We start from the raw sequence: 72,089 nt of genomic DNA, 5'->3' as shown, positions 1-72,089 counted from the left end.
GCCACTGCTAGCTGTCATCAGCTAACCTTTAGCCCGGACAACTCTTGCCAGTCTGCACAGCGCGACTCAAACCAGAGCAAATCGGACGTATTTTTCTCCATATCTCCGGATTCCTACTGCAAGCTCTGAACCTTTTCACCTGGATCATCTCAGCTAGCTAGCTGCTATTCCGAGTGGCCACTCCTGGCTAACGTCTCTGTCCAGATGCAAGAACCAATTAGCCTAGAGCTAGCCTTTGCTAGGCTCATCTCCCGGCTAGCTGAAGAGGTCCATAAGCCACTCCTTGGGCTACAATACCTATTTTGCCAATTGGCCTGGACCCCTTCTACTGCCGAAACGGAGCCCCGCCGATTCTATTACGACTGGACTACCGACGTAATCTGCTGAGGGGGTTTTTCAACTGGCTTCTCTGTCGTGACGTCCCCTGAATGCCCATCTGCTAGACAGCTAGCCGCGCGCCCGCTAGCTATCTAGAGCAGGGGTGTCAAAGTCAAATGGACGGAGGGCCAAATAAAAAAATCAGCTACAAGACGAGGGCCGGACTGTTCGAATGTTCATTGAAAATTTTTTAAATGACGCATATAGTCTAGTGAACCTAATTGAACCTACTGAAAACCTAACAAATATATTACAATATGATCAGATAAATAAAGCAATATTTTCTTATGGCTCTGTCAGTAATCTTTAATTTTCAACAGACACAAAAGACAAATTTCCTTTATATAAATATCCCCATAACATGAACATTAAATGAAAGAAACCGGTATTCAAGGCACCATCAGTAGACTATATTTTCTATTTTAGCAAAAGTGGGCTAAATTTACTTCAAAGAAAAAACAATAATAGCAATTTTCTATCATCCACTCAACTGAAATATTTTTAAAATATAATTGGATTGAAATACAAAAAAATAAAGTGCAAAAATCTATTAATCAAAAACAACACTTTGTTTAAGGAGAAGTAACATGCAGTGAAAACAAATATTAAATTTTAACTTTTAAACTTGAACTGAGTAAAAACTCTAAATATGTGATTGCACAGTAATGTTCACTTGTTTGAGGTTGAGGGTGATACTTGGTGGTGTCCCATCTTTTCCACAAGTTCATCAATGTTCGGGTAAGGCTCTGAGCTGAAGAAATCCTCAGAATTGAGTGGAGGTGTTCAGCAGTAAGTCGACTTCTGTGTGATGTTTTGTTCAGGTTCATCAAAGAAAACAGTTGTTCACACAGGTATGTGCTGCCAAACATAGACAACGTTTGAGCAGCCTGGATGCGCAGCTGGGGCATTGTGCCGGGAGGAAACGGGCGAACTCCGCAGCACCCACTGCCGCATATTTTGCCCTCAGTGCATCATTGCATTGGAGGTCAATCAACTCCATTTGGAGGTTTGGTGGTGAGCTTTCCACGTCAACAGCAAATGGGTTACCGAGCAGTTCCAACCTGCTTTTTTGTGCTTCAAAGTCAGCAAATCGGCGTCGAAAGTCAGCGGCAAGCATACCTATTTTATCAGCCAACTGTGTGCTCGGGAACGCACTGGTAGAGAGCTTCTCTTTCATGGTCTGGCAGCTGGGAAAGTGGCTCAAATTTTCTTTCCGCATCTCGTCTCCCACAGAGTCAGTTTGGTTTTAAATGCCTTCACTGTACTGTACATATCAGAGATGACACGATCCCGACCCTGCAGCTGCAAGTTTATTGCATTCAGATGACTCGTAATGTCACACAGAAAAGCCATTTCACACAGAAACATTTCGTCTCGGAGTTGTGTTGTGTCTTTCCCTTTGCTGTCCAAGAACAGACAAATCTCCTCACGAAGCTCGAAACATCTTTGAAGCACCTTTCCCTGGCTTAGCCATCGCACCTCTGTGTGATAAGGCAAATCACCATGCTCCGTTTCTAACTCCGTCAGAAATGCCTTGAACTGGCGGTGATTCAAACCTTTGGCTCTGATAAAGTTAACTGTGCGTGATGATGCTCATTACATGCTCCATTTTCAAGGCTTTACCGCACAACGCTTCCTGGTGTATGATACAATGATAAGCTGTCAGCTCACCTGTCGCGTTTTCCTCTTGCATCTTTTCCCGTATCTTCGCCACCAGTCCGCTCCTGTGTCCACACATCGCAGGTGCTCCGTCGGTTGTCAAACCCACGAGTTTTTCCCAAGGCAGCTCCATCTCATTTACACATCTTGACACCTCTTCATACAAATCATGCCCCGTAGTTGTGCCATGCATAGGACGTAAAGCCAAAAACTCCTCTGTCACGCTTAGGTTGGAGTCCACTCCGCGGATGAAAATTGACAACTGGGCAATGTCAGAAATGTCGGTGCTCTCATCCACAGCCAAGGAATATGCAATAAAATCTTTTCCCTTTTTCACAAGCTGCTCTTTTAGATTGATGGACAACTGGTCTACTCTCTCGGCAATGGTGTTTCTGCTCAGACTCACATTTAAAAAGAGTTGCCTTTTTCTGGGCAAACTTCGTCACAAACTTTAATCATGCAGTTTTTGATGAAATCCCCCTCCGTAAATGGCCGGGCTGATTTAGCGATCTCTTCTGCCAAAATAAAACTGGCCTTGACAGCAGCCTGGCCTTGTGATTTGGCTTTTGAACAGAGCCTGTCGAGATTTGAGGCCTCGTTTTAATTCCTCTGCCTTTTGTAGCCTTTGTTCCATGTCCATATTCTTGTTTTTGTCCGCGTGTTTCGTTTCATAATGTCGTCTCAGATTATACTCTTTCAGTACCGCCACACTTTCTCCACACAGAAGACACACAGGTTTTCCAGCTACCTTCGTGAACATATACTCCGACTCCCACCTTGTTTGAAACCCCCGGTTCTCAGTATCCACCTTCCATTTTGCCATTTTTGATGGGTATCTGAAAGTTAATTTTACTGTGATGCTGACGACTGCTGTGCCAATAAATATTGAAATGAAGCAGCCTACTGCTCGGTGCGTCACCTTTGCATTGTGGGAAATGTAGTATTGGTGCGTGTAAAAGATCTGCGGGCTGCCGGCTTGCTGCGGGCCGGTTCTAATAATAAATCAAGATCATCCCAGGGGCCGTAAAAACCTTCTTGCGGGCCGGATGTGGCCCGCGGGCCTTGACTCTGACATATGTGATCTAGAGCATATCAGACTGTTAGCTGAAGAGGCCCATCGGACAAATTCTTTGGACACTATACCTATCTTGCCAATTGGCCTGGAATGTTTCACCACACGGAGCCCTGCTGATCCATCAAGACTAGTCTGCCGACGTAACAGCACGAGGGGGCTACAACAGACTTCTTCCGTCGCGACGTCTCTCTAAGGCCCTTCTGCTAGCTTGCTAGCCCCGGGCCGCTAGCTGTCAATCGCCGTGTCTCCAACCCGCCGAGCTACTCACTGGACCCCTATGATCACTCGGCTACGCATGCCTCTCCCTAATGACAATATGCCTTCTCCATTGATGTTTTGGTTAGTGATAATTGCCTTATTTCACTGTAGAGTCTCTATCCCTGCTCAATACACCTTAGCTAACCCATTAGTTCCACCTCCCACACATGCAGTGATCTCACCTGGTTTAAATTATGTTTCTAGGGACAATATCTCTCTCAACGTCACTCAATGCATAGGTTTACGTCCACTGTATTCACATCCTACCATACCTTTGTCTGTACATAATGCCTTGAATCTATTCTACCGTGCCCAGAAACCTACTCCTTTGACACTCTGTTCCGAACGTACTAGACGACCAGTTCTTATAGCCTTTAGCCGTACCCTTATCCTATTCCTCCTCTGTTCCTCTGGTGATGTAGAGGTTAATCCAGGCCCTGCAGTGCCTAGCTCCACTCCCATTCCCCAGGCGCTCTCATTTGTTGACTTCTGTAACCGTAAAAACCTTGGTTTCATGCATGTTAACATTAGAAGCCTCCTTCCTAAGTTTGTTTTATTCACTGCTTTATCACACTCTGCCAACTCGGATGTTGGCAGAGTGAATCCTGGTTTAGGAAGACCACCAAAAACCCCGAGAGACCACCAAAAACCCGGAGTTGCAATACTGCAGAGATAGCCTGCAGAGTTCTGTCTTACTATCCAGGTCTGTGCCCAAACAATTTGAGCTTTTTTTTACTTTTAAAAATCCACCTTTCCAGAAACAAGTCTCTCACTGTTGCCGCTTGCTATAGATCACCTTCTGCCCCTAGCTGTGTCCTGGACACCATATATGAATTGATTGCCCCCATCTATCTTCAGAGCTTGTGCTGTTAGGTGACCTAAACTGGGACATGCTTAACACCCCGGCCATCCTACAATCTAAGCTTGATGCCCTCAATCTTACACAAATGATCAATGAACCTTCCAGGTACCCCAAATCCGTAAACATGGGCACCCTCATAGATATCATCCTAACCAACCTGCCCTCCAAATACACCTTTGCTGTCTTCAAGTAGAATCTCAGCGATCACTGCCTCATTGCCTGCGTCCGTAATGGGTCTGCGGTCAAACGACCACCCCTCATCACTGTCAAACGCTCCCTAAAACACTTCAGCGAGCAGGCCTTTCTAATCGTCCTGGCCTGGGTATCCTGGAAGGATATTGACCTCATTCCATCAGTAGAGGATGCCTGGTTATTCTTTAAAAGTGCTTTCCTCACCATTCAGAAAATGTAGAACCAGGAACAGATAGACAGAACAGACAGCCCTTGCTTCACTCCAGACCTGACTGCCCTTGACCAGCACAAAAACAACCTGTGGCATAACTGCATGAGCATCGAATAGCCCCCACGATATGCAACTTTTCAGGGAAGTTAGGAACCAATATACACAGGCAGCTGGGAAAGCAAAGACTAGCTTTTTCAAACAGATATTTGTATTCTGTAGCACAAACTCCAAAAAGGTCTGGGACACTGTAAAGTCCATGGAGAATAAGAGCACCTCGTCCCAGCTGCCCACTACACTGTCACCACCGATAATAGAGAATTTGAATAAGCATTTTTCTACAGCTGGCCATGCTTTCCACCTGGCTACCCCTACCCCGGTCAACAGTCCTTCACCCCCCACAGCAACTTGCCCTAGCCTCCCCCATTTCTCCTTCACCAAAATCCAGATAGCTGATGTTCTGAAAGAGGACCCCTACAAATCAGTCGAGCCAGACAATCGGGACCCTCTCTTTCTAAAATGATCAGCAGAAATTGTTGCAATCCCTATTACTAGCCTGTTCAAACTCTCTTTCATATCGTCTGAGATCCCCAAAAATTGGAAAGCTGCTGCCGTCATCCCCCTCTTCAAAGGGGGAGACACTCCAGACCCAAACTGTTACAGACCTATATCTATCCTACCCTGCCTTTCTAAGGTCTTCGAAAGCCAAGTTAACAAACAGATCACCAAACTTTTCGAATCCCAATTCTCCGCTATGCAATCTGATTTCCGAGCTGTTCATGGGTGCACCTCAGCCATGCTCAAGGTCCTAAAAGATATCATAACCGCCATCGAAAAGAGACAATACTGTGCAGTTGTATTCATCAACCTGGCCAAAGCTTTCGGCTCTGTCAATCACCACATTCTTATCGGCAGACCCAACAGCCTTTGTTTCTCAAATGACTGCCTCGCCTGGTTCACCAACTACTTCTCAGACAGAGTTCAGTGTGTCAAATCGGAGGGCCTGTTGTCCGGACCTCTGGTAGTCTCCATGGGGGTGCCTCAGGGTTCAATCCTCGGGTCGACTTTTCTCTGTATAGATCAATGATGTCGCTTTTGCTGCTGCTGATTCTCTGATCCACCTCTACGCAGACAACACCATTCTGTATAATTCTGGCCCTTCTTTGGACACTGCGTTAACCTCTTAAAGCTAGGGGGCAGAATTTTCACTTTTGGATAAATAGCGTTCCCAATTTCAACTTCCTGCTACTCATGCCAAGAATATAAGATATGCATATTATTCATAGATTTTGATAGAAAACACCCTGAAGTTTCTAAAACTGTTTGAATCATGTCTGTGAGTATAACAGAACTTATGTAGCAGGCAAAACTAACTATTCAGATTCCCCCCCCGCCCCACTGTTCACTAACTTGTCTTTTCCATTGGATATTTAATAGGAACCCATTTTCAGTTCCTACCGCTTCCACACGATGTCACCAGTCTTTGGAATATGGTTGAGGTTATTCCTTTGTTCTATGAAGAAGCAGGCCAACTCGGAACTGGGGACACTTTTGTGAGTTGCGCAAGACGTGAACAGCAGTGCTGGTTTGTTTTCGTTCCTGTATTGAATACAGATTGCCCCGTCTACAATTGGATCGATTATTAACATTTAAAAATACCTAACGTTGTATTACAAAAGTAGTTTGAAATATTTTGGCAAAGTTTATCGGCCACTTTTGAAATATTTTGTAGTGACGTTGCGTTTTTGTAAGCTGTCTTTTTCTGGATCAAACGCGCTTTATAAATGGACATTTTCGATATATATGGACGGAATTAATCGAACAAAAGGACCAATTGTGATGTTTATGGGACATATTGGAGTGCCAACAAAATTTAGCTCGTCAAAGGTAATGCATATTTTATATTTTATTTCAGCGTTTTGTGTAGCGCCTGCTATGCTAGCTCCTTTGTTAACTGCTGGTGCAAATGGGTGCAGGCTATCAGATAATAGCTTCTTATGCTTTCGCCGAAAAGCATTTTTTAAATCTGACATGTTGGCTGGATTCACAACGATGGTAGCTTTAATTGAGTATCTTACATGTGTGATTTAATTAAATTTCATAGCATTTTATTTGAATCTCGCGCATTGCATTTCCCCTGGCAATTGGCCAGTTGAGACGCTAGCGTCTCCCCTATCCATGCCATTTAACTCTCCTTCCGTGGCCTCCAACTGCTCTTAAATGCAAGTAAAACTAAATGCATGCTCTTCAACCAATCACTTCCCACACCTGCCCGCCTGTCCAGCATCACTACTCTGGACTGTTCTGACTTAGAATATGTGGACAACTACAAATACCTAGGTGTCTGGTTAGACTGTAAACTCTCCTTCCAGACTTACATTAAGCATCTCCAATCTAAAATTAAATCTAGAATCGGCTTCCTATTTCGTAACAAAGCATCCTTCACTCATGTTGCCAAACATACCCTCGTAAAACTGACTATCCTACCGATCCTTTACTTCAGTGATGTCATTTACAAAATAGCCTCCAACACTACTCAGCAAATTAGATGCAGTCTATTACAGTGCCATCCATTTTGTCACCAAAGCCCCATATACTACCCACCACTGTGACCTGTGTGCTCTCGTTGGCTGGCCCTCGCTTCATATTCATCGCCAAACCCACTGGCTCCAGGTCATCTTTCCTAGGTAAAGCCCCGCCTTATCTCAGCTCACTGGTCACCATAGCAGCACCCACCCATAGCACACGCTCCAGCAGGTATATGTCACTGGTCACCCCCAAAGCCAATTCTTCATTTGGCTGCCTTTCCTTCCAGTTCTCTGCTGCCAATGACTGGAACGAACTGCAAAAATCACTGAAGCTGGAGACTCACATCTCCCTCACTAGCTTTAAACACCAGCTGTCAGAGCAGATCACAGATCACTGCACCTGTACATAGCCCATCTGTAAATAGCCCATCCAACTACCTCATCCCCATACTGTAATTTATTTGATTTATGTTGCTCCTTTGCACCCCAGTATCTCTACTTGCACACTCATCTTCTGCACATCGATCACTCCAGTGTTTAATTGCTATTGTAATCATTTCACCACTATGGCCTATTTATTGCTTTACATCCCTAATATTCCTACTTTATTTGCACACACTGTATATAGACTTTTCTATTTTATTATAGACTGTATGTTTGTTTATTCCACATGTAACTCTGTGTTGTTGTTTTTGTTGCACTGCTTTGCTTTATCTTGGCCAGGTCGCAGTTGTAAATGAGAATTTGTTCTCAACTAGCCTACCTGGTTAAATAAAGGTGAAATAAAAAATAAAAATTCATGTCTTCGTTCAGCCACGATTTGGTGAAACATAAGATATTACCGTTTTTAATGTTCCCTTGGTAGGATATATATGATCGTAATTTGTCTATTTTATTATCCATTGATTTTACGTTGGCTAATAGGATCAATGGTAAAGGGAGATTACCCACTCGCCGTCAGATCCTTACAAGGCACCCAAACCTTCGTTCCCGATATCTCCTTCTCTTTCTCCTGCGAATGACAGGGTTGAGGGCCTTGTTGGGATCTTAAAACGGCAGCCATCTCCTCCGGCACCATTAAGGCATATGGACTAACAGGTTATCGCGCGAACAACTCAATTATCACAAAACATAGGTTGTAATATGGTGTTTTTTCCCTGGCTTGGCTTCCCCAGTGATTTTACTATCGCACCACTATTGTGTATGCCTGTGTGCGAGAGATTGTGATTTTTTTTTTTTTAAATACAACCTTAATTTTGCTACAGAAACGTGTATTTTTGACAATTCTTTATTTTTTAAATTCCCAGAGACCATACCTACAGAAACCAGCAAAAAGCATTAGCCTGGTGGAAATAAAAGCAACTGAATTATGATTTATGTAAGCAGATTGAGTTGGATGAACATAAGTCAAATAGCTAGAACTGACAGAATTTATTCACCTTGAAAGGTTTTTGATTCAGTTGTGTTTGATAAACATGAATACATTTAGTTAATCTAACACAATCATTTGAATTATTATTTCTGAATTCAATACTGTTTCAATAACCTGTTTCCATTAGGTGTAACTACCATCCAAAATTGAATTAAGTTGATCCAAATACTTTGTGTGTGTGTGGGGGTATTGTATGTGTGTGTATATGTGTGCCGGTGTACGTGCACACTGGTGTGAGTGCGTAAATCACAAGTTAAAGAATCTGGACACAACCTCCAACCGCCAACATATCTGGGTCCTTCCTGCTCCAAATGTTTCATCATGGATTCCAACTAAACTATTCATGTGTTTATTTGGGTTCGGGTTTGAGTTTGTGTTTGACTCAGGTTTCCTCTCTTCTCCTTTCTCCTGCAAGAACAAGAGAAACCTTGATCAAATATCTGTTGTATAATTCACTGGGTACAAACATCCTAGCTAGCTTGGTACTAACACTGTATGTTTGTGTGTGCGTATGATGCGTGTCGGTATCAGTGTGTGTGTATGAAATATGATGTGTGTCTGTATGTGTGATTTTATATTAGTGTCCATAGCACTGTTCCATTGGTGTGCATAGTACCGTGAGCACTCTCAGGTCATCGTGCTGTGGCTCGCACAGTGCTACACTGCTGATGAGAATCCTAATGAATCCCCAAGCTGAGTTCGGATTACGAGAGCATGAGACCAGGGTCCCTTCTTAGCTTGATAGCTAGCATCCATCCACGGCACTCAGTTGAGCATGAAATCTCATATTACACGGCCTAAACATATTCATGACTTCAGGCAATACTTGGAGCCAGGTTTCAGTGAGGCTGGTCAGGTTTTTGTTGTACTCTCAAGCTGATCCCAGACCAGCGTTGGGCTATGGTCCCAAGGGTACTTGAGTGTGAGTTGAACTGATTCAGGACTTGCTGTTAATAATGTTTGCTTATTTAAGCCGACATTATGGAAGCTATACACTCTTTCAAAACATTTTTACATCTACCTAAAAGGTTTCTTTGGCTGTCCCCATAGGACAACCCTTTTGGTTCCAGGTAGAACCCTTTTGGGTTCCATGTAGAACCCTTTCCGCAGCCGAAGAACCCTTTTGAACGCCTTTTTTTAAGAGTGTAGGGAGGACTATATCACATTTATTGAAAACAATTTTAGCCTGTCTTCAGTGCCAACATTGTGATGTCATTATCATGATTTGGTGTCTCTACTGTATTTCAGACTGCAAATCCCACAATCCCCAGTGGACCCAAGCTGGTGATGACATCATACACAACTCAGGAATGTGCCAGACTAACTCCCCAACTTCTCCATGACAACACGGCAGCTAACATATTACACTGATGGATAACAGTGTGTGTGTGTCAGGGTTGTGCTCAATTCAGAATTTTAGAATTGACTCCCATTCAATTCATGAGTTGAAATTTGAATTAAATTGGCCACACCCCACAGGATTTAGAGTTTGAATTGTAGTTTGAGTGATAGGAAGTAGAATTGAATTCAGTGTAATTCAAAGAAATTCCACTCAGTTGAGGACAATTTAAGTTTAATTTAATCTGATAGGTCACACTTCCAGTTACAAAGAATATATATATTTAATCTGGAAACAAGTATTTTGGGTCAACTTGAGGGTTAAACCAATGCATTCAGGGAAATTTAGTATTTTCCCCATATTTGCATACAGGTTTTATTTTCCTTGATCATTCATTTTATGTTTGCCCTGAAAATTTGCCCTGTTTGCCCTCATAAATATTTTATATATATAATGACATATTTAATGTTTTATGTACAAGATGCATAATTGTATAGACTACACTGAATTCAATTATATTTCCTTTCATTCAAATTTTAATTGCAATTCTGTATCCTGTTTACTACTCAAACTCAAATTCAATTCAAATTCAAGAATTTCTTTGGAATTTGAGGCATTCTCAATTCAATTCTGAATTGAGCACAACCCTGGTGTGTGTGTGTGTGTGTGTGTGTGTGTGTGTGTGTGTGTGTGTGTGTGTGTGTCTGTGTGTGTGTGTGTGTGTGTGTGTGTGTGTGTGTGTGTGTGTGTGTGTGTGTGTGTGTGTGTGTGTGTGTGTGTGTGTGTGTGCATGCATATGCCTGTCCGTCCGTCAGGCGGTCAGTCAGCCGATTCGTCTGTCAATCCCTTCTTCTGTCCATCTGTCCATCCATCTGTCTGTCCTTTTCTTGGCTAGTCTGCAACAGAGTGCAGCTCAGCTTTCAGGTGCTTCTGAGCTGAAGGACCTCTGTGCTCCGTCTCCATCTCAGTTCATATAACAGCTGAACCCAGGCCAGACAGCCAATCTTTCTCACAGGTCATACATGCAGCGCATTCGGAAAGTATTCACACCCCTTGACTTTTTACACATTTTGTTGTGTTAAAGCCTGCAGTTAAAATGGGTTCAATTAAGATTTTGTTGTCACTGGCCAACACACAATACCCCATAATGTCAAAGTGTAATTATGTTTTTCGAAATATTTACAAATTAATTTAAAATTGAAAAGCTGAAATGTCTTGAGTCAATAAGTATTCAACCCTTTTCTTATGGCCTAAATAAGTTCAGGATTAAACATTTGCTGAACAAGTCATATAATTATTTGCATGGACTCATTCTGTGTACAATAATAGTGTTTAACATGATTTTTGAATGACGACCTCATCTCTGTGCCCCACACATACAATTATCTGTAAGCTCCCTCAATCGAGCAGTGAATATCAAACACAGAGTCAACCACAAAGACCATGGAGGTTTTCCAATGCCTTGCAAAGAAGGGTATCTTTTGGTGGATAAAAAAATAAAATAAAAATGCAGACATTGAATATCCCTTTGAGCATGGTGAAGTTATTCATTACACTTTGGATGGTGTATCAATACACCCAGGCACTACAAAGATACAGGTGTCCTTCCTAACTCAGTTGACTGCCACGTCCTGACCTTAGTTCCTTTTTTTATGTCTCTATTTTAGTTTGGTCAGGGCATGAGTTGGGGTGGGCATTCTATGTGTTCTATGTTTTTGTATTTCTGTGTTTGGCCTGGTATGGTTCCCAATCAGAGGCAGCTGTTTATCGTTGTCTCTGATTGAGAACCATACTTAGGCAGGCTGTTTTCCCACTATGGGTTGTGGGTAGTTGTTTCCTGTTTTTTTTTACCTAATATGACTGTTTCGTTTTTGTTGTGTTTTTTCCTTTGTTATTTTTGTGTTCAGTTTAATAAATATAACATGAACACTTACCACGCTGCGCATTGGTCCGATCCTTCATACTCATCATCAGGAGAGGAGGAAAACCGTTACATTGACGGAGAGAAGGGAAACCGCTCAGGGATTTACCCATGAGGTCAATGGTGACTTTAAAACAGTCAGTTTAATGGCTGTGATAGCAGAAACTGAGGATGGATCAACAACATTGTAGTTGGCCAACAATACTAACCTAATTGGCAGAGGGAAAAGAAGGAAGCTTGTACAGAATACAAATATTCCAAAACATGTTGTTTGCAACAAGGCACTAAAGCAACACTGCAAAACATGTGGCAAAGCAATTCACTTTTCATGTTTGGGGCAAATCCAAATCAACAAATTAATGAGTAGTATTCTCCATATGTTCAAGAATAGTGGTGGCTGCATCAGGTTATGGGTATGCTTGTATTCGTTAAGAACTGGGGAGTTTTTCTGGATAAAAAAGAAATGGAATGGAGCTAAGCACAGGCAAAATCTGGTTCAGTCTCCTTTCCACCAGACAATGGGAGATTAATTCACCTTTCAGCAGGACAATAGCCTAAAACACAAGGCCAAATCTACACCGGAGTTGCTTACCAAGAAGATAGTGAATGTTACTGAGTTACAGTTTTGACTTAAATCTACTTGAAAATCTATGATCAACCCAAATTTGACAGAGCTTGAAAAACTTTGAAAAGAAAAATCGGCAAACGTTGCAAAATCCAAGTGCAGTATCCGGGTACGAATAGATTCACAGCTGTATTCACTGCCAAAGGTGCTTCTACAAAGTATTGACTCAGAAGTGCGAATACGTATTTCTATACTTAATTTTCAATAAATTAGCAAACATTTCTGAAAACGTTTTCACTTTGTCATTACGGTGTATGTGTGTAAATGAATACAAAAAATCTATTTTGAATTCAGTCTGTAACACAACATGTGGAATAAGTCAAGGGATATGAATTATTTCTGAAGGCACTGAAACAAAGAAAACTGAAACAGGGCCAGCCAACAAGTAATAGGAAGTTAAAAAAACAAAAAAAAAACAGTGAGACAATCAAGAGTTTCTCTAGTCTCCTCTCTACACAGCTCAATTCAGGAGAGGAATGAGGCTAGATGTTGTCATGGTGTGTTGTTGTGTTGGGTAAATGATGTTAGTGAAGTTGTCGGAAGGCTGAATAAGGCTTGCTAGGTATTAAAGTTTCATAGAGAATGGAGAGTGGGTTGAGACTAGAGGAAGGCTTTTTTTGCCCTGGTTTTGAAATGCATTCCAGCGCCAGCAAAGAAGACTGAATTATGAAGAGAGGGAGAGTATTTTTCACTGCTTTTTCTATGTCAGGAGGAGGGATTTGTGTAAGACGGAGAGAGAGCAAACAACTAGAGAAGGGAGTAAAAGAGAAAAAGATACAATAAAATCAGTAAGAGCCATACTATGTCTACTTCATATACAGGCAAGTCTGCTACATACAGTTTAAGTCGGAAGTTTACATACACCTTAGCCAAATACATTTAAACTCAGTAAAAATGTCCTGCCTTAGGTCAGTTAGGATCACCACTTTATTTTAAGAATGTGAAATGTCAGTATAATAGTATAAAGAATGATTTATTTCAGCTTTTATTTATTTTATCACATTCCCAATGGGTCAGCAGTTTACAAACAATCAAGTAGCACTTGGTAGCATTTCCTTTAAATTGTTTAACTTTGGTCAAACATTTTGGGTAGCCTTCCACAAGCTTCCCACAATAAGTTGGGTGAATTTTGGCCCATTGACAGAGCTGGTGTAACTGTAGGCAACCTTGCACGCACACACTTTTTCAGTTCTGCCCACAAATTTTCTATATGTTTGAGGTCAGGGCTTTGTCATTGCCACTCCAATACCTTGACTTTGTTGTCGTTAAGCCATTTTGCTAAAACTTTGGAAGTCTGCTTGGGGTTATTGTCCATTTGGAAGACCCATTTGCGACCAAGCTTTAACTTCCTGACTGATGTCTTGAGACGTTGCGTCAATATATCCATATAATTTTCCTCCTCATGATGCCATCCATTTTGTGAAGTGCACCACTCAGTCCTGCAGCAAAGCACCCTCATAACATGATGCTGCCACCCATGTGCTTCATGGTTGGGATGGTGTTCTTCAGCTTGCAAGCCTCCCCCTTTTTCCTCCAAACATAACAATGGTCATTATGGCCAAACAGTTATATTTTTATTTCATCAGAACAGAGAACATTTCTCCAAAAAGTACGATCTTTGTCCCCATGTGCAGTTGCAAACCGTAGTCTGGCTTTTTTATGGCTGTTTTGGAGCAGTGGCTTCTTCCTTGCTCAGTACCCTCTTAGCAAAGAAGCAGAAAAGGGCATAATTCCCATCCATCGGGCCCTGGTTGAAAATTGGGCTTTGAACCCATGCCCAAATTCCCCCTGTAACACCACTATTTTACCTGTCAGGAAGCCATCTGGTGAATATTGTTTGTGCAAGATCTTAGAAAAGGTCATTCGCAGGTGTTTTGCTGCCTCAATATGGAGTTGCATGTGCATGAAATCAAATTTGAGATTTGGCTACTAAAGATGAGAAATGGGAAATGCTACTAGAGACACATTGGTTGCTCTGAATGAGGGAGTGAAATCACTCCGCAAGGTGGCCCTGCAAAACATGGAGGCACTTGACTACTTATTGGCTGGTCAAGGGGGTACTTGTGCTCTCATTGGCGATGAATGCTGCAATTTTGTCCCAGATGTGTCATCAAATGTGACTGATCTTGCTAACTACATTGCCACTGCTGCAAAGTCTCATTCCAGAGAATCAGAGTGGGTGTTTACAGGTTGGCTGAAAGGCCTCTTTGGAGCTTGGGGCTCCCAGATAGCTCAGTGGGTAATAGCTGGAATCTTTTGTTAAATGTGTTTGATCATTTTGCTTTCTTGTTGTAAGGCCATTTGTACTTCCCTGGCAACTCGAGGTTCAGAAACTATCATGTTCAATGCTACTAAAGAAGATGATACTGATAACTTGCTGTCTCTCCAGGAACTCCCCTTTCCACCTATAATGGATGATAATATGCAAGAATGAGTTAGTATCCATGTTAGATTAAGTACCTGAAGGTTTTAAGTTAGGTTGTTAAAGGACAGCAACCTTATAATGTCAAGGGTAATGGAAAAAGGATCAAATATGAAGATGGATTTTTGTCTATTGTTATGCCTATTGCATGCAAGAATCAGTATTTACTAAATGTACTCCTGATGATAGACTGAATGTATGCTAAATAGTGCAATTCATTTTGTTATGGAATATGTTGATAAAAGGAGGGCACTACATGTAGCACATTATTTATGGTGGATCTGTGACGTTGCTCTCAGGAACGGACTGATAGAAGAACAGAAAGAAGGGAACACATTGTTACTTTGGCCCAATGCCTACTAACTATGTGGGCAAGGTCATGATCAGCCTATTGCAACCTGAGATTAGAGATGCCCTAACAGACTCTGAGTATTACGTTTGTTGTAACCTCTCTGGCCATGATAATAAAGATATGTTCATTTAACTTTGACTTGGAGTTCATTAAACATCCTGTTTTGTGTGCTTGTTCTATTACCAGGTACTGCAGGAATGTCTACTAACGGCATGCCCATCTTTTTGTGAGAAATCACACTGGTCACTCAGAACATTTGTAAAGTATAAATAGCATTCACTTAAGATTAGGGACTGCAAAAATACTTTAACGATCAGTTAATTGTTTATTAATGTGGAAGAAATGATTAATTTATAAACACAATTTATAAATGCCTTAATGGTTTGTTGGGGACCCTTCAAATAAATTGTTACCCATCCTAGTTGTGAATGAATAAATACATATATTAGACAAAGTAGAGTCAGTGAATAAATGCCTTGAAGATGACCATTGACTTATATAATACTTACGTATAACAGCCTACCTCCATATTTCAAATGAGTGCATTTCAAGTGTTCTTCCCTGCCCACTTAGCCAAGTGTTTAAATATTAAGCAACATATAATTAAAGGGAAACTGCCTCCTAGAAGCAACATCTCTGATTATAAACGGCCTATGTGGCATCGATATGTACTTGCTCTCGATAACTCAGATAACTCAGGCCCTGGCGGCATTCTGCCTTTACTGTAATGGAACTGGGAGTCAAGATCAAGGATAAGGTTAGAACTAGCTAGCTAGCATTCGGGGTCTTTGTCTGCTACTAGTGCTAAAGCAACATGCCTGTTTTCATAAAAGTCTATTGTGTATTTTCTAGGGAAAAAATAAATGAAGGATAGTACTTGTCTGGCCTGAGTACCAGTCTTTTAGCTAACATGCTACAAATACATGTCAACAAGCATTCAGCAATGGAAAATTACACAGCAGGTTTCATAGTAACAGCGACAGCGTCACTAAACTGAATCTATTCTGTACTTACAGTCACTCTATTAGTACAATTACTTGCAGATTATAGAAGTTATTTTTCACGCGATATGTTTACTGACTGATAATATTTTATTTCATTCACAGGCTACTTTGAAAACTAGGTAGATTTGTTGTTCACCAGTGTTGTGTCAGCAAGACAAAGGAGCTGATCGTGGTCTACAGGAAACGGAGGGCCGAGCACAACCCCATCCACATCGACAGGGCTGTAGTGGAGCGGGTCGAGAGCTACATGTTCCTCTGTGTCCACATCACTAAGGAATTAACATGGTCTACACACACCAACACAGTTGTGAAGAAGGCACAACGCCTCTTCCCTCTCAGGAGGCTGAAAAGATTTGGCATAGGCCCTCAGATCCTCAAAAAGTTATATGCTGCACCATTGAGAGCATGTTGACTGGCTGCATCCCCGCTTTGTATGGCAACTGATTGGCATCCAACCACAAGGCACTACAGAGGGTACCTTACCTCGTACCACCGCACATTGACTCGGCACTAGTACTATGTGCGTATAGCCAAGTTAAAGTTCCTTATTATGTATTTATTCCATAAGTAAGCGTTTCACTGTTAGTCTACACATGTTGTTTACAAAGCATGTGAGAAATAAGAATATATTCGATTTGGATTTGACCTCTCAAGCAGTATGTTGACTGTACAGTATATGATCTGTGATTATACTTCGGCACAACTTTTACCAGGGTGGCACCTCTCATTTTTAAAATGTAACCTTTATTTAACCAGGCAATCAGATTCATCTTGCACATCAGATCTCTTCCCAGGATGTCTACAGGGCAGGTGGAGTACAGAAATGAATGTTTCCAACTTCGATCTTCCCATTTAACATTTTGGGGATAAGTGAGGCATTCTTCAGAGGTTAATTCCTGATGCTCCAACAGCGTGGAGGGTTTTTCTAGAGGGAGTGACCTTCAAGGCAGATTGTTTCAACACTGAGATAGCAGCCCCAGTTTCTACTAGGAATGGAATCTTCTGGCCAAGTATTTCAATTTCTACCAGGGGATTTTCAGTCGAAAATGTGGAAAGTTTCAACATCATGCTTCTTGTGGTTCTTCAACATCGGAGTCTTCTTCTGTTTCCACCTCTTCCTATGTTCTTTGCCCACCAAATGGATTTCCAACCCTTACATGTTGGAAGAATACACCCCACCACCATTCAATTCAATAATAACAAAAGACAATAAAATGTAATAGGAGTACGGAGTCTTTAGCAGTTCAGACATCTGTATCAAACTGTCTTTAATTCAGGGGACTCCATGGCAAACAGTCCCTCCTGTCCTATATCTGTAGAAAAGCAAGATAAAATTGATACACTCAGCACTGATTACATTATCAATGGATTTCAGGACAAACAGGTGATATTATTTTGACCTATGACCAGTACAAATGTGACCAACCTGAAGTGGGACTGGTGTCTGGCCACATTTTTTTAAACTAGTCAAGTCAGTTAAGAACAAATTCTTATCTTCAATGTGGGTTAGCTGCCTGTTCAGGGGCAGAACAACCTTGTCAGCTTGGGGATTTGAACTTGCAACCTTTCAGTCAGTAGTCCAAAATGCTAACCGCTAGGCTACCCTGCCACCTGTGGTGGATACACATACTGTCTCAATGTTCTTGGGGGTGGGGTGGGGGTTCCATGACACTGCTGAATAACAAATCCATCAGGTTTTCTAAGAAGCAAGAAAAATAACTGTTCTGTAGTTTGGAGCGCATGCAGGAATGTGGGCTGGTGTGGCTAAAATTCCAGGGCTGAATTTTATTTTGTCTCAGCACATCCCTGCCTGTCACTTCTGCAAAATTCTCACCCTTATATTTGTCACAACCTGTGATAATGGCTATTTTTGAAGATATTCCTTGCAGTTGAAGATAGCCTTTTAGAACATTGGAGTACCTTCCTGGAACTTTTGTTTTCTTTCACTTTGACATTACTAAGTATGTTGTGTAGATCGTTGACAAAAAAATGACAATTAAACCCATTTTAATCCCACACAATGAAATGTGGAGAAAGTCAAGGGGTGTGTATACTTTCTGAAAGCACTGTAGTAGCAGATATGACTCGGTCACGAGTCATGAAAGCAGTCAAATTCCACGTGACCATTTAGTCATGGTAATAAGGCTCTGATGCTGCTGCTGGTCATTAGTAACCTAGCAAACGTGCTAACTGCCTGGTACTCAGCACCCTGTTGTCCCTCTAATCACTCTGACATCAATGCAAACACAATCAAAAATCTAATCAAACACTTCATGAGAGCCCATGAGCTCATGTTGCGCAACAGTTCTATAGGCAAAAAAACAAATCAGAGCTCATACCTTTCAAGCAACTTTTTTCGAATCATCATTAGTCTCATCATGCAGCCTTACACTGTATTGACAATCAAAACATATAGAACAACTAAAGTTACATTAATAACTCTAAATTAAGCATATAGGAATACCTATTTATTAGTTAAAGCTCAACACAGAATAGCCGCATGTGGAATAATGTGGAATAAAGGCGCCGAAGGAGATGACTGCCGTTTTATGATCCCCTAACCAATTGTGCTATTGTGTATGTTTTTTCACATTATTTGTAACTTATTTTCTACATTATGTTTCTGCCACCGTGTCTTATGACCAAAAAGAGCTTTGTGATATCAGGACAGCGATTACTCACCCCGTACTGGAGGAATTCTTCATCTTCATTTGCAGGAGGAAAAGGCGGAGATATCGTGGACGACGGTCCGGGTGCCTTGTAAGGATCCGTCGTTGAGATGGTAATCTACCTTTACCATCAGTCCTATTAGCCAACGTACAATAAATCGATAATAAAATAGACAAACTATGAGCATGTATATCCTACCAACGGGACATTAAAAACTGTAATATCTTATGTTTCACCAAGTCGTGGCTTGAAAGACAACATGATTAACATTCAGTGGGCGGGTTTTAAGCTTTTTCGGGCAGGATAGAACATCATCCTCTGGTAAGACAAGGGGTGGCAGCATATGTATATTTGTAAACAACAGCTGGTGCACGAAATCTAAGGAAGTCTTGAGGTTTTGCTCACCTGAGGTAGAGTATCTCATGATAAGCTGTAGACAACACTATTTACCAACAGAGTTTACATCTATATTTTCTCAGCTGTCCAAATATCACTGCAGATTGATGCTGGCACTAAGACAGCACTCAATGAGCTGTATACGGCCATTAGCAAACAGGAAAATGTTCATCAAGAGGTAGCGCTCCTACTGGCCGGGGACTTTAATGAAGGGAAACTCAAATCCGTTTTTAACTAATCTCTACCAGCATGTTAAATGTGCAACCAGAGGGAAGGAAAAAAACTCTAGACCACTTTTACTCCACACACAGAGACGCGCGTACAAAGCTCTCCCTGGCCCTCCATTTGTTCAAATCTGATCATAATTCTACCCACCTGATTCCTGCTTACATGCAAAAACTAAAGCAGGAAGCACCAGTGACTCGGTCAATAAGAAAGTGGTCAGATGAAGCAGATGCAAAGCTACAGGACGGTTTTGCTATCACAGACTGAAATATGTTCCCGGATTCTTCCGATGGCAATGAGGAGTACACCACATCAGTCACTGGCTTCATCAATAAGGGCATCGATGACGTCATCCCCACAGTAACCGTATGTAAATACCCCAACGAGAAGCCATGGATTACAGCTAACATCCGCACTGAGCTAAAGGGTAGAGCTGCCGCTTTCAAGGAGTGGGACTTTAACCTGGAAGCATCTAAGAAATCCCGCTATACCCTCCGGCGAACAATCAACCAGGCAAAGCGTCATTACAGGACTGCTCCGACGCTTGTCGGATGTGGCAGGGCTTGCAAACTATTACAGACTACAAAGGGAAGCACAGCCGCGAGCTGACCAGTGACACGAGCCTACCGACGAGCTACATTTTTTGAAAAGCTGGTCATGGCTCACATCAACACCATTATCCCATTATTCCAGGAACACTAGACCCACTCCAATTTCCATATAGCCCCAACAGATGCACAGAGGATGCAATATCTATTGAACTCAACACTGCCCTTTCCCACCTGGACAAAAGGCACATTCTCACAAACCCAGACAGGAAGATCACATCAGTGACTCAACCCACTCAAGTGACGCACCCCTCCTAGGGATGGTATGAAAGAGCACCAGTAAGCCAGTGAATCAGCCCCTGTAATAGGGTTAGAGGCAGAGAATCCCAGTGGAAAGAGGGGAACCGGCCAGGCAAAGACAGCAAGGGCGGTTCGTTGCTCCAGAGCCTTTCCGTTCACCTTCACACTCCTGGGCCAGACTACACTCAATCATATGACCCACTGAAGAGATGAGTCTTCAGTAATGACTTAAAGTCTGAGACCGAGTTTGCGTCTTTCACATGGGTAGGCTGACCATTCCATAAAAATGGAGCTCTATAGGAGCAAGCCCTGCCTCCAGCTGTTTTCTTAGAAATTCTAGGGACAATTAGGAGGCCTGCGTCTTGTGACCGTAGCGTACGTGTAGGTATGTACGGCAGGACCAAATCAGAGAGATAGGTAGGAGCAAGCCCATGTAATGCTTTGTAGGTTAGCAGTAAAACCTTGAAATCAGCCCTTGCCTTGACAGGAAGCCAGTGTAGGGAGGCTAGCACTGGAGTAATATGATCACATTTTTTGGTTCTAGTCAGGAATCTAGCAGCCGTATTTAGCACTAACAGAAGTTTATTTAGTGCTTTATCCGGGCAGCCGGAAAGTAGAGCATTGCAGTAGTCTAACCTAGAAGTAACAAAAGCATGGATTAATTTTTATGCATCATTTTTGGACAGAAGGTTTCTGATTTTTGCAACGTTACGTAGATGGAAAAAAGCTCTCCTTGAAACAGTCTTGATATGTTCGTCAAAAGAGAGATCAGGGTCCAGAGTAACGCCGAGGTCCTTCACAGTTTTATTTGAGACGACTGTACAACCATTAAGATTAATTGTCAGATTCAACAGAATATCTCTTTGTTTCTTGGGACCTAGAACAAGCATCTCTGTTTTGTCTGAGTTTAAAAGTAGAAAGTTTGCAGCCATCCACTTCCTTATGTCTGAAACACAGGCTTCTAGCGAGGGCAATTTTGGGGCTTTGCCATGTTTCATTGAAATGTACAGCTGTGTGTCATCCACATTGCAGTGAAAGTTAACATTATGTCTTCGAATGACATCCCCAAGAGGTAATATATATAGTGAAAACAATAGTGGTCCTAAAACGGAACCTTGAGGAACACCAACATTTATAGTTGATTTGTCAGAGGACAAACCATTTACAGAGACAAACTGATATCTTTCCGACAGATAAGATCTAAACCCGGCCAGAACTTGTCCGTGTAGACCAATTTAGGTTTCCAATCTCTCCAAAAGAATGTGGTGATCGATGGTATCAAAAGCAGCACTAAGGTCTAGGAGCACGAGGACAGATGCAGAGCCTCGGTCTGATTCCATTAAAAGGTCCTTTACCACCTTCATAAGTGCAGTCTCAGTGCTACGATGGGGTCTAAAACCAGACTGAAGCATTTCATATACATTGTTTGTCTTCAGGAAGGCAGTGAGTTGCTGCGCAACAGCCTTTTCTAAAACTTTTGAGAGGAATGGGAGATACGATATAGGCCGATAGTTTTTTATATTTTCTGGGTCAAGGTTTGGCTTTTTCAAGAGAGGCTTTATTACTGCCACTTTTAGTGAGTTTGGTACACATCCGGTAGATAGAGAGCCGTTTATTATGTTCAACATAGGAGAGCCAAGCACAAGAAGCAGCTCTTTCAGTAGTTTAGTTGGAACAGGGTCCAGAATGCAGCTTGAAGGTTTAGAGGCCATGATTATTTTCATCATTGTGTCAAGAGATATAGTACTAAAACACTTGACTGTCTCTCTTGATCCTAGGTCCTGGCAGAGTTGTGCAGACTCAGGATAACTGAGCTTTGAAGGAATACGCAGATTTAAAGAGGAGTCCGTAATTTGCTTTCTAATAATCATGATATTTTCCTCAAAGAAGTTCATGAATTTATTACTGCTGAAGTGAAAGCCATCCTCACTTGGGGAATGCTGCTTTTTAGTTAGCTTCACATCAAATCAAATCAAATTGTATTTGTCACATACACATGGTTAGCAGATGTTAATGCGAGTGTAGCGAAATGCTTGTGCTTCTAGTTCCGACAATGCAGTAATAACCAACAAGTAATCTAACTAACAGTTCCAAAACTACTGTCTTATACACAGTGTAAGGGGATAAAGAATATGTACATAAAGATATATGAATGAGTGATGGTACAGTATCAAAAATACATTTTGGATTGTTCTTATTTTCCTCAATTAAGTTGGAAAAATAGGATGATCGAGCAGCAGTAAGGGTTCTTCGATACTGCACGGTACTGTCTTCCCAAGACTTCCAGTTTGGTGGGGCGCCATTTCCATTCCAATTTTCTGGAAGCCTGCTTCAGAGCTCGGGTATGTTCTGTATACCAGGGAGCTAGTTTCTTATGAGAAATGTTTTTCGTTTTTAGGGGTGCAACTGCATCTAGGGCAGGGGTGTCAAAGTCAAATGGACGGAGGGCCAAATAAAAAAATCAGCTACAAGACGAGGGCCGGACTGTTCGAATGTTCATTGAAAAATTTTTAAATGACGCATATAGTCTAGTGAACCTAATTGAACCTACTGAAAACCTAACAAATATATTACAATATGATCAGATAAATAAAGCAATATTTTCTTATGGCTCTGTCAGTAATCTTTAATTTTCAACAGACACAAAAGACAAATTTCCTTTATATAAATATCCCCATAACATGAACATTAAATGAAAGAAACCGGTATTCAAGGCACCATCAGTAGACTATATTTTCTATTTTAGCAAAAGTGGGCTAAATTTACTTCAAAGAAAAAACAATAATAGCAATTTTCTATCATCCACTCAACTGAAATATTTTTAAAATATAATTGGATTGAAATACAAAAAAATAAAGTGCAAAAATCTATTAATCAAAAACAACACTTTGTTTAAGGAGAAGTAACATGCAGTGAAAACAAATATTAAATTTTAACTTTTAAACTTGAACTGAGTAAAAACTCTAAATATGTGATTGCACAGTAATGTTCACTTGTTTGAGGTTGAGGGTGATACTTGGTGGTGTCCCATCTTTTCCACAAGTTCATCAATGTTCGGGGTAAGGCTCTGAGCTGAAGAAATCCTCAGAATTGAGTGGAGGTGTTCAGCAGTAAGTCGACTTCTGTGTGATGTTTTGTTCAGGTTCATCAAAGAAAACAGTTGTTCACACAGGTATGTGCTGCCAAACATAGACAACGTTTGAGCAGCCTGGATGCGCAGCTGGGGCATTGTGCCGGGGAGGAAACGGGCGAACTCCGCAGCACCCACTGCCGCATATTTTGCCCTCAGTGCATCATTGCATTGGAGGTCAATCAACTCCATTTGGAGGTTTGGTGGTGAGCTTTCCACGTCAACAGCAAATGGGTTACCGAGCAGTTCCAACCTGCTTTTTGTGCTTCAAAGTCAGCAAATCGGCGTCGAAAGTCAGCGGCAAGCATACCTATTTTATCAGCCAACTGTGTGCTCGGGAACGCACTGGTAGAGAGCTTCTCTTTCATGGTCTGGCAGCTGGGAAAGTGGCTCAAATTTTCTTTCCGCATCTGCGTCTCCCACAGAGTCAGTTTGGTTTTAAATGCCTTCACTGTACTGTACATATCAGAGATGACACGATCCCGACCCTGCAGCTGCAAGTTTATTGCATTCAGATGACTCGTAATGTCACACAGAAAAGCCATTTCACACAGAAACATTTCGTCTCGGAGTTGTGTTGTGTCTTTCCCTTTGCTGTCCAAGAACAGACAAATCTCCTCACGAAGCTCGAAACATCTTTGAAGCACCTTTCCCTGGCTTAGCCATCGCACCTCTGTGTGATAAGGCAAATCACCATGCTCCGTTTCTAACTCCGTCAGAAATGCCTTGAACTGGCGGTGATTCAAACCTTTGGCTCTGATAAAGTTAACTGTGCGCGTGATGATGCTCATTACATGCTCCATTTTCAAGGCTTTACCGCACAACGCTTCCTGGTGTATGATACAATGATAAGCTGTCAGCTCACCTGTCGCGTTTTCCTCTTGCATCTTTTCCCGTATCTTCGCCACCAGTCCGCTCCTGTGTCCACACATCGCAGGTGCTCCGTCGGTTGTCAAACCCACGAGTTTTTCCCAAGGCAGCTCCATCTCATTTACACATCTTGACACCTCTTCATACAAATCATGCCCCGTAGTTGTGCCATGCATAGGACATGACAGCAGCCTGGCCTTGTGATTTGGCTTTTTGAACAGAGCCTGTCGAGATTTGAGGCCTCGTTTTAATTCCTCTGCCTTTTGTAGCCTTTGTTCCATGTCCATATTCTTGTTTTTGTCCGCGTGTTTCGTTTCATAATGTCGTCTCAGATTATACTCTTTCAGTACCGCCACACTTTCTCCACACAGAAGACACACAGGTTTTCCAGCTACCTTCGTGAACATATACTCCGACTCCCACCTTGTTTGAAACCCCCGGTTCTCAGTATCCACCTTCCGTTTTGCCATTTTTGATGGGTATCTGAAAGTTAATTTTACTGTGATGCTGACGACTGCTGTGCCAATAAATATTGAAATGAAGCAGCCTACTGCTCGGTGCGTCACCTTTGCATTGTGGGAAATGTAGTATTGGTGCGTGTAAAAGATCTGCGGGCTGCCGGCTTGCTGCGGGCCGGTTCTAATAATAAATCAAGATCATCCCAGGGGCCGTAAAAACCTTCTTGCGGGCCGGATGTGGCCCGCGGGCCTTGACTCTGACATATGTGATCTAGGGTATTGCGCAAGGTTAAATTGAGTTCCTCAGTTAGGTGGTTAACTGATTTTTGTCCTCTGACGTCCTTGGGTAAACAGAGGGAGTCTGGAAGGGCATCAAGGAATCTTTGTGTTGTCTGAATTTATAGCACGACTTTTGATGCTCCTTGGTTGGGGTCTGAGCAGATTATTTGTTGCAATTGCAAACGTAATAAAATGGTGGTCCGATAGTCCAGGATTATGAGGAAAAACATTAAGATCCACAACATTTATTCCATGGGACACAACTAGGTCCAGAGTATGACTGTGACAGTGAGTAGGTCCAGAGACATGTTGGACAAAACCCACTGAGTCGAGGATGGCTCCGAAAGCCTTTTGGAGTGGGTCAGTGGACTTTTCCATGTGAATACTAAAGTCACCACAAATTAGAATATTATCTGCTATGACTACAAGGTCCAATAGGAATTCAGGGAACTCAATGAGGAACGCTGTATATGGCCCAGGAGGCCTGTAAACAGTAGCTATAAAAAGTGATTGAGTAGGCTACATAGATTTCATGACTAGAAGCTCAAAAGACGAAAACGTCATTTTTCTTTGTAAATTGAAATTTGCTATTGTAAATGTTAGCAACACCTCCGCCTTTGCGGGATGCACGGGGGATATGGTCACTAGTGTAACCAGGAGGTGAGGCCTCATTTAACACAGTAAATTCATCAGGCTTAAGCGATGTTTCAGTCAGGCCAATCACATCAAGATTATGATCAGTGATTAGTTCATTGACTATAATTGACTTTGAAGTAAGGGATCTAACATTAAGTAGCCCTATTTTGAGACGTGAGGTATCACGATCTCTTTCAATAATGACAGGAATGGAGGAGGTCTTTATCCTAGTGAGATTGCTAAGGCGAACACCGCCATGTTTAGTTTTGCCCAACCCAGGTCGAGGCACAAACACGGTCTCAATGGTGATAGCTGAGCTGACTACACTGACTTTGCTAGTGGCAGACTCCACTAAGCTGGCAGGCTGGCTAACAGCCTGCTGCCTGGCCTGCACCCTAATTTCATTGTGGAGCTAGAGGAGTTAGAGCCCTGTCTATGTTGGTAGATAAGATGAGAGCACCCCTCCAGCTAGGATGGAGTCCGTCACTCCTCAGCAGGCCAGGCTTGGTCCTGTTTACATTTACATTACATTTAAGTCATTTAGCAGACACTCTTATCCAGAGCGACTTACAAATTGGTGCATTCACCTTATGACATCCAGTGGAACAGTAGTGCATCTAAATCTTTTAAGGGGGGGGGTGGGGTGAGAGGGATTACTTTATCCTATCCTAGGTATTCCTGTTTGTGGGTGAGTCCCAGAAAGAGGGCCAATTATCTACAAATTCTATCTTTTGGGAGGAGCAGAAAACAGTTTTCAACCAGCGATTGAGTTGTGAGACTCTGCTGTAGAGCTCATCACTCACTGGGAGTTGGCCAGAGACAATTACTCGATGCCGACACATCTTTCTTGCTGATTTACACGCTGAAGCTATGTTGCACTTGGTGATCTCTGACTGTTTCATCCTAATATCGTTGGTGCCGACGTGGATAACAATATCTCTATACTCTCTACACTCGCCAGTTTTATCTTTAGCCAGCACCATCTTCAGATTAGCCTTAACGTCGGTAGCCCTGCCCCCTGGTAAACAGTGTATGATCGCTGGATGATTCGTTTTAAGTCTAACACTGCGGGTAATGGAGACGCCAATGACTAGGGTTTTCAATTTGTCAGAGCTAATGGTGGGAGGCTTCGGTGTCTCAGACCCCGTAACGGGAGGAGTAGAGACCAGAGAAGGCTCGGCCTCAGACTCCGACTCGCTGCTTAGTGGGGAGAACCGGTTGAAAGTTTCTGTGGGCGACACCGACTGGGCATTCCTACAGCATTTCCCTCCAGAAACCATGAGAAAATTGTCCTCCTTTCCTACACTGAAATGACCCTTACCTAACGATTGCGTCTGAAGCTGGGCTTGCAGCACAGCTATCCTCGCCGTAAGGCGATCGTTCTCCTGTATATTATGAGTACAGCGACTGCAATTAGAAGGCATCATGTTAATGTTACTACTTAGCTTCGGCTGTTGGAGGTCCTGACGAACCACGTCCAGATAAAGCGTCCGGAGTGAAAAAGTTGAATGAAAAAAAGTTGAGTGAGGGAAAAAACAAAAAAAATTAACTGTAATTAAAAAGTAAAATCTGTAAAGTTGTCAGGTAGCAATGTAAGGTTGACAACAAAACGCACAGCAACACGTAAACAAGTCTGCAAGTTGTGACATAAAGTTGTGACATAAACATCAATGTGTTTATGTTAATTATTGGTCAAGTACTGACCCAAACAACATGCCTACCTAATTTACAAATCCATATTAGTTTTCATTGTCTTTGTCCGAGTTGAAACGGGAGGGGCGGGGGGGGGGGGGGGGGGGTACCTATCAGCATTTTGTCTGTTGGTACATGTTAGTTAGTTAATTTCATTTATTTTTTAAACCTTTATTTAACTAGGCAAGTCAATTAAACAGCTCCCTAACATGTTTGAAGAATACACAGCCACCACCATTCAATTAAATAATAACAAAAGATTATGAAAAGTAATATATGTGTCTTGTGTCTCTTCCAGTACAGAAAATCTGTATCAACTTGTCTTTTAGTCAGGGCACTCCATGACAAACCATCCCTCCTGTCCTCTATCTGTAGAAAAGCAAGATAGAATTTATGCACACAGTACTGATTAAATTATCAATAGTTGTTGAGTGAATTCCAGGACAGACAAGAAGTGATAGTATTTTGACCTATGACCAGATGAAATGTGAGCAACCTGAAGTGGGACTGGTGCCTGGCCACATACTGCCTCAGCGTTCTTCTCCTGCTATGCTGGGGGGTTCCCACGACACTGCTGAACAACAAATACACCAGGTTTTCTAAGAAGCCTGTGAAATAAATCAAATATCATCACTCAGTAAACATATTGTGAGAAAAAGACATGCTCTGTAGTTTGCAGTGCACACAGGAGTGTGTGCTGGTGTGGCTAAAATGCCAGGGCTGAATTTTGTCCCAGTACGCCCCTGCCTGTCACTGCTGCAAAATTCTCACACTCTTATTTTTGTCACAACCTGTGAAAATAGCTATTCTTGAAGATTTTCCCTGCAGGTGTAGATAGCATTTTGGGACAATGGAGCACATTTCTGGACCTTTTGGTATTTGGTGCCACTTTAAATGCAGACTCTCAGCTGGAAAACTCATTATGGACGTTGCAGTTATTATATTACCGGATTTATTCCAAAAAGGACCTAAACAGCCAGGCGGTTTTATGGTTATAAGCCTGTTACAGTAAAGTGTTATTGGGCTATAATATTAACAACCATCACCTCATAAATGTAATATGCTCCTAGATATTTCACACAAAAGACAAACCTACTCACACTTCCAGTAAATTCGACATGAATGTGATTTTACCCAAACTGTTGATGCTACAAATCCCATTTGACGCTGAACAAGGTTGCATGTAACTGCTTTATCCTTGTGAAGAACGGTGTGACAACTACCTAGCTGGTGACAAAGAATCCCTGCCTTTGTTCTCGATTTCATCCGCTGTAACCTCCTGCCTCCTCCCCTCTCTCTCTTCTTTCTCCATCCCTTTCTGACTCCCTCTATTTGTTTTGTCTGCGCATCGAGCCAATGAGTCGACAGCGGGAGGAGTTATAAACTGAGAGCGGGGGGAACCCTACTCTAAAAGGGGACTAGGGAGTCTGTGGCTTGGGAACGGGGAGTCTTGGGAGAGTGACTTGGGTTGGTCGGAGTTGCATGCAGGACCGGGGTTCCTGAGCACCCCCCTCCTGGGACAGACACGCGAGATGCCACCCTCGCCAAGGAAATCTATCAAGGAGCGCGAGCTGTTCTCCCTGACCTCATCTCTACCATGTTGCTCGTAAGTGAATTAATTGTGACTTCTGGTCTTTTGTATTGTGTTACATTCCTTTAGCGATAGTTCATTTGAAAGCCGTTGGTCGGTGATGCTATTGCCCACAATAGTCCCTAATATGCGAAAGCGCGGACTACAGATACATTACGTTATTCATATGCGCACGCAGAGAACGAAATCTAACAGTGGAGTGCCATACGATGAGATGTTTATTTAGATTTGATTTAGAGTCCTCGTTGCTACAGCCTAGGCCAACTTGCCCATACTTTGTGAAAATAAAAGGCAGACGCTAATTATTTACTGTAATTAAATAGCTATTGCTCCCATTCACACTGACCACACACTAGACTATGGAGAGAAGATAATACAACGGCACTGTTGGCATTTACTCAAATCGGCAGTTATTGTAATGGATTTTGTGAATCTTTTGGTTCAGAATGATTTTTATTACCGTTCCAATAGAAGTAAGATGGCACGTTTCAAAGACGATGAGATTTAATTGCAACAACAAGCAATGTAGAATAGATCCACAAAACTCGTAAATTATTTAACTCTAACATTTAGATGCCGTAGGCGTAGATTGGCGTGTTTGGGAGGCCCTACTGAAATAATAAATAGCTCTTCTCAGTTAAACTGAAGGGAATCCTCGTTTTCTTAAAATATACATTTAAAGCCTAAACTGCACTGACAGCACTTTAAAACAGTTCAATCAAATCGAACATAAATTATGGCGAACAGGTCATGAACAGGTACAAATCTAAATGTCAGGCTAGATCTGATGTGTAATAAAGTGACCCAAAGTTCAATTTCTAATTGTCCAATAGTCAAACCCCTAATAGTGTTCAAGAACATGGATGAAAAACAGTCCTGAAATTCAGTTTAAAGGTCATTGGCTTGTCATTTGGAACCGATAAGAACAAGATGGAAAACGTGTAGGATGTCAGTGCCTAGTACAGCCTAATACAGCAGATATCAGCACCACCTTACTCCACACAAGGACACAGAATCAAACACTATACGTTTTCCTTTTACTGTTACAGATAATAGCTATATTACTATGAACAGACTGCATAATCTTACTGTTTACACAAGTAGCTACTACTGTATAATCTAATACAAATATTTTACACCTACGAAAAGACCTAGAAGTCATTCTGTAGGGTTGTGTGTCATGATAAGGGATCAACGTCCAGGGAGATTACCACAACTCCCTGTTTAACTGGTCAAGTCCGGATCAGCCAGGTAGGAGTTGGGAAATGTTATTAAAGACATAAATGTGACCTGGGAAAGCATGCAAGCCTGCAATCCATCATATATAGTAGGACTGGGTTCAGGGCCTTTCCATCCCTTGTGACCAAAAGTCCAACCCCAGGTAGAAAGTTAGAGGGAGGGAGAGTGACGGAAAATGCTCAGTGTATGTAGGCTATGTTTGTGTGAATATATGCGTCTGTGCATGCATGATCCTGTCTGAGTGTGTGTGTAGCGCCCAAAGTAGTATATGAGAGAATCTGATGTACTTTAAATGCCTGTGGGAATGTACGTGTGTGTGTGTGTGCGGGCACGTGTGTGTGTGTGGGCGTGTGCATGTGTGTGTGTACTGTGTATATGTGTCGGCTGGCATACAGGAGTGTAGCTCTGCAGCAGGCAGGGAATGGCAGGCCATTCTCCAGATGTCTCCATAGCCTGGGAAAACCTGAAGCGTTTTGTTAAAAAGCCCTTTTATTCATTCCTCATGTCCATGGCCTCCTGGTGTTTGTCTATCTCTCTGTCGGCTGAATTTAATACCTTGGCAATATGACTGTTATTCCTGCTCATATCACAATAGAAGTATTGTCATTGTGTGTGTGTATGTGTGTGTGTGTGTGTGTGTGTGTGTGTGTGTGTGTGTGTGTGTGTGTGTGCGCGCACGTGTGCGTGTGTAAGTATAAATTCTACAAATGGGAGAAATTGGATATAGTGCTGATCACACTATAGTCTAATCCTTAGTTTGCATGCAGTGAGTTTGCATACATGTGCTTATCATGAATGAGGTTTCCTTCTCTAAGCTGTGTTTGTATTGGGTCTGTGCTGAACTGTAGCGCCGTAGTTTGATTATTATCGACTGTGCTACCCTGTAGGGGTCCTCAGTGAGACATGGATGTCGGTAGTCTTCAGTGACTTACATGTATGTGACTTATGTAGAAATGTCATTCAGCTATTGGTCTCACGACTATTAAATCAACTGTTCTCTCTCTTCCTCTCCCTCTCTCTTCATGTGGAAGCGATTTCGGGGGTGCCACGGTCCTCCAGTTAGACTCAAACTAACCCCAGTCCCTCTCCATTTTCTGTTTGACCGGCAATTGTTTGCAGTGCAGGACTGAGGAAGGTTTTTTGGAAAGTCTGTGTTTTTATTTAGTGTAGTGGAACTGGATGTGACCACAGGGCATGACAAAACCAGTTAGCTGTTCTTATTCCACTCATTGGTTAAGTAAATCTAAATTAGTTGGCTCTGGATCTTTCTTTAGAGGTAACCTTTGATTTGTTCTCCTCAGAAGCATTTAAGCCTTTAACTGCCACATCCAAATGAGCTGCTAGTGTGTGTGTGTGTGTGTGTGTGTGTGTGTGTGTGTGTGTGTGTGTGTGTGTGTGTGTGTGTATCGGAGTGTGGTTTGTGTGCAGAGAATGTGTGTGTTAGGGGTTGTGAGTGGAGTCAGGCAGAGTATTTGTATCCAAGAAAGACAGAGAGCGAGAGAGAGAGACACAGACAGACAGAGTGAGAGAGAAAGAGAGAGAGAGAGACAGAGAATGAGAAAGAGATTAAGCGAGAGATGGAGGGAGATGCGGATAGAGTGTGGTTGTCATTACTATTCTAAGTATCTGGTAAAATGTAAAATTCATTAGGCTATATCCAAACCTGATATCTTATTTCACCTGAAGGCAGGCAGGAGGCAGAGACAGAAATGTCTTCAGGGTAAAAGGTCACCACAATGTTTGTTTTTTTTACTTATGTACAGCAACTTAACCGGTTGTAATTACCATGACTTTGGACAGACTTCAATTGCAAATACTCTCTCTCCTACTGTGGTATCCTTTCCTGTGTCCTATACCCTAAGTCTTGCCTACTTCCTGGTTCAAGTCACATGCTGTTTTTTTAATGAGCTTCAAGCTTATATCGTCGAATTCATGAAAATGGGGTCATTTAAGATAAAGGTAAAATTATATTTGTGGATTAATTTACTTTTACCTATCCAGTGCCTTCAGAAAGTATTCATACCCCTTGACTTATTCCATATTTTCTTGTGTTACAGCCTGAATTCAAAACGGATTAAATTGTTTGTTTTTTCTCACCCATCTACACACAACACTCCATAATGACGAAGTAAAAACATGTTTGTCGAAATGTTTGCCATTTTATTGAAAATTATATACAAAAATACTGTCTCTCATTTACACAAGTATTCACACTCCCTAGTCAATACTTTGTAGAAGCATCTTTGGCAGCAATTACAGCTGTGAGTCTTTCTGGGTAGGTCTCTAAGAGCTTTCTACACCTGGATTGTGCAATGTTTGCCCATTATTCTTCTGAAAAATCTTCAAGCTCTGTCAAATTGGTTGTTGATCTTTTTGGTAAGCAACTCCCGTGTAGATTTGGCCATGTGATTTAGGTTATTGTTCTGCTGAAAGTTGCATTAATCTCCCAGTGTCAGGTGGAAAGCAGACTGAATCAGGTTTTGCTCTAGGATTTTGCCATTCCGTAAATTTTGTACCTGAAAAATGATTACAAGCATACCCATAACATGATGCAGCCACCACTATGCTTGAAAATATGGAGAGTGCTACTCAGTAATGTGTAGCATTGGATTTGCCCCAAACATAACACTTTGTATTCAGGACAAAAAATGTATTTCATTATTACTTTAGTGCCTTGTTGCAAACAAGATGCTTGTTTTGGAATATTTGTATTCTGTACAGGCTTCCTTCTTTTCACTCATTCATTTACATTAGTTTTGTGGAGTAACTACAATGTTGATGATCCATTCTCAGTTCTCTCTTATCACAGCCATTCAAGTCTGTAACTGTTTCAACGTCACCATTGGCCTCATGGTGATATGTCTGAGCGGTTTCCTTTCTCTCCGGCAACTGGGTGTATTGATACACCATCCAAAGTTGTAATTAACAACTTCACCATGCTCAAAGGGATATCAAATGTCTGCTTTTTTATTTCAACCCATCTACCAATAGGTTCCCTTCTTTTCAAGGCATTGGAAAACTTCCCTGGTCTTGGGGGTTGAATCTGTGTTTAAATTCACTGCTCGACTTAGGGACCTTAAAGCTAATATTATGTGTGGGCTCTCGAGTGGCGCAGCGGTCTAAGGCACTGCATCTCAGTGCTAGAGGCACCAAGTCACACTGACTTGCCTAGTTAAATGAAAAAGTTAACAGAGATTAGATTCATTATTTTTGGTAGTCATTAAACACTGTTATTGCACACAGAGTGAGTCCATCCAACTTATGTGACTTAATTAAGCAACATTTTACCCCTGAACTTTAGGCTTGCCATAACGAAGTGGTTGGATACTCGAGATTAATTTGTAAACATTTCTAAAAACATCATTCCTCATTGACATTATGGGGTATTGTTTGTATGGGGCATTGTGTTTAATCCATTTTAAATTCAGGCTGTAACACAACAAAATGTGGAAAAGTCAAGGGGTGTGAACACTATCTGTAGGCACTGTATGTAGATCAGTGATGTATCTAGAATAACAGTCCCTCTCACTCTCTATTTCTCTTTCTCTCACTCCTGACAAATATCAGTTCAAACAGCCAACTCTTTCATAGTGTTTCACTCCATTATTCATTCATGTTAAAGGAACGTCATCCCTATTCCGTTTGTGTCGCAGTGGAGTTATCCATACACATGGGAAAGTACAGTAAAAAAAACTGATCAAACTCAAACCAGAACCCACACAAACCATGTTGCTAGCACACAACCACAGGGACATATTTAGTCAGTGCCACAATGCATAAGCAAGTTGCAACAGAGTTCAATGAAAAACCACTACAACCAGGGAGGATGGTATATAATGGTATATTAAGGGCACATGTTGTGTCATTTCCCTAGCAACTACATTGCCCGGTATTTTCATGTTTGTCTCCCTTGCCTTTACTCCATTTGTGACACGGGTCAATAAGAGTTTGCCCATTAGCTGCTTCCAGGGGGGCAACTGAACTAGAGGATCAAGGGTAATGTGTAGTGTTGTTTAGTCATGGTGGTGGCATGCCTGTTTGAGTCAATCAACTAGCTCCACAGTGACATCATCATCCCATGTCTTGATGATGACCCATCAGTGATGGATGTATAAGGAAATAAGCAAACAGGAAACCACTCACTCAGAGGCGGCGCTCCTAGTGGCCAGAGACTTTAAAGCAGGGAAACTTAAATCAGTTCTACCAAATCTCTATCAACATGTTAAATGTGCAACCAGAGGGATAAAAATTCTAAATCACCTATACTCCATACACAGAGACGTGTACAAAGCTCTCCCTCGCCCTCCATTTGGTAAATCCGACCACAACTCTATCCACCCGATTCCTGCTTACAAGCAAAAAACTAAAGCAGGAACCACCAGTGACCTGGTCTATAAAATAATGGTCAGATGAAGCAGATGCTAAACTACAGGACTGTTTTTCTATCACAGACTGTAACATGTTCCAGGATTCTTCCGATCACATTGAGTAGTACACCACATCAGTCACTGGCTTTATCAATAAGTGCATTCAGGACGTCGTCCCCACAGTGACTGTACGTACATACCCCAACCAGAAGCCATAGGCAACATTCGCACTGAGCTAAAGGGTAGATCTGCCACTTTCAAGGTGCGGGACTCTAACCCGGAAGCTTACAAGAAATCCCGCTATGCCCTGCGACAAACCATCAAACAGGCAAAGCTTCAATACAGGGCTAAGATTGAATCATACAACACCGGCTCTGACGCTTGTCGGATGTGGCAGGGCTTGCAAACTATTACAGACTACAAAGGGAAGCACAGACGCGAGCTGCCCAGTGACACGAGGCTACCAGATGAGCAAAATCACTTCTATGCTCGCTTCGAGGCAAGCAACACTGAGGCATGCATGAGAGCATCAGCTGTTCCGGACGACTGTGTGATCACGCTCTCCGTAGCCGACGTGAGTAAGACCTTTACACAGGTCAACATACACAAGGCTGCGGGGCCAGACGGATTACCAGGACGTGTGCTCTCGGCATGTGCTCACCAACTGGCAGGTGTCTTCACTGACATTTTCAACATGTCCCTGATTGGGTCTGTAATACCAACATGCTTCAAGCAGACCACCATAGTCCATGTGCCCAAGAACACAAAGGCAACCTGCCTAAATGACTACAGACCTGTAGCACTCACGTCCGTAGCCATGAAGTGCTTTGAAAGGCTGGTCATGGCTCACATCAACACCATTATCCCAGAAACCCTAGACCCACTCCAATTTGTATACCGTCCAAACAGATCCACAGAGGATGCAATCTGTATTGCACTCCACACTACCCTTTCCCACCTGGACAAAAGGAACACCTATGTGAGAATGCTGTTCATTGACTACAGCTCAGCGTTCAACACCATAGTACCCTCAAAGCTCATCACCAAACTAAGGATCCTGGGACTAAACGCCTCCCTCTGCAACTGGATCCTAGACTTCCATCACAGGCCGCCCCCAGGTGGTGAGGGTTGGTAGCAACACATCTGCCACGCTGATCCTCAACACTGGAGCTCCCCAGGGGTGCGTGCTCAGTCCCCTCCTGTACTCCTTTTTCACCCATGACTGCATGGCCAACACCATCATTAAGTTTGCTGACGACACATCAGTGGTAGGCCTGATCACGACAACGACAAGACAGCCTATAGGGAGGAGGTCAGAGACCTGGCCGGGTGGTGCCAGAATAACAACCTCTCCCTCAACGTAACCAAGACTAAGGAGATGATTGTGGACTACAGGAAAAGGAGCACCGAGCACGTCCCTATTCTCATCGACGGGGCCATGGTGGAGCAGGTTGAGAGCTTCAAATTCCTTGGTGTCCACATCAACAACAAACTAGATTGGTCCAAACACACCAAGACAGTCGTGAAGAGGGCACGACAAAGCCTATTCCCCCTCAGGAAACTAAAAAGATTTGACATGGGTCCTGAGATCCTCAAAAGGTTGAACAGCTGCAACATCGAGAGCATCCTGACAGGTTGCATCACTGCCTGGTACGGCAATTGCCCAAGTCTAGGACAAAAAGGCTTCTCAACAGTTTTTACCCCCAAGCCATAAGACTCCTGAACAGGTAACCAAATGGTTACACAGAGTATTTGCATTGTGTGCCTCCACCAACCCCTCTTTTACGCTGCTGATACTCTCTGTTTATCATATATGCATAGTCACTTTAAATATATATTCATGTACATACTACCTAAATGGCCCGACCAACTAGTGCTCCCGCACATTGGCTAACCGGGCTATCTGCATTGTGTCTAGCCACCCGCCAACCCCTCTTTTTACGCTTCTGCTACTCTCTGTTCATCATATAGGCATAGTCACTTTAACCATACCTACATGTACATACTACCTCAATCAGCCTGACTAGCAGGTGTCTGTATATAGCCTTGCTACTCTTTTTTCAAATGTATTTTTACTGTTGTTTTATTTCTTTACTTACCTACACACACACACACACACACACACACACACACACACACACACACACACACACACACACACACACACACACACACACACACACACACACACACACACACACACACACACACACACACACACACACACACACACACACATACACACACACACATACCTTTTTTCTTCTTTTTTCACACCGTTGGTTAGAGCCTGTAAGTAAGCATTTCACCGTAAGGTCTACTACACCTGTTGTATTCACGTGACAAATAAACCTTGATTTGATTTGATCTGGCTCTGTGTGTGTCATGCTTTAACCCCCTGGTGGCCAGACTAATGTACTACACTGACAAACAGCTGGGGGGCAGCTGAAGAACAGGATAGTGGTGCCATGCACTTATGGATTGTGCTCAGGGACACATATGTACACACTCACATGCACAGGCAGACACACACACACACCACACGCAGCATGCACGATCACACACACACAGACGCACCACACACACAACATGCACAAACATACACAGCATGTGAGCAGGTGGATGTGTGAGAGAGGAGTGGGAGTGGGAGATATAATGAAGGAGGAAAGTAGAAAGGGGAAGAGATGGAGGAAGGGGGAGGGAGGGAGGTAGAACTGTTTGGAAATCATTCAGGCAGAAGCAGATGTTCCAGATGTCTCTGGATGTAGCTGTAACAGAAGCAGAAACACACACACAGAATGGGCAGAGTGGTCCAGAGGGTGTATTGAGGATTGTTGTTTTTCTTCTTCTAATTTAGCCAACGCCAGTTCAATGGGCCGAATCAAACAGGGCAGCTAATTGCTCTGATTAGAACATGAAGCCCACAAACAGATGGGAAAGGTCAATGCACCACTACGCCACAGGCATTCCAATCCAACAGTCATAGTGACATTTCCTCTACGGTTGGAAGAGTTTCTGTGAATCACTGTTCCACTCATTGAGATGCTGTTGGATTATCTTGTAAATCATTGAGATTATCTCTTCCCTCTCGCACACACCATGTGTATACAAACACATGCGCAGCAGTCATCCTAATTATAGCCACCAAGCCTCAAGAAAAAACATCCAACAGTACAGAGATCATTTCTGTGGTCTAGCATAGATCAGTACTCATTTTAATCCAAAAGTGTCAATCATGGTTATGATTTGAAAATGAAGTTACAGTTTTGGAATGAGATTATATCAGCAGGTTGGGATAAAATAATATAGTTAAAGACACAAGATATTCTTGAGATTCTTTAAATGAGTTTATAGTCATAGAATCAGTCCCGTTGTCTGTAGTATTTCTGTACCTGATGCTGCTGCAGACTCATGTGGTTCCTGTGGTTGGTCTCCCCCCCTTGCAGGTGGCTGAAGGTAGTTCTGTGCAGCCACATGCGTAATCTATGGATGGTGCTCATGGCCCTCACTGTGCTCTGTGTGGCCATCCAGATCCTAGGAGTCGTCTGGCAATCCAGGTGAGTCTGGTGCTATTGTACATACACATGTAGGATCTTTATTTGATCAACCTGTTGCAGGAGAACTTTCCTACAAAGCAGGAAATGTAAAACTTTTAGTCTATTTTAGGTTATAAAAGGTTTTTAAAGATTTGTCATTTCCATTTAGACATTTTAGGCTTGATTTTAAATGATGAAAAATGTAACATCCACTACAAAAATGTCCATTAATTATAATCCACTGTTGTTACAGGATCATTTTCCTGCTGTAGCAAACTGGCTCAAATTAAGATCCTACGTCTGTAGGTATTAGGTCAGATCTTCATACTACCTGGATTGGTATTACTGGCAGTGAAACCAGAGAGGAATGGGTGAAACGAGAGGATTTTTCTATGAGAGAATGTCAAATTGAGAGGCTTGTTTGATCGAATATACATTCGGAAAGTATTCAGACCGCTTTACTTTTTCAAAATGTTGTTACGTTACAGCCTTATTCTAAAATTGATTAAATTGTTATTTTTCCCCTCATCAATCTATATACAACACCCCGTAATGACAAAGCAAACATTTTTAAAATATAAAAGGTTTTCAGGTCTCTCTAGAAATGTTAGATCGGGTTCAAGTCCGGGCTCTGGACATTCGGAGACTTGTCCTCGAAGCCTCTCCTCCGTTTTCTTGGCTGTGTGCTTAGGGTCGTTGTCCTGTTGGAAGGTGGACCTTTGCCCCAGTCTGACGTCATGAGCGCTCTTTTCATCAAGGATCTCTCTGAACTTTGCTCCATTCATTTTTCACTCAAACCTGATTAGTCTCCCAGTCCCTGCCGCTGAAAAGCTGTAGGGATGGTGCCAGGTTTCCTCCAGACATGACGCTTGGCATTCAGGCCAAAGACTTCAATCTTGGTTTCATCAGACCAGAGAATCTTGTTTGTCATGGTCTGAGAGTCCTTTTGGTGGCTTTTGGCAAACTCCAAGAGGGCTGTCATGTGCCTTTTACTGGGAAGTGGCTTCCGTCTGTCCACTCTACCATAAAGACCTGATTGGTGGAGTGCTGCAGAGATGGTTGTCCTTCTGGAAGATTCTCCCACATCCACAGAGGAACTCTGGAGCTCTGTCAGAGAGACCATTGGGTTCTTGGTCACCTCCCTGATCAAGGCCCTTCTCCCCCGATTGTTCAGTTTGGCCAGACGGCCACCTCTAGGAAGAGTCTTGGTGGTTCCAAACTTCATTCATTTAAGAATGATGCCACTGTGTCTTGGGGACCTTCAATGATGCAGAAATGTTTCAGTAACCTTCCCCAGATATGTGCACAATCCTGTCTCTATGGACAATTCCTTTGACCTCATGACTTGGTTTTTGCTCTGACGTGCACTGTCAACTGTGGAACCTTATATAGATAGCTGTGTGCATTTCAACATCATGTCCAATCAATTGAATTTACCACAGGTGGAAGTTGTAGAAACATCTAAAGTTGTAGAAACATCTATGGGATTGTAAATGGAAACAGGGTGGCCCTGATGTCAATTTCAAATCTTATAGCAAAGGGTCTGAATACTTACTGTTTTTTAATTTCAAAACAACTGTTTTCACTTTGTCATTATGGGGTATTGTAGTTTAACATGTAAAACATGTAATTTAATCCAGTTTAGAATAAGGCTGTAACGTAACAAAAATGTGGATAAAGTAAAGGGGTCTGAATACTTTCTGAATGCACTGTAAGTTTCGCAACCTTTAGCCTGTTACAAATGTACTGATATAAGTGGATGCACTTGGAATTCTGACAACTTTGAGAAAAACGACTGCTGTTCACACGCGTATCTGCCCTTTCATTGGCTAGAATAGTCCCACCTGATCGCGCCTGCCTTCAATCATTGAGGACATGTATTTTGATTGTTAGAGTGGTCACTCTCCTAACTTGTCAATATAATAGATCATGTTTGGTGAAACTAACAAGCTTTTACATTCCACTTCACTGTTCTGGATAATTGTTTTGTTTTGAAACAGGCTGACAGTGATTGGCTAACTGTAGTCTAACATTGTTTGGTTTCAGGAATGATAAGATGTTAAGCGAGAAGCTCCTGAATGTGCAGTTCACCATCAAGATCCAGAGAACGCTCCCGACGGAGCAGAGGGACTGGGTACGCTTGCGCTCTTCACATGCCCCTGTTGTAGAAGAGGAAATGAGGTCACAGGAGGAAGGAGCTCTTAAACAACGGGCCAAAGGGAAGCAGAAGGTAGCAGAACATCAACATGGCAGAGATGAGCTAGGAGTGGAGAGGCGTGTCCAGGAGCATCACCAACATCTAAAGCTCTCATACACTGTCAATAAGGTCAAAGACTCTAGGAAAGAGGCCAGGGGTAAAGTTTCAGCAGTAAAGGCAGCCCTGCCCAAAGGCACAATGGGTGATGATGAGTTGCATTTGGGGGTTCCTGGGTCTGTAGTTCTCCAGATGGGCCACCCATCTATCAAAGTGGTATCCACCTTACCTTACAAACCTCCCGAACTCCTCTCAACCAATCAGCTGAAGAGTAGAAAGAGCCCTGCCCCTTTAGGCACCAACTCTGTAGTTGCCGGGGTGATAAACGAGGTGAAATCTGAGGTAGCCAGCGCCACCTGTTGGCCGAAGAACCACATCGTCTTTCTCAAGACGCACAAAACGGCCAGCAGCACCATCCTGAACATCTTATATCGCTATGGCGACAGCCGCAATCTGACCTTCGCCCTTCCACTGAACAAGCACAGCCAGCTGTTCTATCCCTTCTTCTTCGCCTCACACTTTGTAGAGGGAGTGAGGAGCCGCAGTGTCAAAGAGTTCAACATCATGTGCAACCACATGAGGTTCAGACCACCAGAGGTGAGTTCTATCATCATAGCACAGGAGGTTGGTGGCACTTTAATTGGGGAGGACGGGCTTGTGGTAATGTCTGGAGCGGAATCAGTGGAATGCTATCAGATACATCGAACACATTGTTTCCATCACACTCATGGTTTCCATGTGTTTGATGCCATTCCATTTTCTCTGTTCCGGCCATTATTATGAGCCGTCCTCCCCTAAGCAGCCTCCACTGCATCATAGGTAATATTGAGGTTCAGACTAACACAAGATTAATTTTACTAGATTTTTTAGCCAATAATTGTTAAATTATTATACACCACCAAGGCATCCCACTAACACATTTTGTTCTTGTTTTGGTCTTTTCCGTTGTGTCTCAGGTGAGGAAAGTGATGCCCCAGGACACGTTCTACTTCTCCATCCTGAAGAACCCCGTTGCCATGATGGAGTCCATTTTCATCTACTACAAGAGCATCCCCGCCTTCCACAAGGCCCGCAGCCTGGACGACTTCCTTGACAATGGTTGGCGTAGTTACAACACCTCCCTGCCCAACAACCATTATGCCCGTAACATCCTGACCTTTGACTTTGGCTTCGACAACAACGTCGCAACAGAGACACCCGGAGACCTGGAGACGCGGGGCGCCAAAGCCATTGGCGCCATTGAGCAGGACTTCCACCTCATCCTCATCTCAGAGTACTTTGACGAGTCCATGATCCTGCTCAAGCGCGCCCTCTGCTGGTCTCTGGACGATGTCGTCTCCTTTAAGTTGAACAGCCGAAGCGAGCGCACACGGCACATGCTCTCCCCGCACACCGCCGACAAGATCAGAGCCTGGAATGCCCTTGACTGGCAGCTCTACCTGCACTTTAACATCACCTTTTGGCGACGCGTGGACGCTACTGTGGGGCGTGAGGAGATGAGGCGGGAGGTGACTCGGCTGCAGGAGCGACGTGCCGAACTAGCCAAAACCTGCCTGAAAGATGGTGGTGCAGTGGACCCGTCGCAGGTGAAGGATGCCGGGCTGAAGCCCTTCCAGTACGGGGCGGCCATCATCCAGGGCTACAACCTGAACCCTGGGCTGGTCGGGCCCACCAAAACACACTGTCAGAACCTGATCACTCCAGAGCTGCAGTACACAGACACTCTCTACACCAAGCAGTTCCCTGAGCTTGCCGCCAGGCAGAGACAGGCTGCCAAACTGGTCGCCTCACAGCGTCAGCCTAGTTCAGTTAAGGTCAACCCGAACAAAGCAGCCATGACAGGGCCGGTGAGGGTGAGAGAGGCCAGACACAGTAGGACAGCCAGGAGTGGACATAGAAACCCTCATGCTCAGAAACAAAATGACCTCCCCTCAAGTGCCCTGTCTAAAATCACTGCAGCTAGAAGTGACAGAAACATGCCTTAAGGGGGGGCTCTTTCAACACAGACTGGGGACTAGTGGGAAGATCCACAGGAGCTCATTGCTGCTGCGTACTGGGGTCTTTTTAAGCTGAACAGCCAATGGCTATGTTTTGTCTATACAGTGAGGACCTTTCGCTGCACATTATGTTCACTCTGGCTGGCTGCAGTGCACAGGGCCAGTTGGCTGACTTTGGCGGCACTAGGATAAGCTCTAGTGTTTCTGCCAAACGATTCTGGACCTGTGTGGATGGAGGGGATGGAGTTGGGGGACGAGAGAAGGAAGAGTAGGAAAGAGAAGGAGAGTGCACCTGTGGTGACTGTCCTGCCTTGACTGGTTGGACTGGAAGTAGCCTTTTGTGGCACACATCTCCTACACATCTCCTAAACCCTATCATCTAATATTTCCCCTTGATCTTGTTACACCCTGAGGTTTACAATTTGAACCCTTGGGGTGTACAGTCGTAGTCAAAAGTTTTGAGAATGACACAAATATTAATTTTCACAAAGTCTGCTGCCTCAGTTTGTATGATGGCAATTTGCATATACTCCAGAATATTATGAATAGTGATCAGATTAATTGCAATTAATTGCAAAGTCTCTCTTAGCCATGCAAATGAACTGAATCCCAAAATTGAATTCCCCCAAAAACATGTCCACTGCATTTCAGCCCTGCCACAAAAGGACCAACTGACATCATGTCAGTAATTCTCTCGTTAGTGAGTGTTGATGAGGACAAGGCTGGAGATCACTCTATCATGCTGATTGAGTTCGAATAACAGACTGGAAGCTTCAAAAGGAGGGTGGTGCTTGGAATTATTGTTCTTCCTCTGTCAATCATGGTTACCTGCAAGGAAACACGTGCCATCATCATTGCTTTGCACACAAAGGGCTTCACAAAGGGCTTTTGCCAGTACGATTGCACCTAAATCAACCATTTATTGGATCATCAAGAATTTCAAGGAGAGCGGTTCAAATGTTGTGAAGAAGGCTTCAGGGTGCCCAAGAAAGTCCAGCAAGTGCCAGGACCATCTCCTAAAGTTGATTCAGCTGCGGGATCGATGCACCACCAGTACAGAGCTTGCTCAGGAATGGCAGCAGGCAGGTGTGAGTGCATCTGCACGCACAGTGAGGCGAAGACTTTTGGAGGATGGCCTGGTGTCAAGAAGGGCAGCAGATAAGACACTTCTCTCCAGGAAAAACATAATAGACAGACTTATATTCTGCAAAATGTACAGGGATTGGACTGCTGAGGACTGGGGTAATGTCGTTGTCTCTGATGAATCCCCTTTCCGATTGTTTGGGGCATCCGGAAAAAAGCTTGTCCGGAGAAGACAAGGTGAGCGCTACCATCAGTCCTGTGTCATGCCAACAGTAAAGCATCCTGAGACCATTCATTTGTGGGGTTGCTTCTCAGACAAGGGAGTGGGCTCACTCACAATTTTGCCTAAGAACACAGCCATGAATAAAGAATGGTACCAACACATCCTTCGAGAGCAACTTTTCCCAACCATCCAGGAACAGTTTGGTGACGAACAATGCCTTTTCCAGCATGATGGAGCACCTTGCCATAAGGCAAAACTAAGTGGCTCGGGGAACAAAACATCGATATTTTGGGTCCATGGCCAGGAAACTCCCCAAACCTTAATTTTTAATTTTTAAATTTTTAATTTCACCTTTATTTAACCAGGTAGGCTAGTTGAGAACAAGTTCTCATTTGCAACTGCGACCTGGCCAAGATAAAGCATAGCAGTGTGAACAGACAACACAGAGTTACACATGGAGTAAACAATTAACAAGTCAATAACACAGTAGAAAAAAAGGGGAGTCTATATACAATGTGTGCAAAAGGCATGAGGAGGTAGGCGAATAATTACAATATTGCAGATTAACACTGGAGTGATAAATGATCAGATGATCATGTACAGGTAGAGATATTGGTGTGCAAAAGAGCAGAAAAGTAAATAAATAAAAACTGTGGGGATGAGGTAGGTGAAAATGGGTGGGCTGTTTACCAATAGATTATGTACAGCTGCAGCGATCGGTTAGCTGCTCAGATAGCAGATGTTTGAAGTTGGTGAGGGAGATAAAAGTCTCCAACTTCAGCGATTTTTGCAATTCGTTCCAGTCACAGGCAGCAGAGTACTGGAACGAAAGGCGGCCGAATGAGGTGTTGGCTTTAGGGATGATCAGTGAGATACACCTGCTGGAGCGCGTGCTACGGATGGGTGTTGCCATCGTGACCAGTGAACTGAGATAAGGCGGAGCTTTACCTAGCATGGCCTTGTAGATGACCTGGAGCCAGTGGGTCTGGCGACGAATATGTAGCGAGGGCCAACCGACTAGAGCATACAAGTCGCAGTGGTGGGTAGTATAAGGTGCTTTAGTGACAAAACGGATGGCACTGTGATAAACTGCATCCAGGAGAGTTTGCAGTCTAGCCAGACACCTAGGTACTTATAGGTGTCCACATATTCAAGGTCGGAACCATCCAGTGTGGTGATGCTAGTCGGGCATGCGGGTGCAGGCAGCGATCGGTTGAAAAGCATGCATTTGGTTTTACTAGCGTTTAAGAGCAGTTGGAGGCCACGGAAGGAGTGTTGTATGGCATTGAAGCTCGTTTGGATCAGGGAATCGCCCGCAGCAAGAGCAACATCATTGATATATACAGAGAAAAGAGTCGGCCCGAGAATTGAACCCTGTGGCACCCCCATAGAGACTGCCAGAGGACCGGACAGCATGCCCTCCGATTTGACACACTGAACTAATCCCATTGGGAACTTGTGGTCAATCCTCAAGAGGACAAACAAAAATCCACAAATTCTGACAAACTCCAAGCATTGATTATGCAAGAATGGGCTGCCATCAGTCAGGATGCGGCCCAGTTAATTGACAGCATGCCAGGGCGGATTGCAGAGGCCTTGAAAAAGAAAGGTCAACACTGCAAATATTGACTCATTGCATCAACTTCATGTAATTGTCAGTAAAAGCCTTTGACACTTATGAAATGCTTGTAATTATACTTCAGTATTCCATAGTAACATCTGACAAAAATATCTAGACACTGAAGCAGCAAACTTTGTGGAAATTAATATTTGTGTCATTCCCAAAACTTTTGGCCATGACTGTACTAAGGTTTGAATGGGACATACTTGATACCATTGATTAAATTGATTGGGGTTGGGTAAGACCTGCAGTACAGTCTGTCTGCTAACACCAAAAGACTAGCAAATACCTCCACTTTACCATGGGGTCTCTCATTTAGACAGGACATATCTCAGGTCTCATTTCTCTGAGTTGATCTAATCTTTACTCAGAGATAAGGTGGCTCAATCTGATACCACCTAAAGAGAGCAAGGGCTTGTAACATTCTGTAATAATAGATTTGTACATAAACTCAAATGCAGACAGCAGAACATTCCTAGAATTGTATCATCCTTTTAGGTTAGTAACTAAGAGAGATTGAGTTACTGAAGTTATTCAGTAACTGAAAGACATTCAGTAGGCCACTATGGGAAAAAATTCAGTTACCAAGACATAACAATGGAGCTCTCGATTCTCACCGAGATGGGAATCACATTAAAATATTGTATTTCTTAGAAGATCAAATGATTAGTCTCTTTAAATTAAAGTGTGCTTTTACAGTTTTTTACAATCACTTTGGCACTAATTTCGGAACCTTGATGTCATTTTTCAAAACTCTAGACACAAAACTCACAACCAATGGTCAAAATGCTAATTTTTCAAAACTCTTCAAAACACTTTTTACAATTGCTTGGATACAGTACACATAAAGCTAACAGAATTTGTTCATTGAACTAAAATCACCTGTTCAATATGACATAACTTAACATCAAAGTATTACCATTTCAAAATGCAATTCACACATTACATCTGAAATGACTGTCTATTCATTTCATTACAATGATCTAACTATCAATTGATACAACTGCTCAAAATGATAAGTAACTGTTGCATTACTCTAAATGCATAGTTTTATGGAAACTGACGAACAATATTCCATGTTTAGATCATGAAAGTTTCAGGATAACGAGATCCATTGACACCAATTACCGTGGAACATGAACCAACTGGACTACATTATCTATGGATGTAATATTTAATCATCATTCTTTATCAGACCACGTTTCTATGGTCCCATGTACCACTTTTCCAGACCATTACTGTACACTCACCGGCCACTTATCTAGTACTGGGTAGGACCCCTTTTGCCTCCACAACAGCCTGAGTTATTCACAGTGTTGTACGGTAAGAGAAGCCCTTCTGCACCTCTGTTTTAAACAGCTGTTATTTGAGCATTTGTGGCCTTTCTGTTAGCTTGAATAAGTCTGGACATTCTCCTCTGACCTCTCTCATTAACAAGGTGTTTTGCCCACAGAACTGCCGCTCACTGAATGTGTTTTGTTTATCGCACCATTCTCTGTAAACTCTAGAGACTGTGGTGCGTAAAAATCCCAGGAAGGCAGTTGTTTCTGAGATGCTGGAACCACCATGTGTGGCATCAACAATCATACCCACGGTCAGTTGCTTAGATTACGCATCTTGCCCGTTCTAATGATTGGTCGAACAACATATAAAGCTCTCTACTCAATATACTCTATATATTGAGTTGCAGGCAGCCACATGATTCACTGTTCGAATGTAACCTTCCTTGATGAGCTAAATCAGGTCTGTAGAGCTGAAGGTATGACCTATGTCATTGTGTGGGATAATGTCAGGTTCCACCATGCTCAAATGGTGCAAGCATGGTTTCAGGCCCATCCACAATTTACCACCCTGTACTTACCCCCATACTCTCCTTTCCTTAACCCGATTGAGGAATTTTTCTCCACATGGAGGTGGAAGGTATATGATAGGCGCCCTCATGAACAAGCCACCCTTCTCCATTCCATGGATGACGCATGCAATGACATCACGGAAGACCAGTGTCAGGCCTGGATTCACCAGAAGATTCTTCCCAAGATGTTTGGCTAATGAAAACATCCATTGTGATGTGGATGAGAACCTGTGGCCAAATCCACAAGGCAGGGTTGATGGAAATATAGAAGTACAGTAATCAATCTTTTGTTTTACAGTAAGCCAGGTGGGGAACACTGCAGTGATGTTTTACAGTAAGCCAGGTGAGGAACACTGCAGTGATCTTTTACAGTAAGCCAGGTGAGGAACACTGCAGTGATGTTTTACAGTAAGCCAGGTGAGGAACACTGCAGTGATGTTTTACAGTAAGCCAGGTGAGGAACACTGTAGTTGACCTTTAACTGTTTTTTCTTTTTTGTAGCGAAATATTTTTGCTTTGATTCAAAGAAACCTATGTTGGGATTTTATTGTATTTCATCAATAAATTTCATATTTTGTTCAGTGTCTGTAGTATTCTCTCTACTAGTCCTTTGTGTATAAGACAGTAGTTTTGGAATTGTTAGTTAGATTACTTGTTGGTTATTACTGCATTGTGGGAACTAGAAGCACAAGCATTTCGCTACACTCGCATTAACATCTGCTAACCATGTGTATGTGACAAATAAAATTTGATTTGATGATTTGATTTGATTTTTACAGTGATGTATTTATGTGTAGTAGCATAATGAAACATGTTTCACATGTTTTGTACTAAAATATGGGGCAGGGTAGCCTAGTGGTTAGAGTGTTGGACTAGTAACCGGAAGGTTGCAAGTTCAAAACCCCGAGCTGACAAGGTACAAATCTGTCGTTCTGCCCCTGAACAGGCAGTTAACCCACTGTTCATAGGCCGTCATAGAAAATAAGAATTTGTTCTTAACTGACTTACCTGGTTAAATAAAGATTTAAAAAAAATAATAATAATATTGAATGATTGTACGAAAAACAAAACAGTGAAACTATCATCGGTATCTTGTGTGTGGATGATCTAAATGAATGTTCCTATGGTATTTCATGATAAATGAGTTATTTGAACCTATGATTCTGTAAGTGCAAGGTTTCTTTAAAGATATGAATGCACAATGCAATGTTTTGAAAATTGGACAGCATGTGCTACAAGTGATGACCGTTATGAGTTTTGTGTCTAGGGTTTTGAAAAATTACCACAAGGTTCTGAAGTTAGTCCCAAAGTGATTGTTAAAAACTGTAAATCATACTGCACTTTAGAGTAAATATATATGGGTTGTAAAGAATTGATCGTAAAATGTAAATGTAGATTTGTATTTAGAGATGATTTTGTGATGTGATTCCTTACAGCCTTATTCTAAAAGTGATTATATAAAAAGCTAAAAAAGGTTTTTAAAATTTTTACAAAATGTATTACAAAATAGAAAACAGAAATACCTTATTTAGATAAGTATTCAGACCCTTTGCTATGAGACTCAAAATTGAGTTCAGGTGCATTCTGTTAACGATCATCCCTGAGATGCTTCTACAACTTGATTGGAGTCCACCTGTGGAAAATTCAATTGATCGGACATGATTTGGAAAGGCACACACCTGTCTATATAAGGTCCGACAATTGACAGTGCAGATCACAGCAAAAACCAAGTGATGAGGTCGAATGGATTGTCCGTAGAGCTCAAAGACAGGATTAAAACGAGGCACAGATCTGGGGAAGCTTACCAATTTTTTTTGCTGCATTGATGGTCCCCAAGAACACAGTGGCCTCCATCTTTCTTAAATGGAAGAAGTTTGGAACCACCAAGACTCTTCCTGGAGCTGGCCGCTGTCCAAACTGAGAAATTGGGGGAGAAGGGCCTTGGTCAGGGAGGTGACCAAGAACCTGATGGTCACTCTGAGAAAGCTCTATAGTTCATCTGTGGAGATTGAAAAACCTTCCAGAAGGACAACCATCTCTGCAGTACTCCACCAATCAGGCCTATATGGTAGAGTGGCCAGACGTAAGCCACTCCTCAGTAAAAGGCACATGACAGCCCGCTTGGAGTTTGCCAAAAGGCACCTAAAGACTCTCAGACCATGAGAAACAAGATTCTCTGGTCTGATGAAACCAAGATTGAAGTCTTCGGCCTGAATGCCAAGCATCACGTCTGGAGGATACCTGGCACCATCCCTATGGTGAAGCATGGTGGTGGCAGCATCATGCTGTGGGGATGTTTTTCAGCGGCAGGGACCGGGAGGCTAGTCAGGATCGAGGCAAAGTTGAACAGAGCAAAGTACAGAGAGATCCTTGATGAAAATCTGCTCCAGAGCACTCAGGACCTCAGACCTGGGCAATGGTTCACCTTCCAACAGGACAACGACAGAGAAGAATGGGAGAAACTCCCCAAATACAGGTGTGTCAAGCTTGTAGCATCATACCCAAGAAGACTCAAGGCTGTAATCACTGCCAAAGGTGCTTCAACAAAGTACACAGTGAAGGGTCTGAAAACTTATGTAAATGTGGTATTTCAGTTTTTTTATATAAAAAATGAGCAACAATTTCTAAAAAACTGTTTTGCTTTGTCATTATGGGATATTGTGAGTAGATTAATCAGGGGAAAAAATGATTTAATCAATTTTAGAATAAGGCTGTAATGTAACAAAATGTGGAAAAAGTCAATGGGTCTGAATACTTTCCGAAGGCACTATGTTTATTTTTCTCATTGTTTTGAGCAGTGATGTTGCCACTGACTCGGGAAGCACAGATTTCAAAATTGAAATGGTCAAATAAAAGGGTGATGTATTATAACTGGTTCTTACTTTCGTGTCTGTTTCCACTTTTGCACGATAAAACAATTTAACCTGAGCAGTATTTTGTTTGGTCTTGGGTAAAAGTTTCTGTACAGTGGGGTTGTACTTTGCAGATCAGACAACAGGTGGCAGCCTTGTCTTCATCTTCCTCTCAGCCTTGCTCGACGACAACTACTAAAATATTATTTTCTTCCCCCCCTCTCTCTCTCCCACCTCTCTTTTTTTCAGAGAGTACTAACGGTACTGTCCCCACTACAACAACAAAATACTTAAATATATCTAACCATATCCTTGAAACATTTAATTGGAGGACTGCTCCTTCTGGGGAATATCAATATGGCGGCAGGTGGCTTCATAGCATCAGCAATCCAGGGTTTATATATATACACCATTATCTCTCTCTTGATCCCTCTGTCTTCAGCTTTTCAGACAATAGTTAGTTTTCTACAGTACATCAACAGCTCCACCTATTGTTCATTATTAGTATGTGCCGAGATCCAATAAGAATTTGTAAAGGTACCGAATAGTTTTCTTCATGATCACAGAGAAGATAATTAGTTTATTTAACAAGGTGACTAACAACATACATGAGCATGCGTCAATCTGTGACTTGTTTACACTAGAACATGAATGATGTGTGAACATGTGTTTGTATCTGTGTGCTGTTGTTTGTAGGGTTGTGTGTGTGTGTGTGTGTGTGTGTGTGTGTGTGTGTGTGTGTGTCAGTGTAAGCATGCATGGCAGCAGGCAGGCCTAATCACCAAACCTTGTGGTACAGGAATGACTTGACAGGACATCTTTAATATTTACTCATCAATCAAATCTGCTCTAAAGGGTAGCGGCTTAAGCAAACAGAAACACACAAAAGCCAACGTCTGGCCTCACATCGATCACACACCCACAGCAGGGTTTGACAAATAGCCTGCTTGGCGTGTGCGGTCACACCTCAATGTGTGCGTGAGAAACTGTTGCCCGGCTATCCAGTCACAAGCCTTGCTATCTTGAGCCAGCCATAAAGTAACCTAGGCCTGCTGGAATACTGTATTGTTCATGACTATGTAGCTATTTAATTGATATGGAATGACAAAATGGACCACATTTACAAAGGTAAGGTTGTCATCAAAATATGGTCTAATCCAGTTTAAGTCATACGTTTACATACACCTTAGCCAAATACATTTAAACTCAGTTTTTCACAGTTCCTGACATTTAATCCTATTAAAAATTCCCTGTCTTAGGTCAGTTGGGATCACCAATTTATTTAAGAATGTGAAATGTCAGAATAATAGTAGAGAGAATGATTTATTTGAGCTTTTATTTCTTTCATCACATTCCCAATGGGTCAGAAGTTTACATACACTCAATTAGTATTTGGTAGCATTGCCTTTAAATTGTTTAACTTGGGTCAATCGTTTCGGGTAGCCTTCGACAAGCTTCCCACAATAAGTTGGGTAATTTTGGCCCATTCCTCCTGACAGAGCTGGTGTAACCGAGTTAGGTTTGTAGGCCTCCTTGCTCGCACACACTTTTTCAGTTCTGCCCACAAATTTTCTATAGGGTTGAGGTCAGGGCTTTGTGGATGGCCACTCCAATACCTGGACTTTGTTGTCCTTAAGCCATTTTGCCACAATGTTGGAAGTCTGCTTGGGGTCATTGTCCATTTGGAAGACCCATTTGCGACCAAGCTTTAACTTCCTGATTGTTGTCTTGAGATGTTGCTTCAATATATCCATATAACTTTCCTTCCTCATGAAGCCATCTATTTTGTGAACTGCACCAGTCTCTCCTGCAGCAAAACACCCCCACAACATGATGCTGCCACCCCCGTGCTTCACGGTTGGGATGGTGTTCTTCGGCCTGCAAGCATCCCCCTTTTCCTCCAAACATAACGATGGTCATTATGGCCAAACAGGTCTATTTTTGTTGCATCAGACCAGAGGACATTTCTCCAAAAAGTACGATCTTTGTCCCCATGTATAATTGCAAACCGTAGTCTGGCTTTTTTATGGCGGTTTTGGAGCAGTGGCTTCTTCCTTGCTGAGCGGCCTTTCAGGTTATGTCGATATAGGACACGTTGTACTGTGGATATAGATACTTTTTACCTGTTTCCTCCAACGTCTTCACAAGGTCCTTTGCTGTTGTTCTGGGATTGATTTGCACCAAAGTACGTTCATCTCTAGGCGACAGAACGCGTCTCCTTCCTGAGCGGTGTGACGGCTGTGTGGTCCCATGGTGTTAATACTTGCGTACTATTGTTTGTACAGATGAACGTGGTACCTTCAGGCGTTTGGAAATTGCTCCCAAGGATGAACAAGACTTGTGGAGGTCCACAATTTTTTTCTGAGGTCTTGGCTGATTTCTTTTTGAGTTTGAAGATAGGCCTTGAAATACATCCACAGGTACACCTCCAGTTGACTCAAATTATGTCAATTAGCCTATCAGAAGCTTCTAAAGCCATGACATAATTTTCTGGAATATTCCAAGCTGTTTTAAGGCACAGTCAACTTCGTGCATGTAAACTTCTGACCCACTGGAATTGTGATACAGTGAATTATAAGTGAAATAATCTGTTTGTAAACAATCGTTGGAAAAATTACTTTTGTCGTGCACAAAGTAGATGTCCTAACTGACTTACCAAAACTATAGTTTGTCATCAAGAAATTTGTGGAGCTGTTGAAAATGAGTTTTAATGACTCCAACCTAAGTGTATGTAAATGTCCTACTTCAACTGTGCAGTACATCACCAAGGAAGGGCTTGGTAACACATAAACTGCATTTAGATGGCCATTTACCGCAATGATATTGCTTGTAGTGGTGTGTTCACTTGTTAAAACCAATTACCATGTTGTTTTCCTGGTCGACATATATGGTGTCACTTATGATCTTAATTAGACGATGAGTTTTAATTTCAAGCGGACGAATGGCATCTTGGTTTAATCTGGTTCCTTTGATGCAGAGGAGGCCGTTGGGGGGGCAATCCTATGGAGAGAGGAGAGCTTGGAAATGTTGGGCATCCCAAGGTAAAGGCAAGAATTAATGTCCCTCACAACTGTTATTGCAGCATATAAAACATGTCTGAAGTAATTTCATATATACTATGGTGCTAAACTAAATTTTTCTTTCATGTTCTTTTTCCTTTTCTAATTTTCTGCTCCCAGAAAAGTTTAGAACCTATCAAACAGTCAGATGAAAATCACCATGTACCTGCTCGTGTTTGTGTGCGGTGTGTGTGGTTTTGCTGCTGGACCAGGATCAGATTTGAAGCTGTTCCAAGGCCAGGCTTGACTGCCTCCTCCCATTTGTCCGGCCCTACTCTGTTCTGTTCTCTTAACAGCCTGCTAGCTCTAGTCTGCCCTACTCTGTTCTGTTCTCTTAACAGACTGCCATCTCTACTCTGCCCTACTGTCACGACTTCCTCCGAAGTCGGTCCCTCTCCTTGTTCACGCGGCGTTCGGCAGTCGACGTCACCGGTCTTCTAGCCATCTCTGATCCACATTTAATTTTCCATTGGTTTTGTCTTTGTTTTCTACACACCTGGTTTTCATTCCCTAATTACATGTTCATATATTTAACCCTCTGTTTCCCCCATGTTTTTGTGTGTGATTGTTTCTATGATAATTTCGGTTCATTATGGCTGTATTTTTGATGGATACTGTTCTCCCCGTGCCTTATATTTACCATTTGTATTTGGTCAAGTGTATTTTTTTACCTTGTGCCTTTATTTTTGAGTAAAGTACGTTGCTCACTCATTTTGCTCTCCTGCGCCTGACATCATGCACCAGCTACACTCACCGACTGACACCTACTCTGTTCAGTTCTCTTAACAGCCTGCTAGCTCTACTCTGTTCTGTTCTCTTAACAGCCTGCTAGCTCTACTCTGTTCTGTTCTCTTAACAAACTGCTAGCTCTACTCTGTTCTGTTCTCTTAACAGCCTCCTAGCTCTACTCTGCCCTACTTTGTTCTGTTCTCTTAACAGCCTGCTAGCTCTATTCTGCCCTACTCTGTTCTGTTCTCTTAACAGCCTGCTAGCTCTATTCTGCCCTACTCTGTTCTGTTCTCTTAACAGCCTCCTAGCTCTACTCTGCCCTACTTTGTTCTGTTCTCTTAGCAGCCTGCTAGCTCTATTCTGCCCTACTCTGTTCAGTTCTCTTAACAGCCTGCTATCTCTACTCTGTTCTGTTCTCTTAACAACCTGCTAGCTCTACTCTGTTCTGTTCTCTTAACAACCTGCTAGCTCTACTCTGTTCTGTTCTTTTAACAACCTGCTAGCTCTACTCTGTTCTGTTCTCTTAACAACCTGCTAGCTCTACTCTGTTCTGTTCTTTTAACAGCCTGCTAGCTCTACTCTGTTCTGTTCTCTTAACAGCCTGCTAGCTCTACTCTGTTCTGTTCTCTTAACAACCTGCTAGCTCTACGCTGTTCTGTTCTCTTAACAACCTGCTAGCTCTACTCTGTTCTGTTCTCTTAACAGCCTCCTAGCTCTACTCTGCCCTACTTTGTTCTGTTCTCTTAACAGCCTGCTTGCTCTACTCTGCCCTACTCTGTTCTGTTCTCTTAACAGCCTGCTAGCTCTACTCTGTTCTGTTCTCTTAACAACCTGCTAGCTCTACTCTGTTCTGTTCTCTTAACAACCTGCTAGCTCTACTCTGTTCTGTCCTCTTTACAGCCTGCTAGCTCTAGTCTGCCCTACTCTGTTCTGTCCTCTTAACAGCCTGCTAGCTCTACTCTGCCCTACTCTGTTCTGTTCTCTTAACAACCTGCTAGCTCTACTCTGTTCTGTTCTCTTAACAACCTGCTAGCTCTACTCTGTTCTGTTCTCTTAACAACCTGCTAGCTCTACTCTGTTCTGTCCTCTTTACAGCCTGCTAGCTCTAGTCTGCCCTACTCTGTTCTGTCCTCTTAACAGCCTGCTAGCTCTACTCTGCCCTACTCTGTTCTGTTCTCTTAACAACCTGCTAGCTCTACTCTGTTCTGTTCTCTTAACAACCTGCTAGCTCTACTCTGTTCTGTTCTCTTAACAACCTGCTTGCTCTACTCTGTTCTATTCTCTTAACAACCTGCTAGCTCTACTCTATTCTGTCCTCTTTACAGCCTGCTAGCTCTATTCTGCCCTACTCTGTTCTGTCCTCTTAACAGACTGCTAGCTCTATTCTGCCCTACTCTGTTCTATTCTGTCAACAGACTGCTACCTCAACAGCCTGCTAGCTCTACTCTGTTCTGTTCTCTTAACAACCTGCTAGCTCTACTCTGTTCTGTCTTCTTTACAGCCTGCTAGCTCTACTCTGCCCTACTCTGTTCTGTTCTCTTAACAGCCTCCTAGCTCTACTCTGCCCTACTCTGTTCTGTTCTCTTAACAGCCTGCTAGCTCTACTCTGTTCTGTCCTCTTTACAGCCTGCTAGCTCTATTCTGCCCTACTCTGTTATGTTCTCTTAACAGCCTGCTAGCTCTACTCTGTTCTGTCCTCTTTACAGCCTGCTAGCTCTATTCTGCCCTACTCTGTTCTGTTCTCTTAACAGCCTGCTAGCTCTACTCTGTTCTGTCATCTTTACAGCCTGCTAGCTCTATTCTGCTCTACTATGTTCTGTTCTCTTAACAGCCTGCAAGCTCTACTCTGTTCTGTTCTCTTAACAGCCTCCTACCTCTATTCTGCCCCTCTCTGTTCTGTTCTGTTCTCTTAACAGCCTGCTAGCCCTATTCTGCCCTTCTCTGTTCTGTTCTCTTAACAGACTGCTAGCTCTATTCTGCCCTACTCTGTTCTGTTCTGTCAACAGACTGCTACCTCAACAGCCTGCTAGCTCTACTCTGTTCTGTTCTCTTAACAACCTGCTAGCTATACTCTGTTCTGTTCTCTTTACAGCCTGCTAGCTCTACTCTGCCCTACTCTGTTCTGTTCTGTTCTCTTAACAGCCTCCTAGCTCTACTCTGCCCTACTCTGTTCTGTTCTCTTAACAGCCTGCTAGCTGTATTCTGTTCTGTTATCTTAACAGCCTGCTAGCTCTACTCTGTTCTGTCCTCTTTACAGCCTGCTAGCTCTATTCTGCTCTACTCTGTTCTGTTATCTTAACAGCCTGCTAGCTCTACTCTGTTCAGTTCTCTTAAAACATCCTGCTAGCTCTACTCTGTTCTGTTCTCTTAACAGCCTGCTAGCTCTACTCTGCTCAACTCTGTTATGTTCTCTGAACAGCCTGTTAGCTCTACTCTGCCCTACTCTGTTCTGTTCTCTTAACAGCCTTCTAGCTCAGCTCTACTCTGCGCTACTCTGTTCTGTTCTCTTAACAGCCTGCTAGCTCTACTCTGTTCTGCTCTCTTAACAGCCTGCTAGCTCTACTCTGTTCTATTCTCTTAACAGCCTGCTAGCTCTACTCTGTTCTGTTCTCTAAACAGCCTGCTAGCCCTGCGCTGTCTCATGCCAGTCAGACAACCTTACTCCAGATATCACTGTGAACCAATGTCTCCCTGACACTGTCTGCTCTAACGAGTGTGTGTATGTGTGTGTCCATCCACAGAGACATCAGAAGTTTCGCCGAGCAGTTCTCGCTGTGCAGTTTGTCTGTAACATGATATAAATGTACAAAGCAAGTATCGCTACAGTACCACCCGGCATACACTCTTTTTTACTCCTTGGTATTGCAGTGCATCAGATCCATTCACTGTGTGAAGTGCCTCTAGATTCAGGTGAACGTGGTGTAGTTTTTCAAGCTGCTGGCTGGTACACACAGCCATGGTCTCTGTAGGGTTGGACTGCTGAGGATTGATATCAGACAGCTCTCTCTCTAATCTGTGTTTGCTAACCAGGATTTCCTGACCAGATTAAAACATTCACACCTCACTGCCCACGTTCAGGCTGTTCCGCCCCTGGCTGTGCATCATTGCACTGCACCCCCTCCATCCATCCATCCCTCTCTCAATCCATCCCTCTCCATCGATTTGGGCCCAGTCTGGTTGGAGCTGGCAGCTATCTCCAATGTTGGACATGAGATATGATATACTCAGCTGGCTTCTGTCCTGAATGAGTGTGTCAGTATGTGAGCAGGTGGATGTGTGAGAGAGAAGATAGGAGGAGTGGGAGGGAGGGAGGGAGGGAGAACTGCTGCTGTCTGTCTGCAAATTATTGAAGCGGGAAGGCAGATGTGTTTTTTAAACGATGTGAGTCTGTTGTTCCAGATGTCTCTAATGTAGCTGTAAGACATGCAGACACACACACACACACGCCACACATACACACGCCACACACACTTCATGCACACATACACACCACATGCACACCACACACACATACCACAAGCACACACAAAACATTCTTGTGGGGACCGACGGAATGACCCACTTGTCCAAATTGTCCTTGTATTACTTTCCTTGTGAGGACTTCTGGTAACCACAAGGATAGTAAAACCAAACACACACACACACACACATGAAATCCCATGCAATGTTTGTATATGTGTGCATTTACTGTTGCAAATGTGCATTACCACCCAGAGACTATGCTGCGTCCCAGGCAGAGAAGCTGTCCTTTGCTGAGCTCACCACCCGGGCTGTTGCTACCCGGAACCACAACCTGGTGTTTCATGTGTCCTGGTACAGAGCCAGCAAGGAGGTATGAGTGCTGGAGCACATCATCCCCACACAGCTTCACCCTCTCTGGGCAGCTGAACCACCGTAACCCCCCCCTGGACTGGTGGAAGATCTGGAGGGAAGATGGAGGCATGGTTTTTGAACCACTTCTCTGTTTGTCTGTTGGTCTGTCTCTCTCCCTTGCCTTCTTTCACATAGATAGTTGATTGTTGATTGATATGCTGCCGACAGAGATGGTCTCCTCGCTTCGCGTTCTTAGGAAACTATGCAGTAGTTTGTTTTTTTATGTATTATTTTTTACATGGTTACCCCAGGAAATCTTAAGAGCCCCAGAGAAGCACTTCCCAACATGGTGGGTCATAGCTCTAGACTGGGCAGTGAAACAGACTGCTTGAAACATTGTTAAGGTCATCCAGAAGGTCATAAGAATACCATTAGGCTTTAGATGGACTGGGCTTAATCTGTGTCTGGGAAACCGTCCCTAAAACTTGGGAGAACCATTGTCTTCCATCTTATTGTCTGAGGGCAGCTATACTGGCTGTACTCTGATTGGCTTTGCTGAGATCATATACATTGATACTTATCTACTTCCTCCCAAGGCTACCCCTTCACTGGAACACACAACAGGTAGTTTATTTACTTACTTAGAGAACTATTTTCCTTAAGTCAATATAAAGCCCGGGAGGGAAATATAAAATAAACATAAAACCTCCAATGAAGCCTACTTAATGGCGATATTGAACAGAATCATGCTAACTAATAATGAAAATAATGTAGCCACAGGCTAGCAGGCAGAAACCGAGGAGGTCTGTGGAAAACACACTCACTGTTCTGGAGGCTGACTCAGTACTCTCTGGCGTGGATTTCAGGAAAGCACTATGGGTTTCCTCATAGGACATTACCACCATATTAAATTTACCACTGCTTTTTATGTTATTTGGAAAATTCATTCAGTTTGGTGCGGTTTTATATTAATTAAATTACTGTTACAGAAAGAGTAATGAGAGAGCTATGGTAGTTAAAGCAGTTTAAGTTGGGTTTTGTGGAGTAAAGATGTAGGATCTTAATTTGAGCCCGTATGCTACGGCAGGAAAATAATTATGCAGCAACAGGAAATGTTAATTATTGTGTGGATTATAATTAATGGACATTTTGTAAGGGTTGATACACATTTCAAAGTGGAAATTACAAACTTAAAAAAGCACTTACAAAGTAAATTACAATACAAGTTCGCATTTCCTGCTATGCAGGATCATTCTCAGCAGCAAAAGAGTGATCAAATTAAAATCTTACATCTGTATTGACCTTTTCTGTCCCTTATTGAATTCTGTTTTCCTCATCTTCAGGAGGAACACAGTCATATCAAAGGACACGAGATCTTCTGCTTTCGTCTTTGTTGTTAAATCAGTTAATTGATCTATTACGTGGTCAGTCTAGTTACTAGCTATCGATTCTAAAGTTATTTAACTTCTTAAGGTATAGGGGGCAGCATTTTCACTTTTGGATAAATAGCATGCCCAATTTCAACTTCCTGCTACTCATGCCAAGAATATAAGATATGCATATTATTAGTAGATTTGGATAGAAAACACAGAAGTTTCTAAAACAGTTTGAATCATGTCTGTGAGTATAACAGAACTTATGTAGCAGCCAAAACCCAGAGGACTAACCGTTCAGATTATTTTTGGAGGTCTCTTTCTGTTCATTGAGTTCTCATTGGCAAATGATATTTCTTAGGAGCTTGTTTTCAGTTCCAACCGCTTCCACTGGATGTCACCAGTCTTTGGAATTTGGTTGAGGTTATTCCTTTGTGCAATGAAGGAGTCTGGCCATCTATGAACTGCGTAACACTGTTGAGAGTTGCGTAAGACTTGAAAAGTAGCTTGGTTTGTTGTGTTCCTGTATTGAACACAGATAGACCCGTCTTCAATTTGATCAATTATTAACGTTTAAAAATACCTAAAGTTGTATTACAAAAATAGTTTGAAATATTTCGGCAAAGTTTATAGGCAACTTTTTAAATATTTTGTAGTGACGTTGCGCATTTTGGAAGCTGTTTTTTTCTGGATCAAACGGGCCAAGTAAATTGACATTTTGGATATATATCGACGGAATTCATCGAACAAAAGGACCAATTGTGATATTTATGGGACATATTGGAGTGCCAACAAAAGAAGCTCGTCAAAGGTAAGGCATGTTTTATATTTTATTTCTGCGTTTTGTGTAGCGCCTGCAGGGTTGAAATATGCTACCCTCTTTGTTTACTGTTGTGCTATCATCAGATAATAGCTTCTTATGCTTTCGCCGAAAAGCTTTAAAACCTTACAGTGAGTAAGGTTGGATTACCTCTTGTCTGCAATGGTGTGTGCCTATGTGTGTGTGTACCTGTGTGTGTGTGTGTGCCTGTCTGTGTGCGTGCCTGTGTGTGTACGAGCCTGTGTGTGTGCCTGTCTGTGTGCGTGCCTGTGTGTGTGCGTGTGTGTGTGTGTGTGTGTGTGTGTGTGTGTGTGTGTGTGTGTGTGTGTATCTAGGACCAGGGATGGCCAGTAAACCAGCAGGACATCTGGAAATGTCAGTTTATAGTCTGAGGTCTGTCTAATTTGAATTATTCAACACCTCGTCTCAAACCATATTGCTGCGGTGACAGCACACTGTCATTTACATATGCCACTATCAACTCTCACAGAGGATCTACTGTACTTAGCAATTTATTTAAGCAAAATAGAAAAACCAACAACAGCAACAACAACAACAGTATTTCATGGGTGCCATTAGCTATCAGTGTAACTTCAGAAGGGGGGTGGGAGGGAGAGGCTCAATTATCTCAACGGGAAGGCAATTTCACAAGGCCATGCCATTACCTCTTTGGAGAGGGAAAACGAAGTGCTTGTGTTTACTGCTGGAGCTTAATTAAGGGAAATTGGAGATGCAGAGTGTTTTTTGGTACTACACCGGTGTTTGGGTTGAAAGAGACACTTATGTAATGAAAGTTTGAGGAACGTTTAAAGGCCATTCAGTTCTCCTGAACGGCTGGAATAGTTTGATTATATTTCATTGCTCCGCGCTTCACAGAGGGAGGTAGAGAAATGGAAGTGTATAGAGGATGATTGTCGTCCAACATGAGCTTTTGTTTGGACAAAAAACTTTTTCCTTTTGACTGTATTTTCTTTTCATTGCATGTTTTCTGGTAATTAGGTTTGCCAGCATGACTGCTTGCTGAATGAAATAAATGGATTGTGTTTGTGTTTTGAAGGCTTTCAGGTGGTTGGAATACAAGGAAAACCAAACCGAGTGGAAACCTGAGTAAGGTATGCCTACTGAGACATGATAATAATAATAATAATAGTAACATTCAAACTACAAAAAGATGAATTGTGTCAGGGTGTGATTTGGGTGGGCATTCTATGTTACTTTTTCTATGTTTTTGTTTTTCTTTGTTTTGGCCGGGTATGGTTCTCAATCAGGGACAGCTGTCTATCGTTGTCTCTGATTGGGAACCATAGCTTTTTCCCACAGGGTATTTGTGGGTAGTTAATTTCTGTTTAGTGTTTTGCACCGTTCAGGACTGTTTCGGTTATTCCCTTTGTTATTTTGTTATAGTGTCCAGTTTTAATAAAGAAAGCATGAACACTTACCACGCTGCGCTTTGGTCCGATGATTCCTCTTCTTCAGATGACGAATACTGGTACAAATTGGCAGATCTACACACCTACTGTACATTTAGGATTGAGATTAATTGTCATACAGCCCTACAAGATTCTCTCGATTGTGCATCTGCAAAATTTTGTCAGAGTTTTGGGTGACAGGCCAAATTTCTTCAGCCTCCTGAAGTTGAAGAAGCACTGTTGCGCCTTCTTCACCACACTGTCTGTGTGGGTGGACCATTTCAGTTTGTCTGTGATGTGTATGCCGAGGAACTTGAAACATTCCTTCTTCTCCACTGCTGTCCCTTTGATGTGGATAGGGGGGTACTTCCTCTGCTGTTTCCTGAAGTCCACGATCATCACTTTTGTTTTGTTGAGAGGTTGTTTTCCTGACACCACACTCCGAGTGCCCTCACCTCCTCCCTGTAGGATGTCTCGTCATTGTTGGTAATCAAGCCCACTGTTGTGTCATCTGCAACTTGATGATTGAGTTGGAGGCGTGCATGGTCACGCAGTCGTGGGTTAACAGGGAGTACAGGAGAGGGCTGAGCACACACCCTTGTGTGTTGAGAGTCAGTGAAGTGGAGATGCTGTTTCCTACCTTCACCACCTGGGGGTGGCTCGTCAGAAAGTCCAGGACCCAATTGCACAGGGCGGGGTTGAGACCCAGGGCCTGCAGCTTGATGATGAGCTTGGAGGGACTATGGTGTTGAAATAGGTATTCCTCTTGTCCAGATGGGATAGGGCAGTGTGATGACGATTGCATCGTCTGTGGGCCTGTTGGGGCGGTATGCAAACTGAAGTAGGTCTATGGTGGCTGGTAAGTTGGAGGTGATATTATCCTTGACTAGTCTCTCAAAGCACTTCATGATGACAGAGTGAGTGCTACGGGGCAGTAGTCGTTTAGTTCAGTTATCTTTACCTTCTTGGGTACAGGAACAATTTTGGCAATCTTGAAGCATGTGGGGACAGCAGACTAGGATAGGGAGCGATTGAATATGTCCATAAACACACCAGCCAGCTGGTCTGCACATACCTGAGGACGCAGCTAGGGATGCCGTATGGGCCAGCAGCCCTGCGAGGGTTAACCCGGTTAAATGTCTTACTCACGTCGGCCACGGAGAAGGAATGGGGGGTAGGGGGGGGCGCAGTCCTTGTTAGGGGGCCGCAACGGTGGCACTGTATTATCCTCAAAGCGGGCAAAGAATGTGTTTAGTTTGTCTGGAAGTGTGACGTCGGTGTCTGTGACTTGGCTGGTTTTCTTTTTGTAGTTTGTGATTTCCTGTAGTCTCGTGTCTGAGCTATTGAATTGCGACTCCACTTTGTCCCTGTACCGGCATTTTGCTTGTTTGATTGCCTTACGGAGGAATAACTACAGTGTTTATATTCAGCCATATTCCCAGACCTCTTTCCATGGTTAAATGCGGTGGTTTGCACTTTCAGCTTTGTGCCAATTCTGCTATCCATCCATGGTTTCTGGTTAGGGTAGGTTGTCATAGTCACAGTGGGTACAACATCTCCAATGCTCTTCTTTACAAACTCACTCACCGAGTCAGCGAATAGGTTGATGTTGTTATCTGAGGCTGACCGGAACATATCCCAGTCTGCGTAATTAAAACAATCTTGAATCGTGGATTCCGATTGGTCAGACAGGCGTTGAATGGTTCTCTTCACTGTTACATCCTGTTTTAGTTTCTGCCTATAATACGTTAGGAGAAAGATGGCGTCGTGGATTGCCGAAGGGAAAGCGGGGAGGGCTTTGTATGCATCATGGAAGTTAGAGTAGCAGTACACTGTATTAAATGTAGTCCCCTTCCCCTTTTCAGGGCCTGGCCTACCTGGTTTTGAGGACACCTGCTCCATGACGCTGGTGTCTCAGGAGACAACATCTACAGCAACACACTGATGACATCTACATCAACACACTGACAAAACAGGTACCCCAAAACACTGAGCAAATATCTACATTAACACACTGTCCAAACAGGTACCCCAACACACTGAGCAAATATCTACATCAACATACTGTCCAAACAGGTACCCCAACACACTGACCAAATATCTACATCAACACACTGTCCAAACAGGTACCCCAACACACTGAACAAACAGGTACCCCAACACACTAACCAAATATCTACATCAACACACTGACCAAACAGGTACCCCAACACAGTGACCAAACATCTACATCAACACACTGACCAAACAGGTACCCCAACACACTGACCAAACAGGTACCCCAACACACTGACCAAACAGGTACCCCAACACACTGACCAAACAGGTACCTCAACACACTCACCAAACAGGTACCTCAACACACACACCAAACAGGTATCTCAACACACTCACCAAACAGGTATCTCAACACACTCACCAAACAGGTATCTCAACACACTCACCAAACAGTTATCTCAACACACTCACCAAACAGGTATCTCAACACACTCACCAAACAGGTATTTCAACACACTCACCAAACAGGTATCTCAACACACTCACCAAACAGGTATCTCAACACACTCACCAAACAGGTATCTCAACACACTCACCAAACAGTTATTTCAACACACTCACCAAACAGGTATCTCAACACACTCACCAAACAGGTATCTCAACACACTCACCAAACAGGTATCTCAACACACTCACCAAACAGTTATTTCAACACACTCACCAAACAGGTATCTCAACACACTCACCAAACAGGTATCTCAACACACTCACCAAACAGGTATCTCAACACACTCACCAAACAGGTATCTCAACACACTCACCAAACAGTTATTTCAACACACTCACCAAACAGGTATCTCAACACACTCACCAAACAGGTATCTCAACACACTCACCAAACAGGTATCTCAACACACTCACCAAACAGGTATCTCAACACACTCACCAAACAGGTACCTCAACACACTCACCAAACAGGTATCTCAACACACTCACCAAACAGTTATTTCAACACACTCACCAAACAGGTATCTCAACACACTCACCAAACAGTTATTTCAACACACTCACCAAACAGGTATCTCAACACACTCACCAAACAGGTATCTCAACACACTCACCAAACAGTTATTTCAACACACTCACCAAACAGGTATCTCAACACACTCACCAAACAGGTATCTCAACACACTCACCAAACAGGTATCTCAACACACTCACCAAACAGGTATCTCAACACACTCACCAAACAGGTATCTCAACACACTCACCAAACAGTTATTTCAACACACTCACCAAACAGGTATCTCAACACACTCACCAAACAGTTATTTCAACACACTCACCAAACAGGTATCTCAACACACTCACCAAACAGGTATCTCAACACACTCACCAAACAGGTATCTCAACACACTCACCAAACAGGTATCTCAACACACTCACCAAACAGGTATCTCAACACACTCACCAAACAGTTATTTCAACACACTCACCAAACAGTTATTTCAACACACTCACCAAACAGGTATCTCAACACACTCACCAAACAGGTATCTCAACACACTCACCAAACAGGTATCTCAACACACTCACCAAACAGGTATCTCAACACACTCACCAAACAGGTATCTCAACACACTCACCAAACAGGTATCTCAACACACTCACCAAACAGGTATCTCAACACACTCACCAAACAGTTATTTCAACACACTCACCAAACAGTTATTTCAACACACTCACCAAACAGTTATTTCAACACACTCACCAAACAGTTATTTCAACACACTCACCAAACAGTTATTTCAACACACTCACCAAACAGGTATCTCAACACACTCACCAAACAGGTATCTCAACACACTCACCAAACAGGTATCTCAACACACTCACCAAACAGGTACCTCAACACACTCACCAAACAGGTATCTCAACACACTCACCAAACAGTTATTTCAACACACTCACCAAACAGGTATCTCAACACACTCACCAAACAGGTATCTCAACACACTCACCAAACAGGTACCTCAACACACTCACCAAACAGGTATCTCAACACACTCACCAAACAGGTATCTCAACACACTCACCAAACAGGTATCTCAACACACTCACCAAACAGGTATCTCAACACACTCACCAAACAGTTATTTCAACACACTCACCAAACAGGTATCATCTGTGTCAGTCCCTGACAACCCAGAAAATTGTATTTCCATTTGAGTTGACTCTACGGTGAAGGAGTGCTCGTTTGAACACTGCTACATTGTCAGGATTACCAGCTTCAAAGAGCCAATTAATTTCTCAAGGTCCTTCATTGATTAACTTTTTCTCCTCTGCACTGACAAGGTAGTTTGGAGAAAGAGATAATGGCCTTCTCATCCCAACATGCTCTTCCAAAGTTAGAGGATTCAAGGACAGGAAGCTTCAATTAAGCAAACAAACCTCTCACTACTGTAGGCCGTTAGTCAGTCGAACACTGCAATGTGTTTTAAAGGAGTGTTTGGATCCAATCAAATACATTACCAATGTAAAGTTAGCTTGATGTTATATATTCTTATTTTACTTTTACCACTAAGACATTGGGGTGGGTTCTACTAATCTAACATAAAGCATAATAGCTAAATGATCCATGGTATAACCATCTTTAAAAAATATTATATGTATTAGTCATATGTTGGATGAAACAGGATACATGCATGCAGTATATCAATTTCAATTCAATTTTCAATTCAAGGGCTTTATTGGCATGGGAAACATGTGTTAACATTGCCAAAGCAAGTGAGGTAGACAACATACAAAGTGAATATATAAAGTATATCACTGGTATGTCTATGAATAGGTAGACTGTACAGTATATACCCCTCCCTCCACAGATCCAGCCGCACACTACAGAGCCAGCTTCAGGAGCATGTCAACTGGGAGCACACAGATACACCCCTCAGAGAGCACACTACAGAGCCAGCTTCAGGAGCATGTCAACTGGGAGCACACAGATACACCCGTCAGAGAGCACACTACAGAGCCAGCTTCAGGAGCATGTCAACTGGGAGCACACAGATACACCCCTCAGAGAGCACACTACAGAGCCAGCTTCAGGAGCATGTCAACTGGGAGCACACAGATACACCCGTCAGAGAGCACACTACAGAGCCAGCTTCAGGAGCATGTCAACTGGGAGCACACAGATACACCCCTCAGAGAGCACACTACAGAGCCAGCTTCAGGAGCATGTCAACTGGGAGCACACAGATACACCCGTCAGAGAGCACACTACAGAGCCAGCTTCAGGAGCATGTCAACTGGGAGCACACAGATACACCCGTCAGAGAGCACACTACAGAGCCAGCTTCAGGAGCATGTCAACTGGGAGCACACAGATACACCCCTCAGAGAGCACACTACAGAGCCAGCTTCAGGAGCATGTCAACTGGGAGCACACAGATACACCGCTCAGAGAGCACACTACAGAGCCAGCTTCAGGAGCATGTCAACTGGGAGCATAGAGATGCACCGTCCTCAGAAGCATCCTCCACCGCTTATGAAGCGAGGAAGTAGAGAATGAGATTGAGATCTGAAATTCCACTCTGGCTTTATTTATATTGTGTGTTGGAGACAGTTTTTTTGGTAATTTTGTATTATGTGTTTGTCATTAAATATGTATCGTGTTATTGAGGAACTGACCATAGACAAGCAATGGCACAGATGTAGATCGTTTTGGTTCCTTATTTGATCACTGAATGATATTGAGCTTGGAAAAGTGTGCCCTCTCCTTTCCGTGTAGCGTTTTCATTTCACTTTGTTCTCTGGTACAATTACAGAGATTAAATATATATACAGTAAATCTATGTCAAGGTGCCTTTTCTGCAGAATATGAAGCCAGCAGCAAGGTGTGGTTGATACTGTATATAATGGTGGGTTTTCTATTACAGAACAGGGGTATATGATCCAGTGGTGCAGAGATATTCTCATCTGTATTCAGCTCTGCTGCTGAGGTCAAAGAGCATGCTTGGAGGGCATGTGTGTGAGAGCACACTGCTCACACACACACACACACACACACACACACACACACACACACACACACACACACACAGACACACAGACACACAGACACACAGACACACACACACACACACAGACACACACACACACACACACACACACACACACACACACACACACACACACACACACACACACACACACACACAGACACACACAGACACACAGACACACACACACCCGCCACATTATCATATATTGTCAGTATGCTAAGATTCTCCAGTCAGCCATGTATGTTAACCACTAGTGTCGACGCCCAGATCCCCCTACTCCCCACTCTCCATTTTCACGCACAACACAATTATCATAATAGGGGGTTTAATGGAATTCGTGCTGGTTCAGAACGCTCTGCCTGCCTGTGTAGCTACAACACCTTGATTGATACTGTGGTCCATCTGTCGCCATCTGCTCCCCCCTGGACTGCAGTAAACACAGTCATTACCAGGGCCCTGGCTGGTCAGGGGGAGAGACGCCCCATCTCAACCCCAGAAAAGAGCAACACAGATGGGGAACGCTCAGACAACACCCCCCCCACCCCTTCCTCCCACCACCTCCTCTGGAAACCTGCCCAGAGCAGAGCACGTAGAGGGCGAACGGAGAAGAGAGAGTGAACACAGCATCAGCATCAGCAGGACCACAGATGATAATCTGCTCTCCTGTGGAATCCAATGAGGATGTGTGAAGGGGGTTGAGGTGTGTGTGTTTCTGCAGCCTGAATGTATACACAGGTAGTAAGGGCAGGCAGTGAGGTGGAGGTTGGTGGTTAATGAGTGTAGATATATGTTAGGGTTGGTGATTAATGAGGAGGTTGGTGGTTCTTGAGAGTATATATGGAGGTTTGTGGTTAATGAGGATATATATGGAGATTGCTAGTTTATTTATTTAAGTAACCTTTATTTAACTAGGCAAGTCAGTTAAGAACAAATTCTTATTTTCAATGACAGCCTAGGAACAGTGGCGTAACTGCCTTGTTCAGGGGCAGAACGACAGATTTTTACCTTGTCAGCTCAGGGATTCGATCTAGCAACCTTTCGGTTACCGAACCAATGCTCTAACTACAAGGCTATCTGCCGCCCCAAAATGTATTAATGAATTAATGAGAGTATACATGGAGGTTAAATTAAAGAGAGTATACATGGAGGTTGAATTAATGAGAGTATACATGGAGGTTGAATTAATGAGAGTATACATGGAGGTTGAATTAATGAGAGTATACATGGAGGTTGAATTAATGAGAGTATACATGGAGGTTGAATTAATGAGTGTATACATGGAGGTTGAATTAATGAGTGTATACATGAAGGTTGAATTAATGAGAGTATACATGGAGGTTGAATTAATGAGAGTATACATGGAGGTTGAATTAATGAGAGTATACATGGAGGTTGAATTAATGAGAGTATACATGGAGGTTGAATTAATGAGTGTATACATGGAGGTTGAATTCATGAGAGAATACATGGAGGTTGAATTCATGAGAGAATACATGGAGGTTGAATTAATGAGAGTATACATGGAGGTTGAATTAATGAGAGTATACATGGAGGTTGAATTAATGAGAGTATACATGGAGGTTGAATTAATGAGAGTATACATGGAGGTTGAATTAATGAGAGTATACATGGAGGTTGAATTAATGAGAGTATACATGGAGGTTGAATTAATGAGAGTATACATGGAGGTTGAATTAATGCGAGTATACATGGAGGTTGAATTCATGAGAGTATACATGGAGGTTGAATTAATGAGAGTATACATGGAGGTTGAATTAATGAGAGTATACATGGAGGTTGAATTAATGAGAGTATACATGGAGGTTGAATTAATGAGAGTATACATGGAGGTTGAATTAATGAGTGTATACATGGAGGTTGAATTAATGAGTGTATACATGGAGGTTGAATTAATGAGAGTATACATGGAGGTTGAATTAATGAGTGTATACATGGAGGTTGAATTAATGAGTGTATACATGGAGGTTGAATTAATGAGTGTATACATGGAGGTTGAATTAATGAGTGTATACATGGAGGTTGAATTAATGAGTGTATACATGGAGGTTGAATTAATGAGTGTATACATGGAGGTTGAATTAATGAGTGTATACATGGAGGTTGAATTAATGAGAGTATACATGGAGGTTGAATTAATGAGAGTATACATGGAGGTTGAATTAATGAGAGTATACATGGAGGTTGAATTAATGAGAGTATACATGGAGGTTGAATTAATGAGTGTATACATGGAGGTTGAATTAATGAGAGAATACATGGAGGTTGAATTCATGAGAGAATACATGGAGGTTGAATTAATGAGAGTATACATGGAGGTTGAATTAATGAGAGTATACATGGAGGTTGAATTAATGAGAGCATGAGGTTGAATTAATGAGAGTATACATGGAGGTTGAATTAATGAGAGTATACATGGAGGTTGAATTAATGAGAGTATACATGGAGGTTGAATTAATGCGAGTATACATGGAGGTTGAATTCATGAGAGTATACATGGAGGTTGAATTAATGAGAGTATACATGGAGGTTGAATTAATGAGAGTATACATGGAGGTTGAATTAATGAGAGTATACATGGAGGTTGAATTAATGAGAGTATACATGGAGGTTGAATTAATGCGAGTATACATGGAGGTTGAATTAATGAGAGTATACATGGAGGTTGAATTAATGAGAGTATACATGGAGGTTGAATTAATGAGAGTATACATGGAGGTTGAATTAATGAGAGTATACATGGAGGTTGGTGGTTAAGGAGGATGTACATGGAGGATTGTAGTTAACGAGGATGACTTTGAAGAATCTCAAATATAAAATACTTTTTTGGTTACTACATGATTCCATATGTGTATATGTCCAAGCTGCTCAGCTTAATGCTCAGTCTTCTATTGTATTCACATCACTAATGGGTTCTCTCTTTAAGTTAGTCTGGTGATAAGGTGGTGTTCACATCACTAATGGGTTCTCTCTTTAGGTTAGAGTCCGGTGTTAAGGTGGTGTTCACATCATTAATGGGTTCTCTCTTTAGTTTAGAGTCCGGTGTTAAGGTGGGTTTATCCCTCAGGTTAGTGTTGATTCCGTACTCTGGCTGATAGCTTTGTGTTGAGGTCAGCGTATGGTGTGGCGCTGCCCAGTAGGAACGTGTGTGCGTGTGTGTGTGTGTGTGTGTATGTGTGTGTGTGTGTGTGTGTGCGTGCGTGCGTGCGTGCGTGCGTGCGAGCGAGCGAGCGAGAGAGAGAGAGAGAGAGAGAGAGAGAGAGAGAACGGGGAGACAGGAGAGCCCTTTCTCTAATGGACTGATGAATTGGCTCCTTTGTGAGAGACTGGAAGTGGCCAAGCCTGTAATTGAAAAATGGTGGAGGTGTGTGTGTGTGTGTTGCCATTTTTGAACAATCTAGCCATGCTGTTAAGGACTCTTGTAAAGACAAGACTGGTGGGTAGTGTAATTCACTCTCATGTCAGGTTTTTATTTCATACTCTATCTCTCTCTATTCTTGTTATGCATACAGTATGTAGATTCAATTATTTAAATTAAACTGCTCCCCAGAGAACTGACGGCTGAGTGAGCTGCCATTACCTAACCAGGACACTGCCAACATCACACAGATGCATGTATGCACACACACACACACACACACGCATATATACACACACGCGCACAAACATACAATACATACCCACCCATTACACATTCATTATGTACATGCTGTGCATACACTCTCTCAAAAATGCAGTGCAAATATTACAATATAATAATTACATACTCACATACATCACAATGCTCTTTTCAAATATACCACATCACAGACACTCGTACAATCTCTCTCTCTCTCTCCTCTCTCTCTCTCTCTCTCTCTCTCTCTCTCTCTCTCACACACACAGACACACACACATGCACACACCCTCTGTGACACACACACCACACTTCAACCGCACATTATTATCTCTGAACTTTCCATTGGTGTAGCACACAATAATGTCCCCCGGGAACACAAGCCAAGATCAAAGGTTCCTGGCTGCATTATTGCATTATTTATGAGTGTGGTGCTTAAAATAGCTGTGCTTTTTAGGGTGAGAAACACTTCATCATGGAGCAGCTATATGCTCAGCCTCAACCTACCATCCACTGCTGCTGCTGCTGCTGAGGATGATGATGATAATGTGAGGTGCAGAGGCGTTGAGGACTGCAGCAAGGTGTTCTGTTCTGATCCCAGGCATAATAAGGCGACCTGACGAGCATCAGGATACCCACCCAGCCACCCACTACTTATCTCACTGTCAACCTGATGCAGCATAATGGATCATTACAGACCAGTAAAATAGGTAGTACACTTTTCTGTTTGTGACCCCCCCCCCCCCCATGTTCAAGTGACATCTAAGCCCTTGCAATCCAGTAAACTAAAACACCCGTCTGTCACCAGCTGTATGAGTTGAACCCCATGTCTGTGATTACACTAACCCATGAAGCTTCACAGCTTTCCAATGTCAATACCACAGCAGATTCTAACAGCACAGTATATCGTAGGAACAGTGAGGCTATACTTTTCTTTACAACACAGTATGCATGCTTCAGCAGGCTATTCCTCTCATCCACTTCATTTTAAGAGGAAGAATATTCTGTGGTTCCTGTCTCAGTCTGTCAGCCCCAGTGATAGAGCTAGTGTAGTGTAGCGCAGGGCTGCTAACCCCAGCTGTTTAGATGGGAGAAAGCTTTAAATTAGCGTTAGCC

The 72,089-nt window shown here is 42.8% G+C and overlaps 1 protein-coding gene across 1 annotated transcript; it reads left to right on the top strand.

The window, feature by feature from the left end:
* Nucleotides 1-28,862: 28,862 nt before the first annotated feature.
* LOC115137588 (galactose-3-O-sulfotransferase 2-like) lies at nucleotides 28,863-50,103 on the top strand. Its single transcript, XM_029673906.2, has 4 exons — nucleotides 28,863-29,065; nucleotides 38,103-38,213; nucleotides 40,239-41,043; nucleotides 41,403-50,103. The coding sequence occupies exons 1-4, from the start codon at nucleotides 28,992-28,994 to the stop codon at nucleotides 42,429-42,431; spliced, it is 2,019 nt and encodes a 672-aa protein (XP_029529766.1). The 5' UTR covers nucleotides 28,863-28,991; the 3' UTR covers nucleotides 42,432-50,103.
* The last annotated feature ends 21,986 nt before the right edge of the window (nucleotides 50,104-72,089 follow it).

This window comes from Oncorhynchus nerka, linkage group LG11, assembly GCF_034236695.1.
Source record: "Oncorhynchus nerka isolate Pitt River linkage group LG11, Oner_Uvic_2.0, whole genome shotgun sequence".
Classification (NCBI taxonomy): Eukaryota; Metazoa; Chordata; class Actinopteri; order Salmoniformes; family Salmonidae; genus Oncorhynchus; species Oncorhynchus nerka.
This window is presented reverse-complemented; position numbering and strand designations above follow the sequence as displayed.

What these genes read in the sequence shown, in the direction of transcription:
- LOC115137588 (XM_029673906.2), top strand. Translation starts at nt 28,992, where the DNA reads ATGCCACCCTCGCCAAGGAAATCTATCAAGGAGCGCGAGCTGTTCTCC. An exon ending in TCATCTCTACCATGTTGCTC is followed by an intron (nt 29,066 to 38,102) that starts GTAAGTGAATTA and finishes CCCCCCTTGCAG; the next exon opens with GTGGCTGAAGGTAGTTCTGT. An exon ending in GGAGTCGTCTGGCAATCCAG is followed by an intron (nt 38,214 to 40,238) that starts GTGAGTCTGGTG and finishes GTTTGGTTTCAG; the next exon opens with GAATGATAAGATGTTAAGCG.